Source organism: Halichoerus grypus, chromosome 4 (genome assembly GCF_964656455.1).
Source record: "Halichoerus grypus chromosome 4, mHalGry1.hap1.1, whole genome shotgun sequence".
NCBI lineage: Eukaryota > Metazoa > Chordata > Mammalia > Carnivora > Phocidae > Halichoerus > Halichoerus grypus.
The window spans coordinates 7,127,271-7,199,359 of NC_135715.1; positions in this window are offsets into that span (position 1 = coordinate 7,127,271).

Here is a 72,089-nt window from a genome sequence, read left to right on the forward strand (position 1 = left end):
GCGCTAAGCACTATGAATTTTAAAAATTGTCAGTGAGCCAGCAATATCATCTAAGTTGTTAAACCTTCTCTTTTCTTTTCTTTTTTTTTTTTTAAAGATTTTATTTATTTATTTGAAAGAGAGAGAGAGAGCACATGAGGGGGGGAGGGTCAGAGGGAGAAGCAGACTCCCTGCTGAGCAGGGAGCCCGATGCGGGACTCGATCCCGGGACTCCAGGATCATGACCTGAGCCGAAGGCAGTCGCTTAACCAACTGAGCCACCCAGGCGCCCAAACCTTCTCTTTTCGAATTGCCTTGGTTAATTCTTAAACTCATGGGTGAGGAGCACAAGATCAACCATGCTATACATTTGATCATTTTGTTATTGTTTGAACATGGAAAAATCCTAATCCACTATATTATAAACTATGTGAAGGATGTCTTTATATTTCTTCATATATCTCCAGAGAAATCCAGTAGTGTATTTTGTACACAAAGAGAGCTGTTAACTGATTGATCTTGAAATATTTAATTTGGGAAGAAACAGTAACTAAGCTACATACACAACAAGATGGTTTCCATTTATTCATATAGACAAGTAAAAATATTTTTATTCCTCAATATTTTTTCATGCATTGTACAGTTAAGCTATAAAAGAACATCAAAGAAAAGTTTAAATACATCTGTACCCTCAAGAGTACTGCGAGTCCTTTTGCTTTGTTTTCGATAAAATAGAGAATGGATTAAAGCAGTTGTTTTTAAGAAGCACAATTATGTATGTTTTATGTTGGTATCTATATTAGAGTTGCCACTGTCACATGTGGGGAAGGCTTAGCTACTTTCTAAAGATGTCCCATAAATTCCACAACATATGTGCACTGACTAAGCATTTCCTGTGCCCTCGGGATCCACGGTATGTTTGATTGTGTGTTTCCTTTCTTCTCCTCTACATCCCCCGGCTACTATTCCAAAAACAGAAGGTGGGATCCATTGCCAAAGCATATTATATAATTACTATATGCTTCATATCTTATGTCCTGTAATTCTTCTTGTTAGTTTTGTCAATGGGTGTGAGGGATGGTTGTAGAGTTAAAGAGAAACTGGGATTACCAAGAAAGCTAATAGAATAATAACCACATCAGATCTTCCTCTTGCTTTCATCACTTAAATGCCCTTGCTTATGTTTCTTTGTCTCTTTCATATTGGATAGCCTTCTGCCCACCTTGATGGTCTCCCTGTGGCTCACCTCAATCTGTTTTCCTCTGTCTCCTGGCTGCCGGCCAGCTACTGAAACAGCAACTGGGCTATTTATAACTGATGGGCCTCAAAGGTGAGTGCTTCATATAGGCTAAGTACTCCTTTGTCTTGTTGTCACTGAAGTCACCATCCCAAAGGGCTCCAGGGCTATATTACTACACCTGACTTCTTATGAACTAAGTGTCAATATACGGTCAGGGACTGAACCACAGTGAATCGTTTTGTAGTCTCAAGACAGTTTGAGCTTTGCCAAGGTTCTTGATGTGGGATATTGTGTATTAAGTGTATTCACTATAGAAAGCGATGCTTGATTAACCCTTGGGCTGGAATAACATAGAAATACATCCAACTTGAATGAGTTTTGATCTGAAGAGAGAAAAAGAAATATGTGACATTATAACATTCTTATTAGTCTGGATAAGTGAGTGCCAGGGGTATACACAATCATTTTATTCCAAAAGTTTCTGAATAGAAGACCTGAATCACATATTTTAAGGAAATAGGGTCCCTTTGAGTTGGTTGAAGGAAGTCCTAAAAATGGGAGGGCTATCTGATTTAAAGACATCTGCTCTGAGCTTCCATGGTAACCTGTAAAGCATTTCACAATCTATTCTTAGCTTACTTTTTCTCCTTATCTGACGGGTGTTTCCTAAATTCATCTTGGCAGTCAACTGTTTTTGTAAATAAATGTTTATTGAGATATAGCCACACTCACGTGTTTTCCGATTGTGTATACCTCTCTTCCTGTTAGAGAGGTGGACTTGAGTAGTTACCAAAGAGTTGAATAATTGTCACCAAGACTGGAGAGCCCACAGTGCTTAAAATACTATCTGGATTTCTGTTTATCAACCTCTATTCTAGAATATTTATCTGCTCACAGTATGAATGAATTTACTGGTTTGTCCAGTACAGAATTATTTTTAGGTCATTCATTTATTCATATATTCATTAGTTCAAATAGAATTCTCAGGAGTCAGATAACCCTTGGTTCAAATCAGAGCTCTACTGCCATGCTGGTCTTTGGGAAAATTACAAAAACACACCCCACAGGTTTGTTCACCTGTGAAATGAGGAGAATAATTGTGCCTGCTTCATTCACCCTCTCCATCGCTGGGAACTCATGAATGCATCAGTAGGTCTACAAAACTGTCTTAAGTTGGTGGAAATACTGCTTCAGTTACTTCTAATCATGTGGCTTCACTATCTTCCAGGTCCCTTCTTCTCATGCTTCTTCTTTGCTCTCAAAATATGCAAATGCCTGTAATCATGTCCAGAACATAGAATGTGCCTGGCCAAGAGTGAAGAGATGAATGACTGAATGAATAGATGCCTTTTCTCTATTCTCCCCATGATGTTATGATGCTATATGCCTTTGGCTCAAATTGTAACATGAAAAGCATGGATCCACTGGGACCGAAATGAAACAATGCCTCAACTATAACAGATCAAATATAATAGATGATTAGTAAATGATTCTTGAATGAATGCAATGAATTGTAAGGTGAAATGTTACATTGTTCCACAATAACATTGTCAAAGAGAGACTATGTAGGTCCTGAAGTCCAAACCTACTTTCTTCAGGTTGGATATTGTAAAAACAAACAGAACATAGCCATGGTTGATTTGCTACATATATAACAGAGAACAAAGAATAGATGAGTTACACAGGTCATAAAGTTGGCACAGAGATAATTTTACTCAAGTATGAAGAACATTCGTAACTTGACAAATTTAACTAATGCTTCAAAAACTAGTAGGTGCTAATTCACTTTCAAAAAGCTATAATCACCTCTTCATATTTCAGTGCAAGCAATAAAGTGTATGATTCCTAACTCAGATTAAATTAGGGTTTAGGCTTTGAGACTGATAACTTCCACCCTGGTATAGCCTAATTTAAATCCCTTTGCTTAGGGAAAGGCTCTGTTTTTCCAAGAGAAGGAAGATTGGCAGGACAGTATATGATATTAAGACACTGTCTAGGGGTTAAAAAGAGCTAAATATATGTATGTATGTGTGTGTAGGGACAAGATTATTATTGTGTCTATTCCAAATAAGATCACTGGGCTTATTTGATATCTTATTATTATTGTTTTATTGAAGAGAAACTAGGAGGGAATAAATTATGCTAAAGATGACCTAGTGGGATCTGGGAACCAAACATCACAGCAAGGCTTAGTGGTGAGAAGTACTTGCCTATTGTTTTCATTGACTACAGTATGTCTCCAGCACAACGAGAGCTGAATGCAGCATTATTTGGCATAATTAGGATGCACAGAAGTGAGAAGAATGGGGGATGAAGTGGTCATAAGACACCTTTGGTCTCCCAGAAATAATCAAGAATGGCTGGTTGAGGGAAAGAAATTCAAATATGCAAGTATTTCTTTATGAGATAAAGAAAACCATGTGTTAATAATGTTAATATACCAAAATTGGTGTACACAGTCTGGGGAGAACTGGGGACATTCAGGTTACATGTAAAAAGGAAAGAACAAATAGCAGTATCATCCTATGTAGTTAGTGATGAAAGATATGGATTTTTTGTATGTATGCATTCAGTCCAGAAGTTTCAGAAAGAATAAGAACAGCAACTCATTCAAAAGAATCTAAAATAATAAGATACAATATAATTCTATTATTCCATTTATATTGCTTTAATAAAATATGAATATGTCACCTTCTGATTTCAAATAATCACCTTAACTCATACTAATTACGATTAACTTATTATTAATATAAAATACATAAGAAAATGAATAGAAAATACTTAGGTCTGAGCACTGTCCAGTAGCTACTCAATTAATTCCTTTTCTTTGGAATTGATGAAATTTCTAGGAAATCCCAGAGGCAAGAAGCTAAAATCAAAGATTACTTTGTGAAGATGAAAATGGTTTCAAACCAACCCATTTTCCCTATACTTTCTACTAATACCATTTTAAAAGTGATTTTTTTCACGAAATAATTTCTATATTTGTAATTCATGTCCAGAGAGATTGGTTTCATGGTGACCCAACCCTGAGAAAGAAGTGAAAATTATTTGAAAACTTTAAATAACTAAGGGAGAAGAGAATTACAAAAATGACTTTTGAAATAGGCTACTTAGCGCCATTTATATTTTATTCATTTACTGGGAACTTAAGGTGTTTTGAGATCTTCAGCCTTTATAATCTCCTCCGTGCATAGGTTAGTTATGGAAATTTTATCATTCTTCATACCCTAAATGAGATCATGATACCTGGTTCTCACCAATTGGCATATCAAAGATTTAAAATATCTAGCACCCATTTAGCCTGGGGGTAAAAGCCACTCTACCCTGCTAATCCTGTAATAATTTTGTAAGTTCCCTATAAATTTGTAAAAAATGTAGTTAAGGTTTCCATGATCTGGGGCACCTGGGTGGCTCAGTAGGTTAAGCCTCTGCCTTTGGCTCAGGTCATGATCCCAGGGTCCTGAGTCCTGAGATGGGCTCTCTGCTCAGCGGGGAGTCTGCTTCTCCCTCTCCCTCTGCCTGCCACTCACCCTGCTTGTGTTCTCTAGCTCTCTGTCAAATAAATAAACAAAATCTTAAAAAAAAAAAAAAAAAAGACTTCCATGATCTAGTTGTTTCTCACCAAGTCATTAATCCATAATATGCTTTTGACACTAAGGTCAGTTAAACTTCCTCTGTCCCTTTACTTTCAGTTCCTGCTCTTCTTTACCAAAGTACTCTTCTGACAGTTCAAGTCTCACACCTCCAGGGGCATCTGATCATCTTGCCTCCCTCTTTAACAGCTGCAAATTTCTTGGTAGGCGCTGTGCCACCCAGCATTTCACAACACGTTCGTATTTTACTGTGCTGTGCTCCTTCTTTGTTGTTTTTGTCATCCCAGCTAAATTATATGCTCCTTAAGGACAAAAATGATATCAGCAAGTACCCGATAAATATATTTTTATTTACAGATTCCATGATCTGTGAGCTTTGCAACACGGGATCTCTTTGTGTCAACAATATCAAGTATTAGAAAATAAGAAGTCTCTACCTGAAAATTGGAGAGAATTCCTGATTGGTGGTGCTCTGTTTACAATTATTAACAATGTTTAATTCTTGTTTAATATTCATGTAACACAATGATATTTTTGGCACACATTCTTGGACGTAATTGATTATCTACTTAATTTTATCTTTATGAAACTGAATAAGAGTGCTTACATGTTTTTTGATGTGGTGGTGAGTTTCATGTAAACAGGACAACCAATCATGAAAGGAAGTTACACAACACAGACAATTCAACACTCATTCAGTGGGGGAAAGTATTTTTATTATAAATGAGGGAAACTACACCTGTCATTATTTATACTTTACCTCTCATTTGATCAGTTTCTGAGTTACCTGTTGTAGAATTAACGCATTTACCTTTGAACTTTCCATTAAAAAATAACAACACTTGAACATTTCTTCCAAGTAAACAAAATGATTATTATTATTTTTTTTAATCTCACCCTCTATACAATACATAACGTAGAATCATAAGATTTTAAGTTCTTTCTGGTTGTAATTTAGTTAAATTGGGAATTCTTATCAATTCCCTCAGTAACTGACTGTCCTGTCCCCAGGGATTTTAGAACACCATGGTAGGTAGAGATACTTAATGATTCTAGATGTTTTTAATGTCTTGTTTCAAGATGAGGTAAATATATTTCTCGAAGTCCTTTTGAAATAATTGTCAACGACAGTGGAAACAAACTCAATCATATTCAAACTGCCTCTTGATGAATTCTTCTGTTTAATATCTACTAATATAAATCTCAAGATAACAGACATTCATATCGTATGCAAGTTAAATTGAATAATGGTCATTCGTTACTTCTAAGATCACTACATTTTTCTGTTACTCCTATATTATCTTCAGAGCTTATCCTCTGAAAAATAATTTACATGAGCAACTATTGCTCATAATCGTACCAATAATAATTAACGCTTTTGAAATTCAAAAGATTGTCTTGTTTTATGAGTTCCTAAAAGTCACAGTGCAGTTTTCTGCCGACACATGTTTGATGCATCCATCATCCTCATTGCACTTATAAGTATTTGGCCCTGTTTACTTAGTTTATAAATTTCACAATTATCCTGAAGACATCTCTTCCCTTATTTTGGTGTAAAGGGAGAGGGAGGTGCTTTAGGCTTTTTAACTCTGATATCTGGAAAGTACGTGAAAAAATTATCTTGTGTAGAGCAAAACAGAAATTAAGGACTGGAAAGAGAGGGCAGCAAAGAAAAATTCGAGAAGAAAGTCCGCAGGAAGTAGAAGAGCACAGAGACAGATCAGATGGAGCTGATGTCAAAAATGAAAGAAGGGGAAATTGAAGGATTTTTCACAAAATATTTTCTAATATTTTGAAACTCATGTTTGTGTGTAACTGAAGTTTTTGACCATGGATTTGATGATTGAAAGACATACCTTCTCGGGGTGCCTGGGTGGCTCAGACGTTGAGCGCCTGCCTTCGGCTCAGGTCATGATCCCAGGGTCCTGGGATCGAGCCCCGCATCAGGCTCCCTGCTCAGCCGGAAGCCTGCTTCTCCCTCTCCCACTCCCCCTGCTTGTGTTCCCTCTCTCGCTGTGTCTCTCTCTGTCAAATAAATAAATAAAATCTTTAAAAAAAAAAAAAAAAGAAAGACATACCTTCTCATAGTTTACCTTACAATCTTTAACATAAATTATCAGAGTGACTTTTACTCTGAACAGTAAAAATTAGGTTATCGGGTGGATTCCTGAGCTTTAAACACCCTCTTTCTACTTAGAGTAGATTATGAATTAAACACGTAACTCTCTCTCCAGCATACTCCACTTAGTCTCATGCTCATCAACCAGGAAAACAAAAAAGAGAACCTGAAAATATCCCTATTAAATTCTCTGTTGACTTATCTACAGATAGATTATTTTGCAGCAGATGTTTTGCTTCTTACAAGTGCAATTCATTTTTTGATACAATGTTGCAAGCTTCTGACGCATTTTCCTGCCTCAATTATGCCTTTGATTTTCCCCTCTCAGAATTTCTGTTAATTTCTGCTCTTCCTCAGATGATCTCTAAACAAACACCTTTGACATTTTGCAAACACTCCTCCTCATCTACCCAGCCCTTGCCTGGAGGCATAAAATCTTTATCAAATTTGCAGATCTGACAATTGCTGCCCTCAACAGTGAGTCACATAAATGAAGCTCCAATTTTATATGAAGGGGCAGAGGAAGGGATGGTGAGAAAAACAGACTGAAGAATTTAAGGAGCAAACAACAAACATTGACAGGCACGTCTGATCCTCTAGTGCCTTGTTCTGATCAATGACACACCGTTCCCGAAGGCAACGAGACACGAAGCCAGATTTTTCGGACCTAAACTGTGATACTTCTGGCAAAACCACCACTGTTTAAATCATATGTAATGATCTTTCAACAGAAGTTACAATGTCATCTTTACTTAATGATGTCGAATAAGATCATCATTTAAAGTCTATCACAGTTTCATCTTCACTGGTTTAAATTCTGACGTATTTGAAGCCAATTGTGGAAGAGTGACATATGCAATTTGATTTACCTTGAATGCCTGAGCGACTCATTTTGCTCAGCTTATAAATGACAGCGTGAATATAGGAGTTCATTTTGATAATAAGAAAATTTAAAGTTTGGCTCAACAATCTGGAAGAACAAAATGAATCTTGACATGGGTCTAAAAATAAGAACATCTGTTTGCAGCAGGAAATAGTCATGATTTATGGTTCCAACATCACTGTATGATATGTTGTTTCACTTTGTGGTAATTTACAGCATTTAATGTACTATATAAATCGACATAAACTGAGGTAATGCTCCCTCAAAATGCAATAAAAGGAACAAAAATGTAGAATATAAATGTTTGGTTTCCTGTGTGAAAGTTTTGGTTTTACAGTGGAGATTCATGTGGGAAGAACAGAATGATTCCAAACCAAAATTGCCCCCTAGGCAGCTTTGAAGTTTTGCTGGTGTCAGCATCCCACGCACACATGAAGTACAGGACACTGGAGGGAGCCCCATGGCAGACCTCATGTGCCATCACCCTACTGATGAATTTTTATTTACAGTTTTACAAGCATGTCCTTCCTGTGAAGTTCTAAAGCCCACCCAAATGCCCCTGAGTCACACACATTTATCTTATTTCTTTGGCTAATAATACGACTTTGTATTTTTTTTAAGTCTAGTAAATGATTTTATATGAAATTGTCCCTAATCCTAAAAAGTGATTTGCCTTGGAATGTCTTTCAGAACTCTTACGAAGCTCTAAATCAATATCATTTTATTCAAAATACATTAAAACTGGAAAATTGTGCTATGCTCTCGTGAAACTGCATGGATACCTCTCCAACAAAGAATTCACAATCCTAAACATTTCACCTCTATTCCCAGCATCATATCTCTTAAACCTGCTGAGTAGCGACAGCAGGAGAGGCTGGGTCAGGGCAGAGGTGAGGATTTTGCAGGAAGAGATTCAAAGAATCTTAGGGCACAAACTTCCAATACTTTCCACTGAAAAGTTGATGGGCAGTTCCTGTAATGAACAATCAAGCTATTTGCCTGGGGAAGAATTGCAGAAATAGAAAGTCATGCTAATATATAGGTTAAGTTATTTTTGTTTTGTTTTGTTTTTTAAGATTTTATTTATTTATTTGACAGAGAGAGAGAGCATAAGCAGGGGAATGGCAGAGGGAGAGGGAGAAGCAAGCTCCCCGCTGAGCAGGGAGCCCCATGTGTGGCTCGATCCCAGGACCCTGGTATCATGACCTGAGCTGAAGGGAAATACTTAACTGACTGAGCCACCCAGGCGCCTTATACAGGGTAAGTTCTGAGGGAACTAGAGAGTTTGAGAACTCACTGTCTTTGCTATATAAGGGAAAGATGGTCTTGATTCTCAGACCCTTGCCCTGTATCTACCAGAATTCATGAGCAGTCAATTAGGCCAGTGTTATAGGAACCATGTGTGTCCAGTGATAGAGAGGGTGCTGAGCACCAACTTGTTACACACGCATGCAAGGAAAACACCAAGTATTTTAGTTAAAATAACACCTCTGGAGGATTATCTAGAATTTTCTGAACTTTAGACTCTTACAAAATCACACCAACACCTTGCCACCGTCAGTCTCCATTTCACAGATGACAAAACTGAGGTGGAGAGAGGCTAACTAGTTTAAAAGCCAACAGCTATCACCCAGCCACCCCATCCCTCCCACCCCCCACCACTCCGGCAACCCTCAGTTTGTTTCCTGAGATTAAGAAAAAAAAAAAAGAAGAAGATAGCAGGAAGGGAAAAATGAAGGGGGGGAAATCGGAGGGGGAGACGGACCATGAGAGACTATGGACTCTGAGAAACAAACTGAGGGTTCTAGAGGGGAAGGGGATGGGGGGATGGGTTAGCCCGGTGATGGGTATTAAGGAGGGCACGTATTGAATGGAGCACTGGGTGTTATACGCAGACAATGAATCATGGAACACTACATCAAAAACTAATGATGTAATGTATGGTGATTAACATAACATAATAAAATAAAATTTAAAACAAAAAAGATAAAAAGAAAAAAAAAGTCAACAGCCACTAAAGGGAAGTGTCAGAGTCTGAAATTGCATCGATGCATCTGGAGCCCGCACTCTCCACTGCTCTACTTTTTCACCTAATCACCTAACTTCCATGCAGTTTCCTTATGTAATATGTATGGTTTTCCCTATTTAGATTTTTTAAATGATTTTATTGTTTTATTTATTTATTTATTTATTTTGCAGAGAAAGCGCAAGTGCGAGTAGGGGGAAGGGCCGGGGGAGAGGGAGAACCCCAGGCCTACTCCCTGCTGAGCACAGAGCTTGAATCTCACAACCAAAGGTCATGACCTCACAGCGAAGTCAAGAACCTGAAGCTTAACTGACTCAGCCACCCAGGCACTCCTAACCTCAGGATTTAACTCATCATTCTATACATACTGGGCCTTAAACTAGTGTTAGCGATATTAAGAAAAATACTAAATAATATTAATAGATTTCTCAAAATTGCATCAACAAGTCAGTTATCTGAACAGAAGGAAGGAGGTTGTATGACAAAACAGAAAGGCAGACCTTAATTTCACTTCTGATGGTAGCTTACTCTCTGTCCCCACTGGGCCTTTACGTATGACATATCCCATCAGAACATACCACTCTTTCTCTACCAAAATATGTCTCTTCCTTAAAACACCTTTTTTTAACATACTTTTTTTTCATGAGCTTTACTTGCATAAAACCTTTCAAAACTAATATGTAAGCCATTTACACTATTCCCTAATATACATTTATATCTGTGAGTAGTTGTAACATATACTTAATGTTCTGTAAAAATGCATATGTACACATATTGTTTATGGGTACTTAGAGTGTAAGTTCCTTAAGGGACTTCTAACATGGCTTTGTTTTCTTTGATAGTTCTTTTTGGATCTATCTAGCTATCAGCAGATTTTTCTGTAATACTAGCAGCGTAATTATGAGTATTTTTTATCATAATCTATAAATATAAATGTGAGAAATCAGTTACTATTCCATGCTTTTCCTTCATAGAATTTCCTGCCTTGGATAAATGCAATAGCCATAAAAGAATTACAAGTTTTAACTTGGTAGGAAATTAGTGCACTTTTTCATTTTTATCTTATTATTTCTTTTCTCCACAGGAGCTTGCAATACAAGTTCATTCAGACTACTATTTATTTCTTTTTCCTGAATGGAGTTTAACATTGTCCTAAGGGAAAAAAAAAATCACTATTTTATTTTCACCCGTTTTCTTCCCATTTACTCTCATAACTAAGTCTGTGGTGATGATTTCATAGAAATGTGCATTTTCTGAGAATTTTGCATTATCATATAAAAAATCATTTTGGAATTTTGTGGGTTTTTTGGTGTTGTTGTCTACTCTTTTTTTTTCTTCAGATACTAACTGTCGTTCTAAAATGACTATTCTTACTGAAGCCTAATGATATTGCCCTGATAGGCCACCAAATTATTTTTATGTGTCCAAAAGAGTTTCCCATTATTTAAACGTACCTTTTTATGTTATTTTACTATTTCTATTTCCTTTAAATGCCAAAGAAGAATATTTTCAAACCATTTTAAGAAGAATCACATATTTTAAAGGCATCCCCAACAGTAAAGTGCTTAGGGCTATAGGGCACTAAATTTGACACGCACATCTGTTTGGATTGTCATATGCACAGAACAGACTCATTCTGAGTATAATGCAAAATAGAAGAACAGCACTGCTCCTCAAAAGAAAACGCGTTTTGTCATATTGATAAGTCTGTAGAGTATGCAGATTTCCTGTACCGGTGAGGTTAACTGTTAGGGGAGCATTAAAAAGAAGATATTTGGGAATTCTGGAATGTCAATTCAAAGGTCATTTGAAAAGTGCTTATTTCAGGCTGGAGACAATACGATTGCACATTTAGAGATGAATTACTGAATAAAAGGAATGCTGTCTTCACTGGCCATTGGAATGTAATGTGTTAGATTTTAAGGCTCAGTTATACATGTAAGTGCTTAGATTTGGGATTTCTACAAATATTTTTAGGGAAGAGTGTTTTTAAATTAGTTAACTGATGGGCAAGGGACTCTCTCAAATTTTGAAAACATACTGTTCATATCTGGATTAGGAAAACCTATGATTAGGTTTCCTGTGGCAGGAGACTGTGCTTCAAACTGACTGAGCCTATTTTGGTCCAGCATAAATAAGGGACAATCAATCTCTTTGAGTTTCCTGATTTTGAATACAAATCATTGAGTCAGGGGGTAGGATCATGGTGAAGGAGACTTGACCTTCTACCTCCAAAGAAGCATTGCGACTAAATGTTTAGAAAATGCAATTCAGTCCCAGTAAAGCTGAAAGAGGATACACTCACAGGGTCAATTACAATTAGATAGCTCTGACGTCTGATTCCCAATTGTTTACATCCTTTTTTTTTTTTCTATTTCCAAACATTCTCTATTCAAGAATGAAGCAACAGGAAAGTGCACAAAACAGGATCGTATAGCTCAAATAATTATTTCAAACTGAACACAATTGCAGAACTGCCATCCCAGCTCAAGGATGGAACATGACCAGCACCCCAGCAGCCCCCCTGTGACCCTGATCCCCACCCATCTGTCACCACTTTCCAGGCTTCTATCAGTATAGATTGAATTTGTCTGTTTTTCAAATTCAGATAAACAGGGTCATAAAGTAGCTAATCATTTGTGTTTGCATCTTTTCATCCATGTCATTTTATATAACAATAGTTCATTTACTTTCATGGCTATACCATCCCATTTTCTGAACAGTACCTTGCTATTTATCCGTTCTACTCTTGATGGACTTTTGAGTTGTTTTATGTTAGTGTTTGGTTGTTACAAATAATGTTCCCAGGAATAGACTTTTGGCTTCCTTGTATGTTTTATGTATGTTGCATCTGCTGTGAAACTGCTATGTCATGTTATGCATATTCTCAGTATTAGCAGATACCTGCCCACATTATTCTAAGTTGTTACTCCAATTGCACTCCCGCTAGCAGTGAGAAGTTTTCCAATTGCAACATATTTGATATTTCCAGGTTTTTAAAGTTTTGATATACCTTCTGATGCAAAAACACATACACTCACAGTATTTTTCTGAGAGTAAGTGGTAAAGTTGATATCCTTTATCACTACATATTTTAGTATGTTTCTGCTAAAAACAAAGACATTCTCTTATAAAACCACAGTATGACTATACAAAAATGGGGAACTAATATTAGCACACGCTATTATTTTTCTAGGAATCTGTCCATTTCACATACATTTTCAAATTTATTTCTTTAAAGTTTCTCACAGTATCATCTCATTATGTAGAATCTGTGATGATGTTTTGTTTTCTATTTCTGATATTAGTTATTTGTGCCTTCTCTCATATTAAGCAGTACTTCCAATACTTTTGATCCCTAATTTTCAACATTCTATCTAATAAAGGGAACCCCTTTGATTTTCTATTTAGCTATGATTTTTTTTTTATCAAATAGATTTGAATTCATACAAAACATTTTTCCTATTTTATTAAATTTTTTAAATTGGCTTGTTTCTTCTATTTTCTTTGAGTTGAGTTGTTGTTCTATTTTTAACTTCTTGAAATTAATTGATTTATTCTGTATTTTTCTCAATTATGTGCATTACTTGTTATAAATTTTCTTTTAATGCAGTTTTCTTTGTGTGTGCCAAGTTTTGAAATCTGACTGATGGGAGAGGTTTCCTTTTCAGGTATTCTATTCTATTCTATTCTATTCTATTCTATTCTATTCATCTATGTGTCTATTTTTGTGCCAGTACCATACTGCATTGATTACTACAGTTGTGTAATATAACTTGAAGTAGGAATTATGATGCCTCTAGCTTTGCTTCTTCTTTTCACAATTGCTTTGGCTATTCGGGGTCATTTGTGGTTCCCTATAAATTTTAGGATTGTTTGTTCTAGTTCCATGAAAAATGCTGTTAGTATTTTGATAGGGATTGCATTAAATCTGTAGATTGCTTTGGGTAGTAATGGATATTTTAAGAATATTTGTTCTTCCAATCCATGAACATGGAATGTCTTTTCATTTCTTTGTGTCATCTTCAATTTCTTTCATCAGTGTTTTATAGTTGTCAGAGTACAAGTCTTTCACCTCTTTGGTTAGGTTTATTCTTACATATCTTATTGTTTTTGGAGCAACTGTAAGTAAGATTATTTTCCTAAATGGGTATGGGATTATAGGTGAGTAGTTTTTTGTTGTGTTTTGTTTATGCGTTTGAAATACTTGGAAAATATAACTGCATTATCTTGTGGCTTCCATTGTTTTAGTTTTGGTCTTACCAATGTAACATTTCTTAATTTTATGAATATTTTTAAGATTTTTGTCATAATCCCTGCTTTTTAGCAGTTTTACTGTGACGTACCATATATGTGTGCCTGTGTGTATATATATCTGCTTAGAGATTGTAGTGCTTTTAAGTACTGTCTTAATAATCTCATTAGTTCTGCAAGTTTTATATCATTGTTTTTGAAATATACTCTCTATTCTATTCTCTTTTTCTTGTATTTAGTAGCTCCAATGATATGTATAATTAAGCTTTCTACCTTATCCCTGTGTCTCTGAAATCTTTTTATACCTCCATGTTTTAGTCTATTCTTTTGGGGGGAAATATATTCCTCAGATATTCTATCAAGTTTACTCATTCTCTCTTTAGTTGCATCTACTCTACTGTTAAATGTATTTATTATATTTTCTTTTTTTTTTTTTAAAGATTTTATTTATTTATTTGAGACAGAGAGAATGAGAGAGAGAGAGCACATGAGAGGGGGGAGGGTCAGAGGGAGAAGCAGGCTCCCTGCTGAGCAGGGAGCCCGATGCGGGACTCGATCCAGGGACTCCAGGATCATGACCTGAGCCGAAGGCAGTCGCTTAACGAACTGAGCCACCCAGGCGCCCTATTATATTTTCTTTTCTTTCCTTTCCTTTTTTTTTTTTTAAACCTTGTATTGAGTGCTGACTTTCAATAGATGGCAACAAGGGAGTTGCTTTGCTACGTACAAAACCCCTATCAGAAGCAGGTCATCTATGAATGATTTAGCATATTTATTTTCAGTTGCACTTATTTTACAATTCAGGTATATATTTTCCACAGTTTCTTTTTATATAGTTTGTATTCCTCTGTGGAAATTGTTAATTTTTAATTAATTTGTTGAAAATGTTAGGTATAGTTGTTTTAATCTGTGTGTCATGTGTCCATCATCTGCCTTTACTTATTCTGTTTTTTTCTCTTTGAAAAATTGTTTTTTCCTCTTTGCTTCCCTGGTAGAGTACACTGTTAATAAAAAAAAAAAAAACAAAAACAAAAAAAAAAACCAAAAAAAAAACACTAAGTAATAGTTTGGAATATAAGGAAATGTTTTATTTTCTTTTGGAAAGATATTTTTTCCTCTGTCAGGAGCTGAGGGACAATGTGAGTTACCTTATTTCAATATTATCTTATGTCAAGCAACAGCATCTCAGTCATCAATGTAGTTGCTCTCTATCTTATTCCCCTTACTATGATAGTAGAGCTTTTTTAAAATCCCAGGCTAAATTTAGGTTGCTTTGCCAGACTGCCTTGATTTTTGGTGTATCCTGAACTTACATTTGTATCTTACAATACCTGAGGATGTCAAAACTCTACTTTTCTTCTCAAGGTCTCTACAGTATCCTCCAGAATCACCAGGTTTCCCTCGAGGATTTCAACTCTCCAAATGCAGTTCAGGTATGTTGGATCTTGGAAACTTCTCAAAATATTCCTACAGATTAAAAGAAAATTATCCAGTGTTTTCTTATTTTTCTCAGTAAGATAATTTTTCTCAATTATCTGTTCTGCCATTTTGAGGAGTTGAGTTTCATTCTCTAGTATCAAATATGAAAGTATAAAATATGAAGAATAGTCTCCTTTTTTTAACCTCCTAAGGATAAAGAGCTCTAATCTACCATTAGTCATGAGAATAAAAGTCCCATTTACCAAAAAGGGAGCAGCAACTAATATGAAGGCTCCTTCTCACACACACAATCCTCAAAGATGCCCTTTCTTAGGTAGGCCCTGTGGCAGCTTTGCTCTTCTGCTGTCAAATCCAGCACATGTGTGAATTGTCCTAGACGGCCTAACACTTAGCTGCAACTAAAATTTTAAGTATTAAGTACATGAGAAAATAGAATCAACTTCAGTCATGAAGATAAGCTAGTGAGACACTTTAATGGATTGAACAATAATAATATTGAAATTACTGTTCAATCAGTAATATTCCATGTGCTGTAGAGTCTTGACTATGGGTTAGTGTCTTTTCTGGGGTCTAAGGTTTTACCAAAAGAAATAGAAATTCTATTTTGATATACGATTAAATTGACAAGGTGAGTATTTATTTGCTTTTCCAAGAACATAATAACGTTTGAAACTATTGACAACATTTCCTTGGTTGCCAAGGCAATATTCCAACACTAACTTGAGAATGGGCTTTTAGATATTACACAAAGGGAAAGTATTTTGATTCTTTTTTTAAAGAGAAGAATTTTATTAAGCATATGAAGAGAGGAACACCTATAAGTGCTGTTCATAAAGCAGACTGCAGACATAAGAACACAAGATGAATCTGCTGCTACAAATTAAAGATCTTCCTTCCACAGTATATGCTACTGTCACTTTGCCAATTAATATCAAGTTATACTCTGTGTGTGTGTGTTAAAGAAAGTAGCAAAGAACAGGTGAAAAAATTTAAGAAAGGGCAAACCAATCATATACCTTTGAAACGGGCATTTTGATATTTAGGTTCTTCTTAATGCTCAGATTGATTGCACAATCCCTTTCAGAGCCATTCCCTAAACTTTTGGTTAATTGAATGATATAATTTTACACGATTATTCAGTTATGGTATTGTATTGTAGTTCTGAAAGAGGGCATAGATTTTACTCCTCCTCTTCTACCAATATAAAGCTGAGATTTATGCTATAAACAGCACCGGGTGGCCCCTGCAGTGTAGGGTAACTGACCAGCTGCTAAGAAATTTCAACAATTGCCATAACGCAGGAAGTTAACATATTTATCAGATACTTGAGATGAAAAAATGGTATTCATGGGGACTTTTTACCCTATGCCATCTGGTCCTGAGGTGCCTATTACATCTATTATTGACTCATTAAAGTCAATGAGGTGAATAACACAATTAAACTTGTTTACTTGTCATGTAACAGTCAGTTAACATTGAAATGTAACTTCCAGTTTCGGTACCTCTATGCAGCACAAACCCATTCCAACAACACTAAGTGATACCCAAAATTAATCTCAGATTAATATCTCTCAAAATTATAGTGCAATTTAAAAGTACATGAATATTTGAAGGTACTTTTTAACATGCAAATGCCATATAACAGTCACAATGAAGATTAGTCTTTATAATTAAAATAATAAAACAGAAATAAATGGTCAATGGGGACCAAATACAGGATACATATTCCTGTACTCCCCTAATCATTCAGCTGCAGATGGCTTGCACATTTGCAAATAGCTTGCAGAAAATATGGATCCATTTGTGTAGGCAGGGCAGCAAGAGACAAAGCTATCAGAATGGAAAAGCTTATTTCTACAAAGCAGTTTAAGAATTCATTACTAGATAAGCTCTTAAATATGGACATACATGGTTGTGGCAAGATAAAAATATTATTCTTGTTATTTTAATTTGCATCCAATATTCCATGATGAAAATAATGTAAAGACGATCTTTTGATTTAATATTGGACCTAAGAAAAACACTGTAACAAAAGGTTTAAGACTATAAATATTTATGTAGTTATATAATAATAACACATTCCTCAAGTACTTCTAAGTGAGTTAACACTTGAAATAAAACAAAACGTGCATTTTTCATTTGTAAATACTTCTGTATATAAAGCGAGTTAACATCGTTTGTTCATTATACATGTTGGAAATTCAGATAAATTAATGAAATGCCAGCTTTAAAATGAAGGTTTCCTGAATAACTGTTCAGTGGCTTCAGAAATAAGCATGGGCTTCTTCACTCATCATATAATCATGTATGTATTTGATCAATAAATTTTCGGAGAAGAAAAAAGATACAGGGACCAAAAGAGAGAGGAGAGAGAGATTTTCAACTACAATTGGACATACTCTTTCCCGAAAAATCCTTAAAGCTAAAATAATTTTGGATTTTTTTTTCACCTTTATTTGTGTGCATACCCAGCAACTGATAAATACCCCTCTTTGGACTAACAGAACTATTTATTCAGCTTAGAAATGAAGTCCTCCTCTTCAATATAAAATTTCTACCAAGTTGGTTTCATGTAAAATTTTTCAAATAATTTGTTTCTACATATGATATTAAATGATCTTTTAACAAAAGTAGATAAACAGCAAAAAGCTTACAAGCTATTGCTCATTCAAATGACCACAGTATTTGAATCTCAAGAGCAGACAAATAGCATTGAGTACTTTACTTTGACAGAAGAAATCCAGAAGCATTACTAGTCATCAATCTTAAATAAATAGCACATTTAAAGATATAGTCTCCAAAGGCTACCTGCCTTGTCAATGGTTTTTGTTTTGTTTTGTTTTGTTTTGTTTGTTTGTTTTTAACCTAAGCAACTCAATTTGGAGTCACACTGTAAATTGTACTTGGAAAGGGAAAGTGACCAAAATCATCCAGCCATTCAATCTCAACTCACTACATCATTATGACTGGAAGTTCATGCTCTTCATGGTACAGAAATAAGATAGAAAACCAGTGAATACAAATAAATATCCATTGCATCAGTATGCTGTGGAATGATGAAAAAAGCTACACTTGGGCAATTAAATAATTGAAAATGCTTGTTGCAATGAAATCCTCCTAATATACTTTAGGGACTTAGCAGTTTAAAAACAATGGATTTGCTTCTTCATTCTAATCTAGATGAAGATATTTGTTGGGTTATGACAACTAAAAATAATAGGATTTGAAATCCCATGCATTTCTATAATCATAGGTCTTATCAAATTTGTCTTATCAAAAGAACCTAACTTTTTAAGGTCGAAGTAATCATTATTTTAGAATGCTGTGATGTATTGATTGGTATTCAGAGTGTAAGGTTTCCATGTAGTTTTGAGAAGGAATTGTGATTTTTTTCTAGTCATACATAGATAAGGGCAAAGGTTAACTGATATGTGTGTTGAGTTTATTGACAATTTTCAAGTAGCAAAAGTCCTTTCCATTAAAGAGCGCATCTCCAACAACACTTCAAAGAAAACATTACATAAAAATTAGATTGACTTCAATTTGGGTCAACCTCATGAATGTCTAATCCATTTGAACATGCAATGTAGACTTCAATCACCTGAAGAAAAACAAAATCCATTTGCTTTTTTATAAATGGAATTTAAAGTATGTAAAAATATACATTCTCAAAAGTGCCATAAATTCTGGATGCTATTCAACAGGAAAAGACTTGAGAACACAATCCAGAAAAATATCCTTATATTACATGGTGCTCTCCATACATGGTCTACATAGGAAAAATAATTGTATAAAGCCAGGCTATTAATTGTCATATCAGGTAACCTTCTTAAAAAGGAAAATTGATCCTCAAAAGGACACTTGGGATGGAATGATAGCAGCCAATCCATATGGACCAGAGTAAGTAAATACAGGAGTAGGTATTTTATTTTGGAAAAATGGGGAAAGGAAGAAAATTTGAGAAGATGAAGAGTCGCTTAATGCATCTTTAAAATACATTTAATCAGGAACAAAACTGACCTACCCATAAAAAAACACAGGCTGAAAGAAACTTCTAACCTTTAAAATACAACATTTTAATGCTAAACAGTTTTTTTCTTTTATAATACTAGCATCAGTTTTACCTACTCTGAATATAACCCAGTGGAAAAAGCATTTTTATAGAACCAGTGATATATAAAATGCATAGTAATTTTTTTTAGACCTCATGTAAAAAGTAAATTTATATCTCATGTGAAAAATAAATTTAAAATGATTACTGAGCACTTTTCAAATAAAGTACAATAAAATGCTTAATAATGTTGAGTAAGTAGTAACGGATTCAAATCTGGAAACATAAAACTAGACAAGTAACAGCATCCCCAGTAATGGAAATTAATACTTTCAGAACTTTTCATTAGGATGAGAGGGTCTAAAGCCCATGAGTGCTATAAAAGGTGCTTCGAATTGCTCATGCTTTATGTCTCATCAAAAGCTTTAGCACTTTCACTTACAGTGAACATGTCGCCAGCACCTTGCTTATCCCTCTACTGTGAGAGAGAGCTTGTTTGGACAAGTTTAGAACACGCCAGAAGCGAACTCCCCAGCATTTTAGTTTATTTGGGGGAAAGCAGCACTTCCTGGGTTTTTTTTTTTTTTTAATTGTTTTTAAAAAATGTAAACCCTTTAAAGGATTATCAAAAAGTCTCAATAGTCTTCATGGATATCAAATCACCCTAAAAGTCTTGTGTTTTGATGATTTCAGTGTAAATGAATCAAAAACATATGGATTATATTTCCGTTCAAGCACACAAGGTTGTAAAAATCAAGGGCAAAGTAGTTCCGAAAGGGGCATTCGGAGCTTTAACTTCAAGGATTTGAAAGCAGTTCAAGATGTCCAATGAAATCAACCTGCAGACAGAACACACTGTTCAGATTGTATTGTGTTGCAGGACAAGGATGGTTTCCACTGACAGGATAGAATTTTAGAGATTCTAACGTGCCTTGATGAAATTAGACAGTGATTTAAAGATACCATGAAAATTGTAGACATGATGTAAATGAATGAATCTGTGGCTTGCCACAAAAGGCCATTTTTAATTCACCATCTTGGAGTCAAGTTAGGAAGTAGTTAATAATGGTTTAATTGGAACCGTCTTACACATTTCAACTTATTTTACTGACGCCTCACCTTGAAAGGAACGGTCCTTAAGAAGCCTCAAATATAAACAAGAAATAGAAAACTGTTCTACCTTTGGCTAAAGGAATCAAGAATGAAGTCCACTTACCCCCTGCTCCCTCTTTTTTATTATACCTTTTTTGAGATATAATTCATATACCATACAATTCACCTATTTTGTGTACAATTCCAATGGTCCTTAGTATATTCACAGTGTTGTGTGACTGTCACCACAATCAATTTTAGAATATTTTCATTACCCCATAAAGAACCCCCATTCTCATCGGTGGTCCCGTTTATACCAACCACCCCCACATCAGCCCTCAGCCCCAAGCAACTATAAATCTGTTTCTTGCTTCAATGGGTTTGACAATTCTGGACATTTCAAATCAATGAAATCATACAATACGTGATGTTTTGTGACTGACTTCTTTCACTTAGGCTAATTTTTTCAAGGTCTGTCCACGCTCTGGCATGTGTCAGTACTTTTTTGAATTACAACATATGTCATTACACTGAAATACCACATTAATTTATGTCATCAGTTGATGAACATTTGGGTCATTTGTACGTTTTTGGCTGTTGTGGATAATGCTGTTATAAACATCTATTCACATGTTTTTCTGCCAAAATAAGTTTTCATTCCTCTTGGGAATAAACCTACAAGTGAAATTTCTGAATCAAATGATTACTCTATATTTAAACTTCTTGAGGAAGTACCAGACTGTATTCCAAAACAGCTGCACCATTTTTCTTTCCCACGAGCCATGTGGGAGGGATCTAATTTCTCACTTTCTCACCAATACTTACCTTCTTTATGTTAGCCATCCTAGTGTGTGTGATGAAGGACCTTGCTGTGGTTTTGACTTCCATTTCCCTTGGCTACAAGATAGACTCGTCCCTGGGCTCTAGATATATATGTTCTAGTAGAGTAAGCTAGATGATGCAGACAGACGATAATAAATAAAACATAATTTTAGACAGTCAGTGGGACAGTGATAAACATGTGAAATACAATAATGTCATACTTGACCAGAATGAAGGAGACTGTTTTTAGACATCTGGAGGAGGGGCCTCTTGTTTAGGTGACTTTGAGTTGAGTAACTTAAGTAAGGACAATGAAAGAAAGCCTTATGACGACTCGGCAGAGCTATTGTTTCAGGGAGAGAGGCTAACAGGTGCAAAGTCCCTGTGGCAGAAATGAATTAGGCACTTTCTAGGAACCTAAAGCAGCCTAAAGTGACCGAGACATAGAAAGTAAGGAGAAGAGATGTATGATGTGTGACTAAATGAGGAGTTCACGTAAAATGCTTAGAATAGTGCCTAACACATATCAAAAGCTTCATAAATTCTGGTTATTATTGTTGTCATCATTTTACTACTGTTATACATGTGAGTCAGGAAATATGAAGATAAGATTTATTAAAAGAGAGAGATAAATTTTGTGGATAAAATATTCTGTAGCTTTATTATTACTTTTAAAATTATTAATTTAGGGGAACCTGGGTGGCACAGTTGGTTAAGAACATTTTCATTACCCCAAAAAGAACCACCATTCTCATCGGTGGTCCCATTTATACCAACCGCCCCCACATCAGCCCTCAGCCCCAAGCAACTATGAATCTGTTTCTTGCTTCAATAGGTTTGACAATTCTGGACATTTCAAATCAATGAAATCATACAGTACGTGATGTTTTGCGACTGACTTCTTTCACTTAGGATAATTTTTTCAAGGTCTGTCCACGCTCTAGCATGTGTCAGTACTTTTTTGAATTGCAACGTATGTCATTACACTTTGGCTCAGGTCCTAATCTCAGGGTCATGAGATCGAGCCCTGCATCAGGTTCCACACCCAACACAGAGTCTGCTTGAGGTTCTCTTTCCCTCTCCCTCTGCCCCTCCTACTCGTGCATGCTCTCTCTCTCTCCAAAATAAATAAATAACATATTTTTTAAATTATTAATTTGTTATCAGATCAGGTGGCATAATGGAATGACCAGAGGTTTGGAAACCCTGTGTTAAAATCTCAAGTCTACCACTTTTATAGCAAATATGCACAGAGTAGGATCGCGGAGAAAGCTTGAACATTGAGCTATTCTATTTTGTTTCAACTTGGCCACTCAGGGCATTTCCATTTCTCTCCACCAACAAGCCTCCTGATATGCAGGGTACCACTCTGTTCTGTGTACTTTCCACTGTCCTGGTTTTGAGACGGTGGCTGCCCACACTGTGAGGCTCAAGTGAATGTTGAATGAGGCCATGTGGTGTAGGAGAGGAGAGTCCTCCTCCTGCAGGATGATGATGGGCTGGCATGGTGTCTACTGTGCCTGTGCATCCTCAGACTGTGGTTACAGCGATGGGCACGTCATAGGTGTCTGCTCAGCACATGCGAAGAGCACTTTTCATCTGAATTCCAACTGGGTACTTCCAGATACTTACTTGGTACTTATCATGACTTCTGGCCCTGGTGGCCAATATTCTTTGCCTAGACCTAGCCTTCTTCCTATTATGGCCTCACTCTCTCCTCTGCTTACCCACCCCAGCCTTTAGAATGTTAAAAGAAAAAAAAAAAAGGAATAATGTGGAACATGTATCTGTCCAGAGCTTTTCTGGCTTACACTCAGACCTGGAAAACTTAGAAGGAAAGAATGCATTGGTCCCTTTCTCTTGTTCTACCCGCCTGGTCTGTCGTTAGGCATCAGTCAATGGAGGTGATATTAGGAGAGGTGCCACAGTGCTTATTACTTTGATGGTACATCATGCCACCACTTAACTTTTGTAATTCCTTCAGCTATGAGATGAGAATGATAGCACTCTCCTTCAAAGGACTGTGGTCATCAAATGTGCATACTGTAAACTATTCTATTATGCAAGTTTTGATGCCTAAACCTCTGTCATTCCTTTAAGATAATGAATTCTACGTTTATTCTATATTTTTATTTATGTTTTGGTTTTGTATAGAGGAGTGCTAAGATTCCATTTTAAGGCAACTTCCCTTCACCTATATGCCCTTGTGGGTGATGGCTCTGGCCAGATGCTGAGCCTTCCTGCCCTGCCCTCTACCTCTTCCAGACATGTCAGCTTCTTTGCTCTTTCTCAAGCATCACCTCCCCTCAGAGCTTTGCACTTTCTATTCCCTCTGCATGGAGGTTCTTTCAATGTTTGACCCTTTGGCTTGCTCTCTTATTACCTACTGGTCTCACCTCAACCTGGGTATGCCCTACACCCAGTAAATGTTTTCTTTTTCTTAATAGCACTTGATACCATCTGACAGAATATGGATCTGTTTCCCTCAGCTACAGTGAAAGCTCATGAAGGTAAGAACTTTTCTTTTTTTCTTTTCTCTCTCTCTTTTTTTTTTTTTTTTACTGTCTTGCCTCACAGTTACAAAACTGCCCAACATAATGCAGACATTCAATAAATATTGGTTTACAGTTTGTCCTGAAATCCTTCACTTATTATCAAAGAGTATTTGGAGATAAAGCAGAGATATGAGTTAAGGCAGAGAGAACTAGAGAGATTGGCCTGAATTTATGCACTATTTTTAAAAGAACAAAGTTGAATTTGGAGAAACACAGCAAGTGTAAAACCAAATTAAGGCATTTAGATTAGTAAGTGAAAAAGTATTGGTAAGAAAGGAAGTACATGGAATTAGGCGTCATTTTGGATAAACCCTGATATAATGTAGACCATTTTCAAAACACATGAAAGTCATGTAATTTCATTTTCTTTTAATGATCCTCTTGGCATTCTGCATTCTCTACCCAGATGACTGCAATAGTCTCTCGAGAGTCAGAGCTTTCTACTTGGCTGCTATGTGTCTCTGATCAGAATTCTCTTCTCCTGTTTTACTCCCCGGAGAAACAACTTGGGAGGGGTAGTGCTTGCAGAATAGAAATTGGCTAAAAATTGTGGCACCAGATATACAATGCTATTATTTTTTCCTTTGGTAGGAAACTGAAGGTGTTACAAGATAATGAAAATTATTTTATTTAAGGTGAGCTGTATCACTTAGCTCTCTCGTGAGAGACAGACAAGTGTATTGATAAAAATGTCTTCAAAATAACAGATTAGAACAACTCTTCTCTGTATTACACATGAGCAAAAAGGAAGTAGACAGGGGGCTTTAGTTTGGTTATTATTTCTGACCCAGAAGAGGAATGAAGGGCTTTGACCACATTCTCAGCTCAGGCCAGTTGATCCAGGAAGTAATGGCAGCTTCCATGTTCAACTCAGGATATTCAGATGATAAGAAATATCCACTTTGAGGAAGAGGGCTGAAGACAACACCAGTTTACCTGAATTTTAGTTGGCTCTACATTTGAGATGACATACAGGTCATGGAGAACCCAGTATTTGTCTCTTCATGTTGATGAGGGAACAGAAGGCAAGCTGAGGACAAAGCAGAAGCTGACACCCCACAACCCCCCCTCCCAGATGGAATATATGTGACATTCCTCATGCACTCCTGTCTGCCCTAAAGCTCAGGAAAGGAAAAACAAATAGTTAATTTATAGAGATCACAATCCTGCAAGACATGAGACTCCCTCATTTACAAATGTCTTAGCAATCTACAAGAACAAAGCATTTCTATCAATAACCTAGCTTCCAGAAGGAAATGTAGGTACAATTAAATGTCCTTATAACCTGCAGCCCATTGACAGATACTTGAAGCTGAAGTGGGCAGAATGTAACGTTCCTCCAGGAAGCTCCCAACTATCTTCAGGTTAATGTCTTGCTAGAGGGAAAAACAACTTTAACTTGACAATGGCAAAGCCTCAGGTATCCTGGGAGTCTTCTTTAACATATGAAAATCCTTTTGAAACCTCCCTTTTCCTTACCTTCCCCAACCCCATAGTATATAATCAGCCACCCCTCACAACCCTGGTGCAGCAGCTCTTTCTGCCCAGGGATTCTGTCCCCGTGCTTTAATAAACCACTATTTTGCACCAAAGATGTCTCAAGAATTCTTTCTTGGTCATCGGCTCTGGACCTCACTCCACCGAACCTCACCTATATTCCAAAACCCCATCATGTCCTACCATTGCATTTCATTGGGATGAAAATTATCAGAATAGAGTTGTTCCCCCCACCCAAAAAAAAAAACAAAAAACAAAAAAACAAACAAACAAAAAAAAACAAAAGCAGAACTAAACTAAAACAACAGAGAGGAGGGAAGAAATAGTCTTCACTGGCTGAACAATAATGCTCTAATCGCCTTTTTCAAATTGTTGATTTATTTGAGTAATAGACTCCTAAGAGAATTAGCAGACTCTCTTTAAGGTTAAATCCTCACTACTAAAACTGGTCCTTGATTGGTCCAGAATCATCAGCTCTTGCCTGGAGTTAGTAGAAATGAAAAATCTCAGCCTACCCCAGACCCACAGAAGCAGAATCTGGAATTCTAACAAGATCACCAGGTGATTCCCATGCACATTAGCATTTGAGAATGGCTTGGTTAAACTCTGTGTTCATTATTCAAGTGCATTCAGGGATATAGCAGGGAGCATAAACAGTAAAGTGCAGTTTGGCATGAGGTAAAATGAGTGGTCTCAGCTGAGACAAAGGACATGGTCCTCAAGAAATGTCAGTTTATTGTAAGGGAAAAGATCATACCCTGTCTGGGAAAGAAAAAAAAATCTTCTGGCCATGGCCATATTTTCCAACTCTTGGTTAAAACTGTGTGATTTAGCATGAGTTACAAGAAAATGCCATTTTTAAGTAGATCAACACCAAATGAAGCCAACCTTAGTGACCTCAAGTGGCACCGGAGGATAGGACATCTGGGAGCAGAGCACATTTTAAGGCAGTGCCTTGGAACTTGAAAGATCAGCAGGAGCAACAGGTCTCCAGAATTAATAAGGGAGAAGAGTGTAGAAAGAGAGAGTTGAAATAAAACTTCGTGACTTTGCTTTCTAATCCAAAGAGGAACCAGACACCCCTTGAATAGAATAAGGAATGTGCCCATGTGGCCCTTGTTTGGAAGTGGGTAGAACCAAGAGCTTCTACACCAGCTCTGCATTATCCCGAAGCCCAGGAGTGCCTCCTGCTAGAACCCACGGCACCCTCATCAATTTCCCTCTATTAGATTAAGCAACTGAACGGATGCCCCGTACCTTTGATTACATTATTCTGTGTGCTATATCCTCCTAACTCTATTTCCACGATTTATTTTTGACCCGTGAAAGGTTACAGGTCAACCAGAATTTTATTCTTTCTTCCTGGAAGTTATCTTGTCCTTATGCTATAACTTTGCTGTCATCACTATTACTACTTTTATGTATATCTATATTGCTTTTGTTTTCAATCCAGTTTACACAGATTGCTTCAAGTCTCGTTTGTACGGCATACGTTTTTGTCCTGCTAATCCAAATTCTGTATGTGATGATGTGATTTAGCTGAGAGGATTTTGTAGGTGATATTGTGCTTCATTCAGCATACCCTATATTTTCCCAGCGTTATGGTATGTTATGCTAATTTTTTCCATATATCCATCAGCTCCTACGTATAAAATTGCTTCTAGCTCCTCAATTGTTTTCTTGGTCTTGATAGACTAGTTGCTATTTATTCTGCCTGTCCCCTAAACTCAAATTCTCGATCCAACTTATTAAGAACAAATCTAGACTCTTATCACAGCAACTGCAGTCTCTCATCCTATATTAATATCTGGAGCTGGGTAGTTCTTTGTTGTGGGGTGGGGGGCTGTATTATGAATCTCTGTTCAGCAGCATCCCCCAACACTATCTTCTAGATGACAGCAGCATCCAGCTTGTGGCAAAAAAAAAAAAAATGTCTCCACATATGGCCATATGTTCTGTGGGTCACAAAACCACTCTTAGTTGAGAACCACTTGTCTGCTAAAATTTGTCTCTAAAGTCACTACTCACCAGAAACAAGAGCCCATTTTTAGTTTTTCCTTCACTGCTGGCAGCGGGAAGCTGCGAGCATCTCCCTTCTTCTTAATTCTTCTACCACTCCTCTGACTTTCGACGTGTCCCTTCCCTTGTCTGGCTCTCATAGTGCACTCCCTGAGTTCTCCTTTCTTCTCTCCCTACTTGCTACCATTGCCTCATGGAACAATTGCTCTTATGGCTTCTTCCATTATGTGTCTTTGACATTCTGATGATTGCCATGCCTCCATCTCTAGTCCTTGCACCTGCCCTGAGTTCCAGGCCTTCTGGACATCAGTCCCTGGGTGTGCTGCCAGCATGAATGTTTAGTTTGTGCATTCCTACCTTCCCCAACATACTTGGTGTCCATCATGTGTCTTCTTTGTCACTTCCTGTCCTCATCGCCCACCAAGTCTCCCTACTATCTCAAATTAAATTTATTAGCAAATCCTTTTATTACAAACACATATATTCTGAATCCCATATCTTTAATCTATCACGATATTTACCTAAAGCTAAAGAAACACCATGGCTTCCTTATCTCTTGTCTGCACTATTGCCACATCCTCATGAAGGTCTTCTGGTTTCGACTTTGGTCCACCGTACAAATTGCTGGCAAATTTACTGCCCTAAGAAATAAATCTGAACATGTCATTCCATTGATTAAAAGACCTCTGCTATCACATATCGCTTCTTGAATATAATTCACACACTTTAATATTGCATTTAAAGACCTTCATGATCTGACCCAACACCTCTCTTTTGTCATCTTTTTTGGCAACCACGACGCACCATGTGGCCATCTCCTGGTGTGAGGGCACTGACGATTTTGCTCTTTCCCCATCCTGAGTGGCCTGCCCCACGTCCTGGCTGACAATCTCTTACTGATCCTTCCCGAAGAAGCTCTAATACCCCTCTCTGGAAGGGACTACAAGCCACAGGCAGAATTAAGCACTGTAATGCTACTGCCCTTCATCCCAGTGTACTGCAAGGGTTTCTTTAGGGGTTCATTTTTCTCTGAGGAGCCATCCTTAGAGGAGATCATATGACATCTCATACATGAGAATTAAAATTGAAGTTCTAGAGAGATCCTTCTAGCAGGATTTGGTCTTTGCTGTTACAAGCACTTCTTTGGTGGCTCAGCCTAAGTCTACAATGTTATACTACATTTTCCCTTCACTTTTTGTTGGAAGAATAGAATAATGTGTAGATCTTGTTGATGCCTAACACAATGATTATTTGTCAAAAAAAATCTAAATAACTTAAATGAAAGAATTCAGTTGATTCAACTGTACATTTTACAATAAAATTAAGAAATGAAAGCAAAAATAGCAATACATAGATATATGTAGGCACATGTATGTTCATGCGTGTGTGTTGTGTGTGGAGAGAGAGGGGAAGACACAGAGAGGGGAAAAAAAGAGGAAAAATGAGAGAGATCATGAGAGACAAAAACAAAGATTGTCTAAGCTGCATTATTGAAGTAGGTACATTTTTAAAAACAATTTTTCTTGGTCTTATAGTATCCAAAGCATGGAAACATTAGAAAACTTCACTACAATTATAAGAAAAGAGAATATTTCGCATGTAAATGAAATTGAAACTTTTATAGAGCAAACTTTCATAGAGCAGTATAAGCATATTGTTATATAACAGCTTTCTATTTTAATCAAATTAACTGCTAATAAATTTCATATCTCTTAGACATAGGAATGCAGAAATATATTTTGAAATGTAATAAAAAGGAAATGCATGTTTGTATTGGATTTTACATTTTCAAATGCCAGAAGTCCTCATTAAAGATCTTACCAGCTGAATATTTTCTTTGCGTTTTGTTTAAACGCAAACAACTTTCTATAACCTGAGCCAATTAACTCCATCATCTTAGCAGTACCAAATTGTACTTCGGATTCCAGCTTTACTCATTTTGGGCTAGAGTCTTTGACTCATGGCTCAAAACTGATGCAATCTTGAAAATGAAAGACCAGTCCTTTATCCGCTAATCTTCTTCAAAATATTGACTCTGTGTCCATGGATGTTCATCATTGCAAAGGGATAAATGAGTAAGGCTATCGTAATGGAGTTTGATCAGTGAACGCAGCCCCACTTGTTCCCAGGGCCAAGCCTAATAACTGAGTCAATATGTTCAAACCCATCATCCGTGCACAGCATTTTATTAGAGAAAAGACATTTTGCCCATTCTTCCTAATTGTTTGAGTTCAAGTCTTGCTGATCATTTACCACATTGACTTGTAAATGGGAAATAAGACATTTGTTAGGGGTTCTTTCTGGTACCTCTGATCAGAAAAACAAACAAGCAAGCAAAAAAAGGTATGAGAATCAACTGCAAATGCAAAAGAACTTCTCTTTTCAGGAAAAGTCGAGGTTGTTTTTTTTAAATTTTTTATTGTTATGTTAATCACCATACATTACATCATTAGTTTTTGATGTAGTATTCCACGATTCATTCTTTGTGCATAACACCTAGTGCTCCATGCAGAACGTGCCCTCTTTAATACCCATCACCAGGCTAACCCATCCTCTCACCCCCCTCCCCTCTAGAACCCTCAGTTTGTTTTTCAGAGTCCATTGTCTCTCATGGTTCGTCTCCCCCTCCGATTCCCCCCCTTCATTTTTCCCCTCCTTCTATCTTCTTTTTTTTTTTTTTTTCTTAACATATATTGCATTATTTGTTTCAGAGGTACAGGTCAAGTTTTTTAAGACTGATGAACACATATATGATCTTTAAGAGGTCTCCTGCTAACCTACATAGCATCCGTTAGCAGTACAATGCTCTTCACCATCAAAATCAAAATTTTAAAGCCTCTTTTCCCATCACATACATGGGAATTAAAATTGAAGTTCTAGAGAGATCGTTCCATCAGGACTTGGTCTCTGTTGTTACAAGCACTTCTTTGGTGGCAGAGCCCACGTCCAGAATGTTACGCTGCATTTTCCCTCACTGATGTCACTTTTTGTTAGAAGAATAGAATAATGTGCAGATGCTGCTCCATGAGGCTGACTGGCAAGTGATTTCAGAGTTTCATCCTAATTAGATCAATAAAAGCTAATCCCTATGAGAGTATAAATAAGGCTTGCCAATTACACACTTAATTTAGAGAGAAGTAGTACTATTTTCAGTAAGTGGAATTATTATGACTGTTCCATTGCTCTCCTCCAACATTTATTCCCCTGGATCATTGAGCCTCAGATGTAACCTTAGAAATGTGGCGGGGGGCAGAGTATGATGGATAGAAGGAGCGATCGTTGGTTCAGACTTACAGCTGCTTTGAGGCTTATGCATGGATTCAAGTAGAGAAAAAAATTAGTTTTGCAAAAGGTCACATGATTGTAGAATAATTGCTCATAAGCTCCTGTAAGTGGTAGAAACTCTAAGATAATTATAAGTATCTATGTTGAAGTATCTTAAAATCATTCCACTTGACCACGTGTATAAAAGGTCAAGAAGTAACCCAGCACAGCAATCTGCGAGCGGCGACCGTGTTACACAAGAAGCGCTCCGGTCAATTCTCCATCATCGGTAATAATGAAACAGCCTTCGCCTTGAACTGCTTTAACTGTCTGCAGGGGGGAATGTGTGTCCACCGCTAACAAAGTCACTTTCTATCGACCAGGAATCGATTTGGTCCTTTGCTTTATTCTCCATGCAGAATCACCAATTACAACACAGCTCTGCCATCAGGGATGGATGCAAATTATCTCCTCTTCCATAGTAGATGAGAACCAATGAAGAAAATTGTATTTTTTGCTTCTGACAAAATACACCAACTGGGGATTTAATATTTGATTTGCTGTTTTGCAGATGTGCGATTATTTTAAAATTGATTTTAGTTTTCCAGTTCATTGACTCTTCCTTTCAACATTTATTTTAAAGTAAAATGATATAAATATGTCTACTTCCTTAACGCTGTATATGTGCAATATGCATGTGCATACTGGGCTTACAAAGATGCATGCGTTCAATGCCCTATTGAATAAAATGTTATTTAAAAAGCAGTTTGTGAGCCTATATTTCAATTATAGTTATTTATAATAATATTTATATTTAGTCAATAAAATAAAACTTTTCACTTTATGCAAGGCAATAATCATAATTTCTATTATATAGGTCTTATGTTAGTATACATCTGAGCTTTAAATCACCAGTAGTGAATCATCACTATCTACAGTTCTGCTGATCTGTATATCCGATCCTGCAAGCAGAGTATCTCTCTGTTCCTGCTCATCACAGAGCAGCTTCAGAGCAAACTCCCCTCAGTGTACTGTCTGGGCAACATAACCAGTGTCTTTCTATTTAGGACAATAGGCAGCTAAGAGAGCACTTCTTCAATTTTACAGAAAAAAGTAATAGGACATTTATCTTGAATTCACATTTTATATAACTTTCATACCCAAGATAGGACATGCACTTTAGGGAAATACGTCAAACTCAAATATATCACCTGTCCTTGGAGAAATAAAAAGTTTTAAGTATATATATATGTGTATATATATATAGATAGATAGATGATAGATAGATAGATATCTTAGATCTAATATATTTATAATATATCTATATCTTATCCAGATAACCTGGAGCAATAGATGCCCGGATAATGTTTGGGATTCTATCTACCTCCCAGAGTTATGCAGAGAATTCATGGCACTGGTGGTGTGTATAGGTAATTAATTTTAAGAGAGTTGTACTCTCCTTCAGACATAACAGAACTGGGGGGCATGATGACGGGATGTTCTCCTACCTCAAACAAGAGCAGAGCTAAGCATGAGATCAAAGCTTCAGCCTTCCAGTCATGATCCCTGGGGAATTCCTTCACTTCACTGAGCTCTCTGTGTGACTCCTGGTCTAACGATAAATGGTCCTTTTCTCTTTTGGTGGGGGACAGAGGCTAACATCCATGGAGGAAGAAAAATGAAGACAAAGGAAAGACAAGATTATATAAAGTCTCTGAAGTGATGTTGAACTGCTGAAGTTGAAAAAAAAAAAAAAAAAGCCATAAAAATGAAACTCTTCTTTCTAAATAGATATCCAGCACAGTATTATCTTTTTTGAAATCTGACTGTTACTCATTTATGATACCATATTTTCTCCCATTTCATGCATTCCCATTTACAATAGATGGGTGATGACGGATCATCCAGCTGGGGTCTGGGGGTTTGGCATGCTTAAACCCTCAGAGGACACTTAACTGTCCCGAAGAAATGGTCATTTCATCATTTAATCAGATACTTGGATGTAATTGCATTTTGGACACACATGCATTCACACACTTACACAACTGCATTTAAACTTCAAAGGGAAACTTTCTAAAGGGCATTTGTTTCTTATGGAAATAAAATAAGAATGAGCTGTATTCAAAGAGTGAGGAAAGCTATACACAGGAGACCTCTGTTTTATTGTGGTTTAGCTCATGGAGCAAATATGTTTAGTGGTTTCGGTCTACTTCCTTAGAAAAATGTCCACATTAAAAATGACCACCCAGGTTAGCAGAGTCTGGCAATAATGCTAACATCCTAGAAAACAGAAGCCTCTACCCAGGGCCAATGTCCACTTCCAGCTCTTACTAAATTTCTTTTCCTCTGGGAAGAGATTTAAGTAGAATCAAGAGAAGTTATTCTATGGGTCTAAAAAACTATAATAAATCATGCACTTTAAACCAATAACTACTAAATCAAAATAAGTTCTTTTTAACCATAAATGGACACCATCCACCATGGGATCGCCCAAGAGTGTATTATTCCCCAGTAGGTTACAAAACGTATTAGTGTATCACAGAATTGTGACCTGGGATGTTGCCCGGTCTTACGGAGATTCAACATTACAAATGAGAAAGCTATTGGGCTGTATGAAATTCTTTCCTAAAACAGTATTGCATTGTCAAAATTTTTACAATTATCAATCCTTGCCACAATCCTATAAAATGGATTTTAAGACTCATTCTTTTAGGTTCGCCCTACTCTCTGCTTTGCAAATGACTGATTCCTGGACAAACAGGCCACTACGATTTAGAGGAAAGGCTTGTGCAGTCTTGCCCTAGACTGAGAGTACAAGCTTGGGCTTCAGTGTCAAAGACCCTACATCTAGCAGGCACAATATAATTAAATATATAGCTTCCTTGAAACATTTCCCATAGTAATGTGGTCTGGAAGAAGAATCTTATGCAATGGGTAGAAAAATAAATATGAAGGCCCTAAAGAAAGTGGATGTAATTGCTTTGCACTAGAATAAGCTTGTTTTCAATATGTTGAGTTGAAATTCTGAAAATGGTAAATATATATATACTTAAATATATATTTATATTTAGTAAAATTATATGTGTAATTTATTTATGTATTTAATATATTTATATTTAGCATAATATATATTTCAGAATATTTATTATATATTTCATAATACATTTATAGATTCAGAAAAATATATATATATATAATTTAGCCTGTATGGTATCTGACCTCTATGATTGAGATTTATTTGGAATGTTCCAAATAACTTAAGTGTTGGTTTTGCCTTTGAAGTAAAGTGGATTAGAACCATTGTTAGGTAAGTATAGGTGATGTCAGCATTATTTGTGGATTACTCCTATAGTACCTTAATACTTAATTCAACCTCGTGTAGCAATCCTTAATTTATTTCTAATTAAGTATTAGGAAAGTGTCATTTTCTAAAAATGTTCAATCTTGAGCAATTCTTGGAAGTTTCTTTTTCAAGCATGGTTCCAGAAAAGCAGAAGTCAAATACTTTTTCCATGCTGTAACAGCAAGACAAGTCTCTACATTCTACCTGGATACAATGTAAATGACATTTTTGTGAAAAAAAAATGCAGAACTCCAGTATCCAAAACAGAGTTACCTATATGAAAATAAGGGCAAGAATGATGCCCTAATGCAGGGCAGCACTGAAAGCAATTTTGTTACAATTCTCAATTTTATATGAATAAGTTTTAATTTGGAGTAAAGTATCCATTTCTATTTTTGGAAAACCACTGAGTGGAGAAAGATACATTTCATGATTTGTTTCTGTAAAAATCTTCTGTAAGATGAAAGAATGAAAGAAATGTACATACATATGTATATATTTACAGGTATTTGTATATAAAAATTTTGCATGTGTTAGTTGAGTATTCATTCTGAACTCCAGTAAAACACTAGGCTAGCAAAGTCTCAAATCAAGATAATTCAATGAAAACCAACATGAAAAATTCTAAAACACATAATTGAAAAGGGCGCTGACAGCTCCCTCTGACTATCCCTGAGTCTCTTATAACCAATTCAAAGGATTTCTGTTCCTCTTAATTGATTAAATATCCTCCCTCCATACTCATTCGCCTTGGCACCAATTACAGGCTCCTGAATTTATATCTTCAGTAAATTAACTAAAATAAAATTTTCTTAAAAGCCATGATGGTGGTAAAGAATCTGCTACATAAGCACAGAACATGATGACAGGACAAGTGAGAAATTATGAGCTCCTTAAAGTAGATCCTGACTAATCTTCTAGACCCCATACTTACTGCAGTGCTTGACATCAAAAGTAAATCAATAACTGTTTTTGCATTGTTGAATTAACCGTGTTCATCTTGTGGTGGAATTTATTTTTAGTTGCAGATTTATCTTGTCAACTAAAACCGCTTGATGGTTGAGGTTTCCTTTAATCATGTGATCAATAACTTAATTGTTGCTGTATTTGACTCTCCAGTAATCTATAAAGAAGTGGCAAATGGTATTTGTATATGCTTGTCACTAATCAATTATGGTAACTTGGAAAAAAAATCACTTCACATTACAATGAAAATAGTTCTATAATTCAGTGATTAACATGAAACATAAACTATGATTTATTTTAGTAAAGACATCTTACTATTATTCCAGTTTTGCTAACAACAGTTGGAAGGAAACACATCTTCCCTGTAAGTGATATTTTCAGTACTATTATCATCACAATTCTCTTCTAATTTTGGTTTTTGTTTCCCTTTGAGTTGAATAGAACAACTTCTGTCTCATTATGGTCTTTCCGATTAAAATTAACTCATGTGGATGGGCAAATATTTGCATTGTTATAATATTGGATTAATAACACTCACAGCAACAGCAATTAAATCTTTCCTGACCAACATTGAATATGCCCAATTTTATCATGTCTGTGAGGAATACAATAAAAAAAAAGTCTGTTTTTTCTTTGTATTTGCTGTGACTAGACTTCCTTTTTTTCTTATACATCTAACCTTGGTCCGATATTAGTTTCCATTAGAAATACTAAAAAGATTAACAATGGGTCACATTATATTCCATTTCTCTAAGGCAAAAATGAGAAACCATGAATTTAGTAAATCTTATTAGCAAATGTGATAATTTTCTTTGACGATGAAAATTATAATTTTATGTTACTCATTGTTCGCACAATAATAATTTATATAGTTTAGGAATCCATTATGGGAAGAAGAGTTGCACACATTACTCTAATAATGGAATAGCATTTGCATGCCCACATGCTCACACACCTATATGCACATACACTCAATTCTTTGCTAGTTTCCAAGATGAATTTAATACAGCTAACCGCTGTTTGCTTCAACTAGATGATAACAAAATAGTCTTTCTCCACAAAAGAATTACCAGGGGAATTATGTTAAAATGCAGATTCTGAGTTTGGAGTTTCCGGGTACAGCCAGAAGGAGTATATTTCCATTAAGCTCCAAGTGATGATGATTCTGTTGGCCTGGGACCACAATTTGAGTAGCAAAAACCTAGATGACATTTTTGGTCATTCCCAACATTTGGACTTAAGAATTTTCTCCAGTAAAGACCAAAAGATTATATAGTTGCACAGGGTTGGTAAGAAAATAAGGATACTTGAATCATATTTATCTGTTCTCTCACCAAATTGCTCTGCTTCCTTTGGAGCTGCTGTATTTTTTATGAGGTTTCATTAATCTCAGCTGGAAGGTTATTTTGCTGAACTCTGTTCAAGGAGAAGAAACCTGATAATAATGCATTAACACTAATGAAGAGAAAGTACCCACCATATGTCTTACATAATATTTGATCCTCTTAGGATACATGCAACCCTTCTGGAATTATTAATTTATATCTTTAGTTTTAATTTTCTAGTACCTTTATATTTTGATTATATTCCAGCTTCTACAACCGATGATTCATACGTTCTTAAATGAAACCCAGTGCCATACCCAAAAGTACTCCATGTGAAACCATGAGGATTATAAAAATAGCATAATTTTATTTTTCCATGAATCTCATTTACATATCATTTATATGACTATTTAAGATGAACATCATAACAGAAGTGTTTTATAGATACGTAGTGTTACTGTATAGTGTTTATTTCATCTACAACTGGATGTTTTCTGTGCTTTTAAAAATCAAACATAAGAATTTCAGTCTTTCCTGTCCAAACCATTCATGGAACACAATTTCAGTTTGCTCTTCCATAAAAAAATAAAATAAAATAAATAAAAAATAAGCAAAAACAAAAGCAAACAAACTAAATGAGATCAACTGCACTCCTCAGAGAGACCCCAGAGAGGTACTATTTAAGAAAGTGAGAGTCAGAAAGAAAGAATATATTTATACTGACGTGTTTGTTTAACATCTTTGATTTTGTTCATCATGGATATTTTTTAAAGTGTTCATTAAAATATTATTTATCTTGATTACTGAGGGTTTTTTGGTGCCATCTTAAATTTTATACCTGCTCCTGATCCAATTAAGTCCTAGTCATGAACATGGACACAATCTCTTAATAAGTTTATTATTAAAGATAATAAACACATTTAAAATGATTTCCTCACCATTATGGATGAAAAATTAACTAGTTTTAAGCCTCATGTACATTAAAAATCTCATTCTTTTCTATTCTTTTTTTTTTTTTTTTTTAAGATTTCATTTATTCATTTGAGACACAGAGATAGAGAGAGAGAGAGAGAGAGAGCATGAGCAGGGGGAGAGGCAGAGGGAGAGGGAGAAGCAGGCTTCCTGCTGAACCAGGAGCCTGACATGGGGCTCAATCCCAGGACCCTGGGACCATGACCTGAGCCGAAGGCAGACGCTTAACCATCTGAGCCACCCAGGCGCCGCATTCTTTTCTATTCTCTTATGTTTATTTCTCTATCCAGTTTATCTCCCCAATATTACTTATGCAAACAAAATTAAAAATAAATACATTTTAGCATTTCTTCTATCCTTAGGCTTTATTTTCGAGATCGCGTGTTGTGGTCCTTTCTACCCTAACATTTAGCTTCTGTATATTCCTCCCATTCTGTCCAAGTTCCTATCTAATACTTTTCTACAGTGCCGAATCCTACCCTGGAAGGTCTGATCACAGCAGAGCTGAGGAGATTTCTGAAACCTATCTCTCCAAAATGTTGCTCTGAGAATAAAGCATATGATTATCTTCCAAGTTGTTTATCTCTTTAATGCACAGTGTTATTTTATCAATTCCACTTAATTTATTATGAAGCATGCTTCACAGTTTTGCCCTAATCCTCCTTTTTTTCAGCCGTCTTTTAAAATTAAGTTTTAATGCCTTCAATCTAAGGCATGAATCTCTACTGGGATATCTTTGTTTTACGTTTTTCTTTACCCCACACTGCTTTACCTTTCTTTGCTTTCACATTTCCTGCCTAACGCTTTTCACACTGATTTCTCTCTTTCCATTGTGTTACTGCCATGAGAGACCAACTTAGGGACACAATATTCTTTAGAAGGAATCTGAGAAAGAGAAGAGCAAACTAAATGAAATCAGAAACCCTTCTCTAGTCTGTTTCTGCCTGACTTCATCTTAGAACCAAAGCCAAACAATTCTCTTTGGTGGTTACAAAACACCTAGGCTCCACCCTTATGTGCTCATGAAGGCCTACTGGGGCTTCCTGTTTTCTACCTCATTGAATCAAAACTCACAAAGCTTCAGGTTTATGATTTTCCATCAAACTTGGCCAAACTTCTCTCAGACAATATAAAAAATAAAATAGTTCTTTCATAGCCACTTGACATTTTCCTCTATGTTTGTAAGGAATTAAGAGAAGGTATGTGAAAAACCAGTAGTAAATACCAAAATCTTCATGACTAAACAAGCAGATTAATGATCAGAGGGAATAACACATTTCAGAATCCTTTTATCCCATCTTTACTATGTGCCTAAGTCTGTGAATTGTAGTAAGTGCTGGAATTGATCACAGCTGTAGAGCTTTCATCACGGGCACATGGTGCTCTGTTAGTGATGCAGACGGGGTTCATGGATATTCTCTTCTGGCGAATAACCCTTCTTCAGTCTAATAAAAAAGAGAAGTCCAGTATTCTCAGCATTTGAGCTCTATGCATGTCACTAATTCTGATATTGTTGTTTTTTTTATAAACATTACATAATGCAGGGTATTCAAGTTTCCCTATCTGTATTTTATAAATTGTAACACATTTTCTGATTCAGAAAGTAAGGGTAAAAGGATTACTTACTTCACATCAATGAGGGTTTTATTTTCCTTCCAGTAAATTGCATTGTGTGTGTGTGTGTGTGTGCATATGGGCCACCTTGTGTGGTGAGAACCTAGCTAAATAGATTCTGAGATATAATAAATCTGTTTATTAAAAAATTTAAATATAATTGTAGTAATAATAACAAAGGGAATATCTGGTACCTATTCAACCCAATTACAATCTTTGGCAAGTTCCTATTTGCAGCATGACATAATTTAACAACCAACAGGTATAAAATAAAGACTGCCTATATTTTTTCACATGTTCTTTGTTTCTGAAAGAACACTAAGAAATATGCTTACCAGGCAGGGCATTTTCATTACGTTTAACAACTTTTGATTTCCTTAACTTTTGGATAGGATTTTGAATGCTTTAAAGATGGTAAAAAGAAGTCTATAGTAGTATCCAATGAGAGTTTACTTCTGTATGTTATCCACTATGAATAAATTATTGATACATTTTATTTTGTTATAAATCTCTCTCATAGCCTCAATTAAACTAAACCTTCCTCCCTAAAAGGAATGTTTTTCCCATTGAGTGCTCCCTTTAGGTTTGAATGAATGGAAGATCCCTGTCATTCAAGATCCACTATCAACTTATGGTAAGAGAGTACATAAACACAATATCAGATCCAATAACTCACTGGGAAAATATTTAGGGAAATAACCTTTTCAGTTTAATAATTGGTAAGATAGAATAAGACTATAATATCTATTTATTGATGTTTTTATTCTGTCAATTTGTATAACCTCTAATAAGTACTGACATAGTAATAGTGATGTGAATACAACTTGAATAATCCATCAGTCACCCATACAGGTACTTCAAGATTCAGAAATAGTAGCAGAGGTTTGTTTTTCTCTCATTTTTTTTTTTTTTTTAACTGAGGACAAATCCATCTTCGGTCCAAATGAAAAGGTCATTTGAGTGGTGTTTGTTACACAAACTAAGGCCATTCGGTTCCTAGTGACCCAGAAGGAAGCTGGTGTTGCCTCCTGGGAGAAGGTGGGCCATGTGCAACCCTGAAACACCTTGTGCTTGCTGTTGGTCTTCTGTTGTTGTTGTTGTTGTTGTTGCTATTATTATTACATCTACTTTGTACTGAAGACCTGGGATCAGAGAAGGAACGAAGTGCTTCGGTGTATGTGACAGTCAGGGAGGGAGTATGGACAAATCTGAAGAAGTCTCTGGCCAAGGCTGAGAGCCCTTTTCCAAGCATTTACCCTGGAATTGTGCTTCGTGCTGAGGACGGTAAGTGTGTGCCTGTGAAGTGAGAAAACTGAGTGCTGCAGATGCAGAATGACTGTCGGCCACTGCACCAGGGAACTGTCCAGGGGCCAGGGAGGGGGCCCCTTCAGAGGCGGACATCGGGGAAGCAAGCAGCCAAGGAAGTGGTCAGCAGGAACGGAAGTTGGCAGTTGGCGCTCTGTCCTTCATGACAAACAAGCCCCTTTTGTCTGAATATATTTTGGGGATTTAAGGATAACTGAAAAAAAGAAGCTTCAAAAGGGTAATAATGCATTCGGGCACTCTAACACCTTGCTACTAAAAATAATTCTGTGAGCCAGCAGCTCTAGCAGCACCAAGGAGCTTGTTAGAAATGAGATTCTCTGTCCTCCATCCTCAAACCTGCTGAAATAGCATCTGTATGTCCCCAGATCCCAAGGTTATTCATATACATAGAAAACTTTGAGAAGCATGACTCCCGCAATTAATTAGAAAAATAGGATATATATTTCCTGTATGTGGAATCAATCAAATACTATACACGTAAATTATTTTTCCATAAATGCGTGCTTACGATTAGATAAAATTGAAGTGAATGTGGTCTCTGCCCTTTATTAAGCTAATATTTTGTTAAGAAGTGACAGCAGTGATTTATTAGCTTTTTGGTTATATTTGCAGAAGGTGATATTTTTCAAGTCTACTTAATTAAACAAATGCTACAAGTATGTGCAAAATACATTTCTGCCCAAATGATAAAAACACTTTTTTTTCAAGGAGGTAGGTAAGTGTTATTCCCAGACTTGGAGTTTGCCAAAGAAGGAATTAATGACAGCTGTGAAAGCCACCAGTCCACGAGCTTTTGTCACAACAGGACTGAGTAGCAGAGGTGAACATGGAATAAGGGTGAGCACAAGCCCTTCTCCCAAAGGCCCCAGAGGCTGCCTGAGGGCAAATCATCAATACAGAAACTGAATCATGTTGTCTTCCTATATGAGTTGAAAATTCAGAATCAAGCATCCATCGATCGGTCAAAAAAGCAAGATGATGACAACAATCATGATCCCACTTCAAACTCCAACTGATAAAAATAATGTACAGAACGATCTGACTTGCTCTGAGGCATTCATCAGGGTATGCGCATTACACTTCTATAGAGTGACAGATGGTTGTGAATTAATGAAAGGAAGACACCAAAAAACACTGAAATTATTTCAGAATGAGTTTCCCAAAATATGGCATATGGCTAGAAACAAATTCTATGTTATGCTTGTTAAATCCATTAGGTGAATTCTTGCTTCAACCTGTTGTTTCTTTCTAGTCTTCTTCTCTCCCCCTCCCTCCCGCCCTCTCTCTCCTCCCTTTCCCTTCCCCCTCCTCACCCTCTTCCTCGCCCCTCGTCCTTTCTTTCATTCATTGCAAGGTTTCTTTTTTTTTTTTTTAAAGATTTTATTTATTTATTTGACAGAGAGAGACACAGTGAGAGAGGGAACACAAGCAGGGGGAATGGGAGAGGGAGAAGCAGGCTTCCTGCTGAGCAGGGAGCCCGATGTGGGGCTCGATCCCAGGACCCTGGGATCATGACCTGAGCCGAAGGCAGACGCTTAACGACTGAGCCACCCAGGCGCCCCTCATTGCAAGGTTTCTTAATCCAGGATATAAAATGCCTGTAGTCAAGAGGTACTAAAAAGTATTTAATGATCAGTCTGTACCCCAAAATACAGAGGCAATGATGACCTGTCGCCTTCCACATGAATAACAGCTTCTTTTTCTTTACACTCCCAGCTTTTTCTTATTCCATTCCAAATGTCATAGTAACTATAAAAAGCATTTTGCTTCCCAGAAAAGGAATAATTCATTTGATATTCATCATTCTGGTCAACAACAACATAAAACATGAGTGCCAAGGAAGACTTAAAGAGGAATTTGACTTTCAATCACAGAGATTTTCTGAGTTTTAGGACCTTGTATCTTTAAGTTTTATTGCAAAAGGAGATAAACAGCCTGAAGCCAGAGCATCCACTATCCCAGTTATAAGAAAAAGGGCAATTAGTTCCCAATACAATGCTACTTTATATATCCTAAATCTCCTTCATAATTGTTTTAAAAATTGGACACTCCCCAAATCCAGAGTTTAGGGGAAAAAAAATCCTCATAAAATATGTATTTGCTCCAAACTTTCTACTAATCCTTTAATAAAGAGGATGTGAGCATCAAGAAGAGTCCAAGCTAGAATTAAGCAATATGTTAACTATTACTTTAGCTCTGAACCTTACTGTTCCATGTTAAATGAATTCGTCTTTGAAGGAAACCGTGCAAATTACCACAGGACTTGACTTGAAAGGAGTGATTTGGGTTCTCTGGCCATATAATCCACAGCAACGCTGGCTACTTTAGACTGTTAATTTTCACCCAGTCTTGAATTTCCTTGTATTATCCTGTTATGAGTGCATACCTGAAAGCATATTTGTGCTTTTCCTGTAAGCCATATTTAATTCTCTTCAATTTCCCTTGAACTGGAGAATGGTCTGAAGAATACTGAGAATTACAATCTATGAGCTGAGTTATGAGCTCAAGAGAGATAACTTTTGGATCAATCTCTTGTCTTTCAGACAATATAAGTAAGGGGCTTAGAAGAATCTATGGCATATAGTAATTGTTAAACATTATTATAAGTGTTAAACATTATTATTAATACTGCTATTGCTATATTATTCTTAGAAATGTGGAAATCTAATTTCTGTAATTACAAATATTCTAAAACTTTTGTATGAAGTTTTATATAATGTCTACCAACATGTGATCAAAATAGTCTTTATGTTCAACACCTATTTGCCCTGATTAATATTTAAGATTATTTATTGTTTGTTCTAGAGTATAGAGAGAAAACACTATTATCTTAATCATATATTACACTCTTGAAAAAATAATCACCTTAATTATTGGCTTCAGAGTTAAAGTTTTGCAATTCCTAATATAAATTCAAAGCCTAATTTAACTTAAGTCTAATCCTATTTGCTGTGTTCTCAAAAAACTTTTGTTTCCCTAATCAATATCTTCCCATATGTTTTCAAAATGGTAAAAAATATAAACATATAATATGCATTGAACATAGTCACAGTGCTAAACAATTCTATTATTGGGAATAAATAATAAACCTATATTATAACCATGTATTATAAGTGGTAATGTAATTCTAGTGTCCATAAGAGAAAACTGAGGCATAGAAACTTTAAGCAAAGCCAAGATGACATAGTTAAAGGTTGCAGCAAGGGATGTGGTAAGGGCATGGCCTCCGAGGCTACCCCACCCTTCAATGCCCTCTGCAATCTCTTTTAACAAGGACAGAAAATTCCCTACCCAAGCAGAGAATGTGGATACTCTCATCCCATATTCCATTTTGCTATTGTCTGCTATTATTTTTGTTTGTTTGATTTCCATAGATGGAGTATTTTAGTGACTCATAAAATTGTATGATATGTCATACAAGTGTCCTTATATTTCTTGGTAACCATTTTCTCTATTAGATTGTCAACAGGGACATATTTTTCCATTCTCAAACACATTTCAATTTTTTTCTAATGTTTTCCAGCACTGTCTTCAATTAATTCTTCAGGGGAATATTTCTAATTTCTAAAAGTCATTTTGAATATTATTTTTATATATTTATTTTTCTCGTATCATGTGGTAATACTGTTTTTCTGACAAGCTATCAACTATTTCTTAGAAGTCATTGGTAAGAATATTTATTAGAATATTTCTCAGGACAGGGGCGCCTGGGTGGCTCAGCTGGTTAAGCGACTGCCTTCAGCTCAGGTCATGATCCTGGAGTCCCAGGATCGAGTCCCACATCGGGCTCCCTGTTCAGCAGGGAGTCTGCTTCTCCCTCTGACCCTCCTCCCTCCCATGCTCTCTATCATTCTCTGTCTCTCTAAATAAATAAAAATCTTTAAAAAAAAAAAGAATATTTCTCAGGACATACTTTGATAATCTTGCTTATCAACATAACAACAGATACAATGATAATTTCTTATTTTGTTAATCAGACTCCCATGGCATGGAGTAAAAGGTGAATGACACAAAAAGAAATTATTCTATTTCATACCTCTTACCTATGAAGCCATCCTAGCCCTTGTAAAATCTTTCCCACAGAATGTTCCTTGTGTCTATCTTCTTTTATTTCTTATGCTGCAAAATATTCATTTCCAGGGTTGGATCCACACAGGAGGAAAGATTTATTCATGTATTCATTCATTCCTTCATTCTGTATGAGTGTATTGAATACATATTCAATCAGTTCAAAATATATTTCTTTAACCTTAATCTTGAGCAGGACACCATGCCAGGCACAGAGAAGGATGGAGTGAAAATATGGGATTGGAAAGGAGCAAAGTCTGATCTTTCCCACATTTCACCTTTAGTCCCAAAGCCTCTATTTACTGTTGATTTGTTCCGGATGTGACTTGATGGTCCTAGTCATTTCAGTATGCTATAGCCTCCTGTGAAAAACAAGTATCTCCCCGAAGTGTCTGACTTACTACCAAGAGGAGAGATAATCAGCAAGGACAATCAGAATCCATGTATGCAGCTTGCATGTGATGTTTGCAGAGAGTGTTGAAACATAAAATATATTATACAAAAAAAATATACGACAAGAACATATGCATTGGCTTTAGGAATCTGGGTTGTTTTGGATCTTATTTAGATCAAGGCTGCCTGTACTTCCTGATGACAACAATCTGCTCTCAGGTTGAATTCTCCCACAGTCTAACAGCAAGTAATATCCTTCTAAAAGCCATGAATATACCTACTCCCCTGAATATCAATTACGTTAACACGGCAATCTTCCTAGTCTCCAGTTGCCCATGAAACAGAGCCTTGAAATTCCTCCAGAACCTAGGTCACCTTCATGCCAACAGCCTGCTCAGTCACCCTGATGCCTAGGTACTGAGAGGCGGGGCTTGCCAAAGGAAGAGTCACATGAAAGTAAAATGATGTCACTATCAGGAGTCTTCTCATTTCCCATTATGCTAACAAAATAGAAAAGATACATCTTCCCCCGAATTTATATTCTTAAATACCTATCTCTCTCTCTCAGCAGCAGAAGAAAAGCTGTGCATCGTGCTTCACTGGACATATCTTTCGTCTTTTTTGAAACATGTATTGTTTTTTTTTTTTAATAAAAATTGGAGGTGATTTTGTTTTTAAAAAAGGAAAGAAAAAGACTTATCTATTTTATCTATCTATCTGGCCCCCTTTCTTGATAAAGGTATTCACCAGACATCTGTTTGCCCTCATACACTAAACATACACACACCCACACACACAACTTGTCTGAAATTTTATAAAAGATCGGCACATTCGCTCTGACTCTCCACATTTAAGATCATGTCTTCTCTGTGTGAGATGTCTTCAAATCATAATGGTCAATGACTAAAGACCATTTCTGGGAAGATTTTGAAAATATCAACTTCTTGACACACACCACCTACACCAAGGACAGGCTAACTATGACATACTAATGAAGAATCTGAGTAGTTCTTCATTCAATTCATTCAGTTTTTACATCTGTAGAAATAAACACCATAGTCTCTCAGAATTACTCAATGTGTCTTCTCTGCTTTATCTGCCAACATAAATAGAGGCACAGATTCCAAAATAATAACCACTTGGGCCCAAAAAAATATTTTTCAAAATTACACCAGAGAAAAATATGAGAAAAATACCTAGAATAGAAACAGAAACTTGAAGGATTCAAGGGATAAAAGCAATACATTTTTCCTTCTTTAGTGAAATCAATACAATTGACTAGAATAAAACATTCAAAATGTAGAAGATTATGAAATTTTTATGTGTTTCCTAAAATATAAAAGTGTTATTTTAGTCTTTGGGGCACCTGGGGGGCTCAGTCGGTTAAGCGTCTGCCTTCGGCTCAGGTCATGATCCCAAGGTCCTGGGATCGAGCCCCACATCGGGCTCCTGGCTCAGGGGGAAGCCTACTTCTCCCTCTCCATCTGCCTCTCTCCCTGCTCATGCTCTCTCTCTCTCTCTCTCTCTGTATCTCTGTGTCTCAAATGAATGAATAAAATCTTTTAAAAAAAAAAGTGTTATTTTAGTGTTTGAAGGACTTTAGCTTTGGTTGCTGTCATTTAGAAACTCTTCTACTTGGGGACAAGTGAGTAGTGTATATATAAACAATATACAACATATATATGATTTTTATATTTATATATTTATATGATATTTATATATTTATTTATAAATATATTTATGTTTTATGTATATGTCTTCATTTCCTCATTTACAAATGAAATATTAAAAAGACTATTATTTATATATCACTCAGAAAATCATAGGCCCGCAACCATTTTGAGTTAACACCACAGTGCCAAGTAGAGTGCCACTGAATGCTTTAGCATTTCAAGAAATATTGCATCTTAACTCCAGCCTGTTGCCTACAACATAACTGATGATTTATGTCCCTCTTATGATGAGGGCTTCCTCCAAGACCAGAGACTTCCATGTTCTTCGTACAAAAGGCAGTATGCACTATGGTGTGTAAATGAAATTCATAAATCGGTGATCAAGCTACTTAATGAGAGATTATTATAGTACCTACCAAAAATTTGAATAGACAATGTGAAAAGTTGAGAGGAGAATTTCTCCTTGTAAAATCCTGATTGGTTTAATGTAATGACGCCACTCTAATTAATCTCAAGGCGGGAGAGTTAATTTTGTGGGGTTTCGCAAGCAAAGACAAAAGTGTTTCTATTCAGCCTGTTCTAAAATAAGGAAAAAAAAATTAAAAAGATCTATAGTCAGACTTTTAGTTCATGAAAAGACACACTGGAATTCAAAATACCTTCAGCCTTTTCTTCCCCTTAATTTTCAAACTAGTAAATAAAAATAACGAATCTTAACAAATACTGGTTACAGGGGCGCCTGGGTGGCTCAGTCGTTAAGTGTCTGCCTTCGGCTCAGGTCATGATCCCAGGGTCCTGGGATAGAGCCCCACATCGGGCTCCCTGCTCAGCTGGGAGTCTGCTTCTCCCTCTCCCTCTCTCCCTGCTTGTGTTCCCTCTTTCGCTGTGTCTCTCTCTGTCAAATAAATAAATAAAAATTAAAAACAAAAACAAAAACAAATACTGATTACATTTATGAACTTTAAAATCTGATTGTATTAATTTTTAAGCTGATGTATTTCCTTTTAAAAAATATTGTTGGGAAATGGTCTCAGATATTCAGGTGGTCTCAGTGTTTTCAAGGACCTATCCCACTACTTGAAATCTAAGCCTATGTTTTTTTTTTGTTTGTTTTTTGTTTTGTTTTTTTTTTTTTAAGATTTTATTTATTTGCGAGAGAGAGAATGAGAGAGAGAGAGCATGAGAGGGAGGAGGGCCAGAGGGAGAAGCAGACTCCGAGCTGAGCAGGGAGCCCGATGTGGGACTCGATTCCGGGACTCCAGGATCATGACCTGAGCCGAAGGCAGTCGCTTAACCAACTGAGCCACCCAGGCGCCCCGAAATCTAAGCCTATGTTGATCCCAGCAAAGACTATGCCTCTAGACACAGCCTAACCCTGTATTCAGATACGTGACTTTTATTTTCCTCCTTTTTACTTGATTATTCCTGTATTTCTATTAATATTTTAAAGTCCCCTTACTCTTTCTCTTTATCTGATACATGAATAATTATTGATGCTGCATCCAGGAGACATTAGACGCATAAACAACATTTTCTTAAATATATCGGTATTATAAGATTTATAACAGTATTTAGTGATTTGCTACTAACACAGAGCAGTGAATTTGGAAGGAACTGGATATATTTCAAGATTAGTATAAACTAAGTACAGCACACAAAGCTACTCTCTGCTTACTAATTAAATTTCTTACTGAATTCTTTAGTCTGGAAGCAATAGCTAAGATAGATCAGTAGGAGAATGTATTGCATGGATCCATTTAGCTAGTATCTTAGATCAGAACAAAGGTCACCATAGGCTGATTCCCTACTGAAAAGCCCCAGGAGTAGCTTAGCCATTCCCGTCTTGGAGAACAAAAGGCCCATAGAATTATACTTCCCGGCATGATACTGTTTTTTTTAAATAATTTAGATATTTTGTATTTAAGCCTTGTTTTGTAAAAATATGTACAATTCCTCTTTATTCTATGTTCAAATTTGGTTGATATTACACGAACAGTTTTAAATACCACAGACTTTGAATATGAGAAGCTTACTGCTTTCCTAAGATTATTTTTCCCAAACGAGTGAACAAAAAATGGTAACTACAACATAAAAGGATATTAACCAGCACCAATACAGGGCTCTGAAAACAAGAAAACTCTCTCCTTATCTTCTGTCTCTGAAAAGTAAATTAAATGTGGGACAGAAAAAAAATAGTAAAAATTAAGAGAAAGATTGCTAAAAAAGAGAGAACATTTGTTCTTTGGCTTTATGTAGCATGACAAACCAGATCTTTGATGATGTAGATATTTTAAGTGGAAACCCATGCTGGATTTTTAAAAGGCAATATTGTTTTAACAGATTTGCTTATGCATTTATTTATTTATTATCAGTCAACATTATAAATATTCTCCTAAATAAAGATTCTTTAAGAAGAGACTAGAATGGCAATTGTATATATTTTAAGAAACCCCTGTAAAATCATGTACCTTATGAAGCACTCAAAGTGATTTCTAATCATCACATATTTAAGCTGTGTATTTATTTAATTGTGACAAGCAAAATAACATTACATAAATTATATTCTATCTTCAGGCAAAACTCATTCCAATTAAGGGTAAGCATTTTGTAAGTGCTTAATATTTGTTATTACATTAAAAACAGCTCTTGTAATACCATGAAGTTTCACCGCAGTGGCCCGAGTGGAACTATAACTCTTGTTGAAACCATGTTGTATTTTGCCTTTGGCAAAATCATCTGCATTTGCTTTAACTGTAATAATTTATTATCTAGAGCTAATATCACTAGTGCACACAACGCCTAAAAATGTTTGCTATAAGCAAAGATTACAGGAAAGATTCTTTCAAAGTATCAGTCATTTTCCTTTCTTCTGATACACAAAGGGATTAAATCCTTACATTGAAAAATCACATTTAGTTCTTTGAACATGACAAAAATATTTTTAGCTTGTTGTGTTTGTAAAGAGTAATTTATGAATTTGATCATGTTAAATTTCTGTTTTCTTCATTATCAGATTACTTAGAATATTTGTTTTTGCTATTATCCACTCATCCTAACTCCATTATATCTTTGTCTCTAATTGAGCATACTGTTCTATTAAAGAAACAAAGCTTTATAAAAGAAAAAAATGTCACAGGCAAATATATATGTATTGCATATTTTCTTTTTTATTTAAAAAATGATCTTATCTTTTCAACTAACTTTTTTTATCACTATATTACAGGTAAGTATTTAAGTTTCATTAAGTAGTTAACTATTCACCTCATTTGTTTAAATCTGTATTAAAATCAGTAACACTCTCCAGTTTCAAGCATCTCCATGTTTCACTTTATTGGTTATTAAAAATAATACTGCAATAATCATTCTTTTATATACTTATATAAAATCATGCTTATTTCTCTAAGATACATTTATAAACTAAGCTTTCTGATTCAAAGCGTATGTGCATTTAAAAAAAAAGAGTTTACTTATTTATTTATTTTAGAGAGGGAGAGGGACAGAGTGAGAAGGCGAGAATCTCAAGCAGACACCCCTCTGAATGCAGAGCCCTAAGTGGGGTTCAATCTCAGGATCCTGAGATCATAACCTGAGCCGAAACCAAGAGTCCAGTGCTTAACTGACTGAGCCCCCAAGCGCCCCAAAGTTTATGTGTATTATTAATTTCTGGCAAATCATGACATTTTATCTTCCACAAAAATCATACATTTTAATATTCTCAAAATCAGTGTGTGAGAACACTTATTCCCCTTTACACTTCTTAATACAGAATACTCTACAGAAAGGAAGAAAGGAGGGACAGAGAAAGAGAGAAAGGAGGTAATCTTGACATCTCGAAATTTTAGAAAAGGGTGGGGTAATTTTTCTGAGAGTTTTGGAGTGGGAGGAAGTGGACTGAGACTGGGGTGGTGGATAGGGATAAATAAAATTAGCGAAGGGTTCTATGTATAGATCATTATATCATGAAGAAAGTAGCATGATTAAATTAAATTTTTCCACTTTAAGTCCAAAAAAGATGAGGCAATTTGTATCATATCATTATCTTATGTTATTTATCTTACTATTTTTATGTATTCTGTCATACATAAGCGTGACATCCCTCTGTTGAGAACCTTTTGTGATTCCCTACAACCTATAGAATCTAGCCCCAGTCTTCTCACCCTAACATTTTAAAAGTCATCCATTATTCAGTAACAAACTTCACTTTTTAGTCTCACTCTGGTCCATCACTCATTCCCTTCATGGTACCATTTATTATGTCCCACGTCTCTTGCTATTTTATGACTCTGTGCTTTGAAGTCATCCCTTTAGTTTTCTCCTTTCACTTCTGATCCATGAGCAAATGCCAGGTGGTCCTAAATCATGCAATCTGAGCCCTTGCTTCTCCTTGGAAACAACAGGACTGCATCCTCATTGCGAGATCCCAGTGGAAATATGGCAGAAGCTTTCTCATTGGCTGCTGTCATGGAAACATCACAACAGCATCCTTATTGGTTGTCAACAGTGAAAATATCAGGGCAATTTTCTCATTAGCTATTCACCTTCCATTTTTTGTCACTCTAGACTGAGTATTTCTATATGAACCTAATCGCGTCATGTCACTTCTCTGCTCAGTGAAATCCCAGAACTTTCCCACTCAAAGACAAAGCCGAAGTCCAGGTCATGAACTGAAAGGACCTATCTGACGATGTATTAACTCTTCTTGTCTCCTGCCTGCTTCTCCCTCACTTACCTTGCTCCAGCCCTACTGGCCTCTCTCTCCATCCCACCTGTCTCCTGCTCCCAAGTGCTTGCTTGTGCTTTCTTCTCTGCCTAGACCCTCTTCCCTAGATAGAGCTCCATGACTTCTATCCTTTTTCTTCAAATGCCTGCTGGAATGTTAACTTACCTGCGATCATTTTATATCACCCATTGTTCTGAATCTTCCTTAACTTTCTTATGCTTTGTAAAACACTTTGCATTTTTTATACTTACTAATTCTTGGGTATCTTTTGTTCCCTTCTCCCTATTTGAATTTTTTTTTTTTTTAAAGATTTTATTTATTTGACAGAGAGACAGCGAGAGCAGGAACACAAGCAGGGGGAGTGGGAGAGGGAGAAGCAGGCTTCCTGCCGAGCAGGGAGCCCGATGCGGGGCTCGATCCCAAGACTCCGGGATCATGACCTGAGCCGAAGGCAGATGCTTAACGACTGAGCCACCCATGCGCCCTCCCTATTTGAATTTAAGCATTAGGAAGATAGGGCATTTTCCTTCTTCTCCTTCTTTTTCTCCTTCTCCTTCTTTGTTTTCCTAGAAACAATTTTCCCAGACCCAAGAATAGAAAATTTTACCCACTTTGTAATCAGTAAACATTTTGTGTGAATTTACATTATTTTTCCACATTGTTGATATGTCCTGAAATACCTATCTTTCAATTTTCATTCCTTCTACTTTCTTTTAGAAACCCAGTGCGTCATATGACCTCACTGATATGAGGAATTCTTAATCTCAGGAAACAAACTGAGGGTTGCTGGAGTGGTGTGGGGTGGGAGGGATGGGGTGACTGGGTGATAGACACTGGGGAGGGTATGTGCTATGGTGAGCGCTGTGAATTGTGTAAGACTGTTGAGTCACAGACCTGTACCTCTGAAACAAATGATACATTATATGTTAAAAAAATAAAAATAAAGGAAGAAGATAGCAGGAAGGGAAAAATGAAGGGGGGGGAATCGGAGGGAGAGACGAACCATGAGACTGTGGACTCTGAGAAACAAACTGAGGGTTCCAGAAGGGACGGGGGTGGGGGGATGGGTTAGCCCGGTGATGGGTATTAAAGAGGGCACATATTGCATGGAGCACTGGGTGTTATGCACAAACAATGAATCATGGAACACTACATCAAAAACTAATGATGTAATGTATGGTGATTAACATAACATAAAAAAGAAAGAAAGAAAGAAAGAAAGAAACCCAGTGCAAATACTGTTTATTCTATTAAGGCCTTTTTAATTGCCTTGGTTTTAATTAAGTTTCTCTCTGAAAGGTTTCCTGGTATTTTAAGTTCCGACGTTGGGATCTTTGACATTATATCATGCTTTTAAGTTACTAAGTATATAGCCGTCTCTCCTAGTAGAAGGTAAACTACTTTTAGTTATGATTGTATTGAGAGAGGCAGTCTGTCACCAGCCCTGAGGTCCCCTCTATTTGGTTTGCCAGATAAAATAAAGAATGCCCAGTTAAATTTAAATTTCAGATAAATAACAAATGCAATATTTGGAACACACTGATACTAAAATATTTATGCTGTTGAAATTCAATGTAAATTCTAGTTTATCTCTGGGTTTTATTTCTAACCTTGCTTATAGCATAAAGTTAAACATAATTTTTTCCAGAAACAAATATAGGCAAATCCTCACAATTGGTAGCCATCCATTTTAATTTCCTTCTAACATCTCATGTTGTGTCTCCTATAATCATTTATTTAGGCAAACTGGCAAGAGTTTGATGCTGCTTATTCATTTAGGATTTATCACAACCCTACTCTACAACTGCCCCTTTCCCCAGCACACATTCCCATTAAAATGAACCTGTATATTTATTCTTATTAGGATCGATTGGAGAATATGGCAATGACCTTTTATAGTATAGCTGTGGCATTAATTACTCATATTTTTAAAAAAGCTTCTTATTTTGGAGCAATTTTAGATTTACAGAAAGTTGTAAATATAATTCATGGAATTCCCAGATACAAGTGACAAATTTCTCCTAATGTTATCATCTTCCATTACTATGATACATTTGTCAAACCTAGAAATTAACGTTGATACGATATTACTGAATGCAAATTTTCATATTTCCTTAGTTTTCCCACTAATGTCTATTTTTGTTGCAGGATCCCACATGACATTCTGTTATTATGTCTCCTTGGGCTCCTCTGGTCTGTGACAGTTTCTTAGTCTTGTTTTTGATGACCGTGAAGTTCTGAAAGGTACTAATCAAGTAGTCTGTAGAATGTGTCTCAGTTTGATTTTGGTTTTGTTTATTTTTTCTGGGAGGAAACTGGTAATTGTAGTTATGATGATGATACTGGAGCTACGGTTTTAAAAGAAAGTCACAAAAGTAAAGTGCCTTTTTCACTACATTTTATCAGACTACACATAATATCAAAATGACTTATAACGTAATTAACCTTGAGCACATGATTAAAGTAGTATTTGCTAGTTTTCTCCACTATATATGTGCAATATTCCTCTCCATACAAGTTATTCACTTTTTTTTTTAAAGATTTTATTTATTTATTTGAGAGAGAGAGAATGAGAGAGAGCACATGAGAGGGGGAGGGGCAGAGGGAGAAGCAGACTCCCCGCTGAGCAGGGAGCCTGATTCGGGACTCGATCCTGGGACTCCAGGATCATGACCTGAGCCGAAGGCAGTTGCTTAACCAACTGAGCCACCCAGGCGCCCCAAGTTATTCACTTTTATTGCATGAACTACTAGTTTATGAGCTATATTTTGATCATATGTTTGGATAGATTGAATTTTCAAATTATATATATTGACAGTTATATATCTATTCTCCTAGAGATTGCTTAGCTCAAAAGTTCCTCTAGAGTAAAGAAACAAGGCTAGCATTGACATCAATTAGATTTTTAAAATATGTAGGTAAAAAAAAATTCCAAAGTATAAATGCAGATGTTTTATTTACCTCTTTAAGGCCGATTGCAGAGAGACCAAAACAAAGGTATTTTCAAGCTGTCCACATATGACTATATAATGTTATTAGATTGAAAGATTTGAACAATAATTTAGAGCTAATAAATTGAATATAACAAGAATTAATGTTAATTTTATTACTTAATTTGTATCAACTGAAGGTGTAATTCATGTGCAGCCATAGAATCCAACCTATGGGTAACCGTTTTAATTTGGGTTTCCCAGAAACACACTCTGAGAAAAAGATTGCCATGTAAAAGATTTAATCAGAAATGTTCCAAGAAAAACTAAGGGAGAGAGCAAATGGGAATGGAAAAGGGAGGAGGCCAAGAAAGTTTATGAAGAAAAAGTTCCACAGAGGGTAATCTGGAGTAGTCCTGCTCACTAGTGTCGCCGAGCAGCGTCTGCTGGGGAGCGCAGGAAGCTGGAGAAGCTACACTCCTACTGTGGTCAGTCCCTGCAAAGAGGCATCCCTGAGGACAATGTAGAATCCTCAGCAACCCTGGCCTTTCCATGCACAAAGGCAAAGCTGTTCCAGAGTCAGAGAGCGGAACGCCAACAAAGATATGCAGGAGCCTGAGGTGAAAGGTGGTGCAGGAAGGGTAAAGGAATCTGAAGTAAGGAGGCAGGGCACTGACAGCATCCGTGGGTAACAGAGTCCTTTGCACTACTCGTTGGAAGTGCTGGTGCTCGGCACAACATTGTTGTGCCATAAAGACTGAGTCAGTGTTTAGCTGAGATAGTGTCCAAGAGCCCAGAATGAAGTTGAACTCAGAGTAACCTATTTTTTTTTTTGGTGACGGATATAGAGGGTGTTTTGTCATAAATTGTAACATACGAAAAAGACAGAGAAAGAAAGTATTTTCTACTTTTTCTTTTAAAGGTTCATATTTAGTGAAGTTCCGGATATAGAAATCCTAATGGAGACATGGTGTCTTTTCCAGAAGTATGTAAACCAAAAACAAAAAGCTAATATCAGATTCAATTGAATTATTTTAGGGTGCAGTGTTATTTATTTCAGTTTAATTACAAAAATAACGTTGAGCTGGGGTGTATTGTGCTTTATGGTTTGATTTTGGGGTAGTTAGGCTGCCTGTTAGTTATAGTATATTTACTTTCTTCATGTGAGATGAAAGCATCAGAGAGAAAAGCAAAAAATAATAATTTACCAGTAAGGAGTTTGGTCTTCAATATCTCCCCATTCTTAATGTATAAAATCATTGTCTCTAAAAATCCACCCACACCCATGAGTCCATCCTCTAAATAAACAAAATGAACAAACACATAAATTCTCCAACTCAGAGAAGAGTTACTTAACAACAGCAAGAACATGTTGCAAATGGACTTTTTCTGTCCATATAGCATCTGTTCTGGAATCAAGGCTTTTATTAGTAGAGATGGAATTTTGTGTTTATTTAACACTTTTCACCACTATGTTGCACATGATAGTCATTCGATAAACGGTTGTTAAATGAAATGTTTATCATTTTACTGCAAAATAGTATGTTACCACTTCATACCTATCAGAACGGGCCAATCCCAACCACACAAAATACCAGATGCTGACAAGGATATGAAGCAACGGACTCTTACTCCTGGCTGGTAGGAATGCAAAATAGTGCCTGCACTTTGGGAGACAGTTTGGCCATTTCTTACAAAACTCAACATCCTCTTACTATGCCACTCAGCAATCATACTCCTTGGTACCCAAATGAGTTGAAAATTTATGTCCCCACAAAAAAACTGCACAAGGATATATATATATATATGGCAGCTTTATTCATAGATATCAAAACTAAAAGCCACCAAGATGTCCTTCCATAGGTGAACAGAGGAACTGTGGTCCAGCCACATGATGAAAAGTTATTCCGCACTAAAAAGAAATAACTATCAAGTCATGACAAGACATGGAAGAACCTTAAATACATACCACTAAATGAAAGAAGCCAATCTACAAAGGCTGCATACGTATGATTCCAACTATATGGCATTCTGGAAAAGGGTAAAAAATGGAAATAATAAAAGTCACTGGTTCCCAGGGGTTAGACAGTGGGGAGGGATGAATGGGAGGGCCCAGAGGATTCTTGGTGCCGGGAAACTGTTGTGGGATACTATAACAGTGGGTTCATTTCACTATACGTTTGTCAAAACCCATAAAATGTACACCAGCAAGTGTGAACCCTAATGTAAACTACGGGTTTTGGGTGATAATGATGTGTCACTGTGGGTTCATCAGTTGTAACAAATGTGCCATTGTGCTGGGATATGCTGTAGAGTGGGGGAGGCTACGCAGGCTTGAGGTCAGGGGGCATATGGACAATCCCTGATGTCCGTTCAATTTTGCTATAAATAGAAACTGCTCTGAAAAAATAACATCTACAAAAAGTAGCACAGATTAACTCTCCTAAAAGTCTATTTATCACAGGAGACAGAAGCACACCCTAACTTTTTAAATCTATTGTTAAAGGGCTTAACATTTTTGTATTGCCGGGTAAATGCTTGCATGAACAATTTCATGTAAACAGCACACTAAATGTTCAAAAGACTTACATGAAGGACTGTTCTGCTTCTTGATCCTGTACAATTGTGAATTATTTTAGAGAAGAAGTATTTATAGTTTTTATCTTCCAATCCTTGGCATTGCTAGACTACATTCTCACACGCTCCCTACTAAGTATTGTTTTGAATGAGTGAAGGCAAAAGATTGGATATGTTAATGAAGCTATATTTTACCATTCATTTAAACTGTCCATGTCATATTATTTGAATTTGATGAGGGAAAGAGAAAAGTAGATAGGCTAAATCAGCCAGCACTTCTGACCTTATTATCAGTCCTTTAATTTGAGTTAAAAAGCCATTGTCTTTGGAGTGTGTGTTTAATAAAAAGTATAACTGGTCTCAAGCAATGAACATTTTTACTAAGAGGGAAGAAGGATGACTTAGGGACTTGGCACTTTGTAGGGAGAACAGCAGGTCTGGGTTTGGTGAAGCTCAATGGAAAAGCTGAGTCTGTGATGAAGGAGGTGGCATTTAGGTGAGACGTGTAGAAGAGGGAAGTTGGAAAGGACTCTGGGATCATAGACAAAAGTAACAGGGTACACTGTCCACTTTATAATTTTGAGAGAGAAAGAATAGAAAAGTAAAAGAAAAATATGAACACCAATAAAATATTTGTAAGTTTTCTTATAGATCACCAGCCATTTATTAATTTTTAAACCTAATTTCATTTTAGTTTCTTAGTTATTATTTTTCATAAATTATGCATCATGTTCTATGACTCTACCCCCTTCTAGAAAAACATGAGCTCTCTTGATTTTAAATGCATGTCCCAGGACCAACACACAGTACCCAAGGTCGGTTAGACTATGCTTATAGTTGGCATTTGACTACTGGGCTATTATCTGGCTTTTCAGTGTTTTGAAAATCACCATAAATCTGATTTTGCCAGGAAACACTAGGCTTCTTACTTCTGTTTGTATCTACTGCACATACTATTCGATTTTAGGCCACAGAGACTAACCATATGCAACAATCAAGGCAACCACTAAGCAGGGTGATTGAACAAATATCTCTCACACAGATATGGGCCGAACTAACATAGATAAACAGGGGATATACCTCATTAAATCCTAGAAGTGCTGAACAACCAAAATCAATGAAGAAAGGCATTCAGTTGTATGTCAGACAAAATAAAAAAAAAAATAGAGATCAGAAAGCTGCCACATTTTTCTGTGCACCTCTAACTTTAGCTTTATAAGTCTTTCTCATAGTAGACTGGCTTTCTCTACTTGGTGGCGAGGGATGGTGGAGGAACTTGACAATGCTGATGCCCAAGACTCACAATGTGAGGCTTCACCACATAGAGAAATCCACCTGAACACATCCAAGACAAGAACCCTCACGGACCATGTTTGTGTCAGGTGCTCACTATTGGAGGAATCCATTGTGGCCAGAGGGCTGAGGTCAAGTCAGGACAACCAGCCCCTTTAACTGGCACAATAGTAGCGTCTGATCTGTGGTTATGAATCTCAGAAGAAGTTCATCACATGGATTCTGAGTGTTCACAGCCCAAGAGATCACAGGAAGAAAGCATATTATGGTGCTGCAGTGGCCACATTTTGGGTTATTCAGAATCAAATCTCTCTCTCTCTTTCTTTGTCTTCTTTCTCTATTTTTTGTTAGTGTTAAATGGATGAAAAATTCACTATGGGGTTTCATGGTGAGAGAGAAACCAATGATAGATAGAGATAGATTATTCTTTATCTTAATTTTATGACCTACAACACAGGGCCTTATAACTCCTGTTTCCTTCAGAGAGTCTTTTCAAGCTCTGTATTCAGAAGCATTATATTAGTTTGGCTACTGCATAATGATAACAATCTTCGGAGCAATATTGAAGTCATTTGAGATTCTAAACATTATGCAATCCAGAGGAGAAGGGTTCTAAATTCTCATCATCTGGAGACACAGATGTTTGACTTCTTTGTTTGCTTTTTTGTGCACTTTGAGTGTGAGATGCTTAATCTTATTGACTAGATATTTTTTTGAACAGTTTCAGTTCAACACCACTAAGAGCTGTTTGCAAAATTGGTCTGGTTGAAACACTTAAACAAACTGACGACTATGAATGCTGCTGAATAAAATTACTCCAGGTGGTATAAGCCATTTGTTAGTAGTTTATGCTTAATAGTTTTATTACTTATCTAAATTATACAGAAGTATGCAATTTAGTCTTTTGTGGTGGTTGGTGTTTTGCTGTTGTTATTATTATTACTCTGTTTTCTATTATTACCAGCCACCCATTTTATTGAAAATGCTCTTGCCACAAGACACTTAAATTTTCTTTGTGGGGATATTGTGTTTAATTAGCAATATCAACTATAGAAGAAATGTGGGATTTAGAGTCATTTACACCTGTGCTCAAATATCAGCCCTACTGCTCTCTGCTTCTACCATCAGGAGCAAGTTATTAAAAATCTATGAGCATCAGTTTTCTTGTCGGTAAAACTGGTTTATAAGAAACACCTTGCTGGGATGCTACAGAGGCCAAATGATTCTCTGGGAGGTTTTAGGACAAGGAGGACTACAATCAGACTTGTGATTTAGGAAGATCTCTTTGGCAGCAGGGAGGAGATAAGATTGGAGAGACCTGCTTGCAGGAACTATATGAGAATGTTAGTGTCTGAACCAAGGCAACATATGTGGGTTAGAATAGGATTGTCAGAGATCATGTATCTGCGGTAGTGTCCATGGGGGTAGTTCTTAGCCTTGGGTGGGAAACAGGTGGGATTCAGATATGAGTATACTTCCAGGTGCCCCAGACAACTGCCAGGCCCAAAGTTGTGAACCAGGGACCTATAGATAGGGTAAACTGATGAAAGCTGGATAAGATAGAGCAATGGTTCTTAACCCTGACTCCAAATTAATCTCCTGGTCAGCTTTTAAGAAATGTGAAAACCCTAGCCTCACCCAGAAACAGTAAGTCAGAGTCTCTACTGGGGAGTGTGGCTATAGTATTATTTAAAAGCTCCCTAAGAGATTCTAAAGAGCAGCTACATTGAGAATCTCTGAGAAAGATGAAATCCCTAAGAGGCTTAGACACCCAGGTAGGTGGAGATGCCATTTACTGAGAAAGGGAACATAGGAGAATGCATAGGTTTGGAGTGAAGAGCAGAGAGTGGCTTGTTGGATTGTGAAGATGTTGAATTTAAGATACTTAAGGGACCACCTTGTAATGATGCCCAAGAGGAAGTCAGGTCTATTGCCCTGAATCTCAGAAAGGAGGTGTTAAGAACATATGTCAGAATGTAAGTGACAGTTGAAGCCATGGACAAAGGTGGAGTCTCTCAAGAAGAATGTGTAAAGTGATGATAAGAGAAAAATAAAGGCACAAGTCTGGGTAACACCAAAATGGGGGAGCAGAGGGAGAAATTACTCCATCCTTCACATGCATGGAAAAAGGCCATGAAACACGCTGCTGTATGCTCAGGAAGGAGTCTCTGTCAAGCATTCAGTGATCTGATCCAGCCATTTGGATACAGAACTACATATAAAGGAGAATTAGAAATGCAAAGAGTAAAGGGGCCCCAAACCAAAAGCAGATGAACTTATTTGAACAGTCCTGCAAAGACTCCCCTTCCCCTTAAATGAGGATTACTTTATCATAAAACAGAAAATTAAACTTAGGAGACGCCCCGTCATTGTCCTTAGCTCAACCAAAGCTATAGGCCTTTGTATTGTTCTAGAATTTATAACATTTTAAATTCCACAAATTAATTAACTTGCTTTGAATAGTTGAAGAACAATAATTAAAACCTAATGTCTTTTCTATTGGGAAGCATATAATCAGAGAGTAAAGAGGATTGCTTTTGTGTTTTCCTTACCTGGACCTAGGGAAATAAAACAAAACTGCATTTCACAGCCAAAATGCATTTTGTCAGAGCCTTTGGAATTGTAAAGTACAGAAGTTATTCTAGTCTCTGGAATTTAAATACGGAGTTTCACTAATAAGGAAACAATGACTGAGACTATACAAAAATTCTCAATATTTGAAGATTAAATCACTCTGAGTGGTAATAATTGACCTTTGTCAATTAAACACGCTTTTAGAGAACTCAGGTATTATAACATTTATAATTAGTATATTTTTAATTACGTTTTACTCTTTTTAAAAAGCTGTTCGTTCTGTATTAACTGCATTGTATTCTTGAATCAAACCTGGTAGAACCAACACTTTCATCCTCACCTTATTTCTAAGACATTCCCTACAGCAAATGGAAGGAGCTGCAAGGAAAAGAACTGGCTTCAGAAGAAATGGAGTCTGAATCCCAGCCCTGACTTTGGACTAAGCATAAGCTTGGGTCGGTTGTGTAACCCACCACCTGGCTGGTGGAGATGATAGTAATGATACTGTCAAGAGAAATGAATGAAAAAATTATGAAAAACACTCCCCACAGAGCTTCTCATAGAGAAAGGAACAAGAAATGTCAGCTTTCATTGTTATTATCATCATGAGTATTGTTTGTTCCCTTAAAACCTTGAGTCCTTCATTTTTAATAATAATACATGTTAAGAGGGATACACAGGACATGAACTAGCCCCTGCCTGCATTTGCCAAAAAGATAATTCTTTTGTTTTTGAATTTAAAGAAAGCATTTATTCACCTTTCATGAACTAAATGAATTTCAGCACCATGCACAAAGTCAACCCCAACCTCTTGCTCTAGTCTCCTGTTCTACCCTTCTGGGGCATGTTAAATTCTAGCTGAATTCAATGCATCTGAAAAAGTCTGCTTTACTTATCTCTGTTTTCTGATTGGCCACTGTGGTAGACTGAATAACTGTCCCCCAAATATGTCAGCATCTGTTTCCCCAGAAACTCTGAATTTGATTGGTTACATGGTAAAAAGGACCTTGAAGTTACCAGCGATGATTTTAAAATAGCAAGACCATCCTGGATCATCCATGTGGTTCCAGGGTAATCAAGGCAATCACAGGGTTCTTTCACATGAGTGGTTTAGGGCAACTGACACAGAAGAGGAGAAGGCCATGCGCCTACGGAAACGGGGTAGGCATGACGTGGCCACAAACCAGAGAATATGGCAGCCACCAGAAATTGCAATAGACAAGGAATGGATTGTCCCCTGGAGCCTCCAGATGGAACCAAGCCTGTTAACACCTTGATTTTAGCCCTTTAAGATTCATTTCAGACTCTTCTTTTCCTGTTATGTAAGATAATAAAGTTGTGTTGTTTTAGGTTACCAAGTTTGAGGTAATGAGTTACAGCAGTCTTAGGGAATGAATACAGCCACCTCTCACATCTTCTCCAGAATTAGCTCATCCCTTCATATTATCCAGGCCCCTGCTCCACTGGCATTTTCACAGAATTTCCACAGAAAAAAAAAAGACAATTTACATAAAAGGCTTGGGTATCAAAATGGCTTTGGATTTTCAACAGCATCTCTGAAAGCTGGAAGACAAGGAAGCCAAGTATAACAATTCTGAAGGAAAATAACTTCCAGCCAAAAAATTATAGATCCAGCCAAACAATCAATCAAATATGTTGGTAGAATAAAGGTATGTACGGACCTACAAAAATTCAAAATATTTACCTCATAGTCTCTCTTTCTCAAAAATCTACTGAACAATGAGCTTCATTCTAATAAGGGAGCATTTCAAAAAAGACAGCAAAATCAGGGCCATGTGGCACAATCCCAAGAATGGGAAAAATGGGGTGGCAGGATGGGAGCTGTGTGTCAGGTGAGGAGGACAGTCTCCTCAGATCCCAGCATGTCATACCGCCACTGGAGACATTCTTCCTAGTGGATAAAGAGATCTCTTACTTAATGTGAATGATTGTCTTGAAAGGAGAATTGGGCTGAATTACTGATAAACACAAAGAAAACTACCCGAAAGAACAAAAAGTCCTCCATTGAAAACGGACAAAAAATAGCAGAAGGGATAAGTAATCCTGAGCCACTCTGTAGATTAACTCTGAATAGCAGACATAATAGTGTGAATAGTGATCAAGTAATTAGTAGTTTCATATGTAAGGGTGCTGTGGGACTGGAACAAAGAAAGAAAGGAAACTATTGAGCCTGAACTTGAGGAATGATAAAGAGGATTGTTAAGTGTGTTATGTAGAAATTTGGAAGCGAAGACCAAAGACTTAACCAAAGTCATTGGAAATGACCTGAGAAGGGAGGCTATTTGTTGTCTATTAAGATACTTTGTAAACAAGTTAAAATCTTAAACTCATGTTTACATAATTTTGATAGAAATAAAAACACAAAAAGAATGTAAAATATAATTTTTAATATAAAAAAAGAAAAATTTATATAGGACTAAATCCAAAAACAAATAAATAGAACATTTACAGAGAAAAACAATAAAATCAATTGTAGGAAAAAAAGAAATGATAATAATTAAGAAAAACATTGTTTTTATGCATAAAACAAGTCATTATCATAAAAATGTCAAATTTCCCCTAGTTTATCTGATATTGTTGCAATTCCAATCAATTCAACTGGGATGAGATTATAACAAAGTAACTCTACATTTACTGTAAAAGTATAAATATGCATGAACAGATAAAGTAATTTTGAAATAGAATGCAAATCATTAAAAAATAAGACATATAGGGGTGCCTGATTGTCTCAGTTGGTTAAATGACCAACTTTTGATTTCCATTTAGGTTATGATCTCAGGCTGGTAGGATCAAGCCCAGCAACAGGCTACGCACTCAGCCAGGAGTCTGCTGGAGATTTCTCCCTCTCCCTCTGCTCCTTCCCCTTACCCGTGCTCTCTCCCTCATTCTCTCTTTCTCTCAAATAAATAAATAAATCCTAAAAAATATAAGAGATATAAAAAAGCACATTGGAGGGAAAGTAGGACAAGCTTGAGTGAGGTTTGTAGTCCAGGTAAGTATATTGTTCCAGGGTTAACCTCCTGTTACTGATAATTGTGCTCTGTTTCTGTGAGATGCTAACTTGACGAGAAGTCGGGAGACACATATAAGTAAGCAGTTTTTACCATTTTTGCAACTCCTCTTTAATTCTAAAATTAGCTCAAAATGAAACATTTAAAAAAGACAAGTAGTTAAGATACCAAAGGATTGGTAAAAGTGCAGCAATGAATCCAAAAAATTGAAAGTCCTGAAACTCCCTGCATCATATTATGATGCAGTATATGACAAAAGTGGTTTCAGGAATCAGTGGATGCATGAAGAGCTTATTGAGAAAATAATGTGGGAAAATTGGCTTACCTGTTTGTGGAAAAAAAATGTGAATCCTATCTCACACCATACAGAAGACAATTTCAAAAGAATTAATGTCTAAACTAAAATGCTAATAGAAGAAAATATCAAATCATTTTGGAAACTATGGACAAATATTTCCTAATTTTTAAAATACAAACTATGAGGGCTATAGATGAATATATCAAACTAAAGATGCCATGTAGAAAAAGGAGTGGCTAAGGATATGTAAAGAGACAGTTAACTGCATGAATAATATGGAAAATGCAAATTAAACTCATGACATACCAGGTTAAGTCTATAATGTTGACCTAACATTATAGAGGGAAAATAACAAGTGCTATCAAAATATGAAGCAATGACAACCCTTTGCACTATGGCTGGGAATACATAGGCACCATTCTGAGAGCAAATCTGCAGTACTTACTGAGTCATGTATACATACCACCCAGCAGTGCTCCTTCTCAGTAAATACAGGTTTCCCCACTCTCTGAAAGGTCGCTCTATCCCACTTAGCTGTTACAAAATATCTACATTAGTACCTATTTTCAATAGCTGGAAGAAACCCAAAGAGGACTTTCACTTTTACAAAATGGCGATTGCTTCTTCACCTTAGGCCTTTGGGCGTGGGGAAAGGTTTCATAGGAACCCTCTAATTTTGGATCATGGGGGATACCTGTACCTGGAGGAGTATCTTCCAGATAGTAGGTCCACAGGACTTATAAACGACAGTACTGATGGCCGTATTTTGCTGGCAAAGAAGAACATGACAATCTAGATGGCGTAAGAGGGATATATAAATAAAAGGTGGTATAAGCACAAAATGGAATACTATGTAGTGACACAAGTAATATAATTATATTGACATAAATCCAAGTAGATCTCAAACACATAAAACTGACACAAGAGGGGCGCCTGGGTGGCTCAGTTAGTTAAGCGTCTGCCTTGGGCTCAGGTCATGATCCCAGGGTGCTGGGATCAAGCCCCACATCAGGCTCTCTGCTCAGCAGGGAGCCTGCTTCTCCCTTTCCCTCTGCTGCTCCCCCCTGCTTGTGTGCTCTCTCTGTCAAATAAATAAATAAAATCTTAAAAAAAAAATTGGCACAAGAGATATAGTAAAATATTTTAAGTACATTTGGAACATAAATATATAGAATATAAACCTATTAACAAATAAATCACATGACTCAACAAATATATAAATGTTGTGTTGGAGGGAAATTTATTAAATACCGTAAAATGTATGCCACAGAGAGGCCAAGAATATGATTAAGGATGACAAATGAAAAATAATCAGTAAAAAAAAAAAAATATTAAAAGGTTCTCACCTAGAACTGATGATAGCATGTCATAAATTGAAAATGTCAATTTCTTGTGCTCATACTTCAAAGTATAATAATAAAGGAGTAATAGTTTTTTTTTAATTTGACAAAGAGAGACACAGCGAGAGAGGGAACATAAACAGGGGGAGTGGGAGAGGGGGAAGCAGGCTTCCCGCTGAGCAGGGAGCCCCATGTGGGGCTCGATCCTACGACCCTGGGATCATGACCCGAGCCGAAGGCAGACGTTTAACGACTGAGCCACCTAGGCGCCCCTATAAAGGAGTAATAAAAAGCTCAACATTATTATGGAGTAGCTAAAAGAATACAGTAGTCCACTATTTATGGATATGAATTCAGTATAAAAATAGTGATTTCCATAAAATTATCAGCTAATAAGACACACTTTCTTAGGCAAATACAGAGGATAGAGGGATGTAAAGCTTAAATCACTAAATATGTTATTGCCTACATACATGACTACAATATAGATATGCCTCTATTAACAACATTGGTTTGGCATGCATATGGAATATAACAAAGTAAATTTCTAGAGAACTGCAAGTAGCTGCTTTTTAGTAGGTTCTGACAGAATTTTAAAAGGCTCTTCAGAAACTTGAGATCTAGGTGTCATGAAGTATCATCAAGGAGAACAATTGACAATAAAACCAAAAAGTTAAAAAAAAAAAAGTATGGGAAGAGTTGCATACTTGCATGGAGAGAACCCACAGATTTACGTGAGCTGAACTGTGGAGTTGGGAGGATTAGGTAATGTGTATGGAAAGAAGGAAAGCTGGAACACAGAAGGTAGCCTTATAGTATGTGAAAATGGATAGCTAACTCTGGGTCATAACTTGATGAATCTGTCTAGGATTGTTTTACTGTCGGCCTGAGAGAGAATTGACCATTGACTCCTCAAAACTCTGTTCCCATGGGGCGCCTGGGTGGCTCAGTCAGTTAAGCCACGGACTCCTGATTTTGGCTCAGGTCATGATCTCAGGGTCGTGAAATTGAGCCCTGCATCTGGCTCCATGATCAGTGGGGAGCCTACTTAAGATTCTTTCTCTCCCTCTCGCTCTGCCCCTCCCTACAACTCATGCTCTCTCTCTCTCAAATAAATAAATCTTAAAAAAAATAAATAAATAAACCCTCTGACCCCCTGTAGTTACCTAGAGATTTTTTCACATATTCTCATCAGCAATAGAAATTTGACACAAAAACTCCTCTAAGTATTTTAAAAGCTAATTTTCAAGTTAAGCTCATTTACACAATCTCTTGAAAGAGATAAAATTGTCCTTTCCAAATATAAAGACCAATTGTCTTTCATTCTTGAGGTTTCTTGTTCCAGATAATATATATATTTTTAAGATTTTGTTTATTTATTTGTCAGAGAGAGAGACAGAACACAAGCAGAGGGAGCAGCGGAGGGAGAGAGAGAAGCAGGCTTCCCGCTGAGCAAGGAGCCTGATGTGGGACTCAATCCCAAGACCCTGGGATCATGACCTGAGCTGAGGCAGACACTTAACCGACTGAGCCACCCAGGCGTCCCTGTTCCAGATAATATTATCTACTTTTGTGGTATTCCAAGGTTCCTTTTGATTGAATTCATCTGCTGTTTCCAAAGATCTCCCATTATTTGTTTCCTTTTATTCCAACTATATAGCCAACTATTTTCATCAGAAAACTTATTTCAGTATTTTTCTTATTTTTCTATAAGATTTAAATTTCACTGTGATTTGCCAATATCATCCACCAAGAAAATATCCATTGTTATAATTTAAGACACATGCTTTTTAAAATGGTTTTAATCTAATGGATATAGAGTTCGCTATATATTTAATCTAGAGAGTCAATCCATTACTGGATGTCTATAAAATGTAAATGGATTTGGAGTGTTGACTCAAGGACTACTGTTTTTTCTTGGACAATAACTTACACATTATTATATATTGTATGTTAGCATAGCCAAATAGAAGTAATTAGGTATTAAAATGTAGCATTATATTGAAAGTGAAGTATTAACAATTTCTCCTGATCCTGTACTGGCCAAAGTGGAACTAATTACCAGTGTTATTCCTTTTCTTATAATTTTAAGTGTTTAATATATTTCCCTTGATCTGAATATAAATGCAAATATACTTTATCGTCACATTGTTAAATGGTCTAAGTCTGTTGTTCAAATGTCTATTTGGCATGTCAGTGAAGTTATATTGCTGTAAATTTATGCTATATTTATCTCATCTTGATTTTATGATCTTGCTTTTGAGCTCTATGGCAGCATTTGGTGATTATTCTGCTTATTTTACTAGCTAAAACTTAGAAAAATGATTTTTATTCTGTTCCATGACTGTGGAAAAAAACTGTCTTCCATGTCTTTACTGAGTCTATTAGTTCTTATGTTTTCCTTGATGTTAATTTAATTTGATTTGAATTTTAAAATCTTCTTGTCTACTGTCTTTGTTCATTTTCTTTTAAATGAAAGTGAATTTTTTCTAAGTGATGAAAATGATAATTTGTTTAAAGATTTATTGTCATGTTATTAAGAAATAGAAGTGTTAGAAAACTGATTACCAAAAACAATTCTGTATCAAGATATATACAGTTCATCTTAAGAGTTATAGTGTTTTAAGATAAATAAAATTTAATTGGAACATAATTGGTAAGTGAGAGCTCTGTCACTTTTGAAACCCAAATAATGCAATCTAACTGTAAATTTGAGGAGTTTCCAACATTGTATTTGATGAGATTGATATATACGTGTGTGTGTGTGTGTGTATATACATATCTGTATGTATATATACACCCTTATATATGTGTGTGTATATGTATGTATGTATATATATATGTGTGTGTGTGTGTGTGTGTGTCGGGTTAGTGATCATTGTTAGAAAAGTTGGGGAAGAATGAAAGAATGAGTAGTTTGTGTGTGAAAGGAGGTTACAAGAAATGGTGACACCCATAAGGGGGTTGACATGGTAAGTATGGATAATTTTGACATATGGTTCCTTGCAAGGAAATAGCAGTACTAATTACCTATGCTTAATTCTTTATCAACAGTCTCTTTGAACCCCTTTAGAGATCCTCAATGACCCCATGGCTAGAGTTCCTGACCCTCAGTATGAGAAACATTGAATGCAAACAAGCAAAAACGGCTCACAGCTATGTTATTTCTGAACTACAAAATGGCTTACAAAGTTAAAAATAGAAATCTGAATACATGTGTCAGCACTTACATAAATGAAAACACTGAACCTCCTCTTTTAGAGCCAGCATCCCTTCTCAAAGTAGATAGAGTAATATAATCAGGGTAAGGTCAAGTAATTGCCAGTGGGGTCCTGGACAAGACATTTCTTCCTACAAGCTATTTTTATTTAAAAGAAAAAAGTACCTCTTACAACTGCCTTATAATGCCTATATATTCTATATATAGGCATATATAGAGAATTCTATGAAACAGGAATGTTCATAATTTTATTCAAATATAAATCTAAACTTCCAATTTTTAAAAACCTTCATTTTAAATTGAATTTAAATACATATCCCAAGAGAACAAAAGGCTGTCCAATTTTTTCTGAATATGACCAAAAAAAAAAAAAAAAAAAGAAAGAAAAGAAAAAGACAAGTGATAACAATGAGAGTTTATAGACAAGATACTGGGTTCTTCAGTTGAAATCTTTGACCAACAAAAAAATAATTTCTCTAGTAATCTCAAAGAATTACCCACCAGAAAAACAGATTTCTACTAAAGTTGTGGGTTAAAAATACAGGTGCCAAAATAGATTTGGGAAAGATGGAGGTGATTTTAAGTGGTAGATGAGTGCACACTAAGCAGATAATAATTCTGGACATTCTAAATATACAGATATATTTCTTCAGATAAAATCTGAAACATAAAATGAGATAGAAGATCTATTATGAATTTTTTCTGAGATAATTATCTTTGTATTAGGGATTACCTTTTCTTATTTTATATTTTTACATGATTTATCTAATTATAATACAACTAAATTGCATCAAAGAACCCTGCTGATTAAAACATGTCTGGAGAGCCCTCTGGTGTGCTAGTTCATAAAATGAGCTGGAAAGCTTGGATTACTTATTTCAATAATTCATTCATTGATTCACTGAATAAGGATTTATTGTATGCTTACATGAGGCCCTGTGAGGTGGCATCTAAAGAGGGTTATAATTTTAGCAAAGATAATTACACAGAGATGTTAAAATTAGTACCTCCCATACCTACAATCTTTTCCTTCCTGCCTGCTTCTGAATCCATAATAAAAAAATATGTTTACTCAGTCTCTTTTAATAACTACAGTGATCACTTATAATAATAATAATAAAATAATAGTTTATTAAATAATCACATTGGGACTTTGGCACAGAATATATTTTGTTCATTAAAATAATCACCTTAGAAGACTATATGCTTATTCTTTCATTGATACTATTTCTATAATATTAAGGAGTGGAATATAGAGGGCACCCCGAATATCCTAAATAAAGCTATTATCTAAAACGATTAATCTGATCTTCAGATCATCTGTGTCATGAGCAATATCTTTTCATTTTGCTTAAAATAACAAAATAATATTTCACCTCTATGTTCCCTTCAAGTTTTTCCTTTTCAGGAAGGCTTTCTTTCTTTCTTTTTTAGAGTCCAAAAATTTTTTTGTCCAAACATTTTATATTAACATTCTAAATGAACTACACCTTTCTGTCATTCATTTGTATATTTGTACAAGTAATTAGTTCATTCATCATTTACTAAGTGTCAAGAAAGAATCCATACTCTTAAGAAAAGAAATAATTGTCGAGTAAGAAACTCTATCATTACAACATATAATTATCATATGAGAAGATAAATAAGAGCTATAAATAGAGTTGCTTGGCATTGTGCTGGGAGAAATTATTAGCCATGGATGTCTAGAGAGTCGGGAAAGGCCTTATAGAGAAAATAAGGTTTCAACTGGGTGTTGACTAATAGTAACTTACTGGCTAATTTTATATTAACCTTTCAATCTTAGAGAACTGACAAAATCAGACAAGTCTCAGCTAGACCTTGAGCATGGAAATGTGAGTAAAGTTTTACCTTTTTTATTTCTGTATTCTCAGAGCCAATGTAATTCTTGCAATGAGGTAGAGGAAGTATGAAGTCACAATGCAAAGTAAACTGCAATAGAACTGTATTATTTCAGTAGCATGACCATATAATTTGTTTTTTCGACTCAGGAGAATTTTAAAAGTGAAAAATGGAGTCCTACCTATTTATGCTGGCTTCAGGCAGATACAGGAACTCTCCATACAACCACACTATACCTGTGCACTAGATGCACACTGGTGAGGTATAGAAGTATGCCTTTAAGCAAAGCTTTAGGGAAGGCTATGTAGCAAAGTAGTCTTACTAATCCTATGTCACTCTACTCATTCAGTTATAGAGAAAATTCCATTCAGATCTATTCCACCTAAAATAGTATTTTTCTCTTTTGAATAGTCAACAAGTTTAACCTAAATATCACAAATTAGATATAAACAAACCAACCAACAAAAATGAGGATATATGCACATCCAACTTTTGAAACCAAGTAAATATGCTAATTTGAACAGCCACTCAGGCATAGTGAATTACATTCTAATCTATAGCATGAGGGTTTTTTTCCAGTTTTTTTGCTCACTAGACTTTGGCATAATGTGTCTAGAACAGAGAGAATAGCATTACTGCTGCTTTGTTTTTTTTTTTTCCAGGAATCCCAAAAAAGTAGCTCTCTAACATCAGCCATATGAACAAGATACCCAATATGTGGGATCTTGGTACATGGGTTCCCTGTTCAATGCCCAACACTTCATTCTGGATGTGAGAATTGGACCCTTTCCGTTATCTTGCTCCACTCTTCCTGAGTAATTATTCACTTCCATTCTTAACTACCATCTATATATATGGATGACTCTGAGCTTTATCGTTAACTTATGCATCTCTTAGAATTACATGCATTTTCTCAGTGACCATCATAACCTAGCTACTGAATGGGAATTGATAATTATCCTCATGCCTCAAAATATGTTTCCCCTCTTCTCTTTCTTATCTGGGTTAACACCATCAAAAATAACTTTCAAATGATCTTTAAGACTTTCAACACCAATTTTCTAATTGTTTTACAAACTCTAGTTTTTCCACTTTTTACTCATTTTTAAAATACTTCATTATTTCCATACAGACTGTAGAATTCAATGAAAGCTAATTAACATAGCATATGACGTCTTTCATAGGTGGACCTGTATTTATCTAATTTATTTTCTTCAGGTTCACTACAAACAAGTTTATGAGTATAATGGTATCACATTGTCAATCTATTGCTCATTTATATGAGCCCAACTGAGTTAGAGTATCTTTTTATTTGTTGGTGAGACATTTGGATTTTCTCTTCTGTGAACTGCTTTTTCATAACCTCTTTCAACTTTATTATTGGGTGGCTTACTTTCTCCTTTTAAAATCTTTGTTTATCATGAAATTTTACCTCTGACTGAATTCTATACTAAATTTATTTTTCCAAATCTATTGGCTGTCTATTGATTTTGTTTGAGGGTGTTTTCTGATGCAAAGCTTTATTTTTATATAGGCCACCATGCCATTCTTTTATAGCATCTTGATATAAGCTTTGATTAATAAATCTCCCCTTGTCTCATTAATTTCTCCATGATTTCTTTACATGATAACTATGGTTTTATTTTTTAGCCTTTAACTATTCAATTTATTTGAATCACTCCCCTTTTTTGATATGTCTCCAATTTTATTTTATTTTTCTTAAACAAT